The following is a 72,089-nucleotide window of genomic DNA, read 5'->3' as shown; positions in this document are numbered from 1 at the left end:
CTGCCCCCCCCCCCAGGGTGAAATTTTAAAAATGTTTCACTTACCTTTCCAGATAGGTTCTGTTTGCTGGTGGTGAGCAGAGGCACGGCTCCTTTAAGAGAAGGCTTCCTGACTCAGCATTAGCAATAATAATTGCATGGCTTCTTTAAAAGATGGTTTCCTGGTTTGAACTGGCAACATGAACTCTGGTTATTTTGGGAGGTCCTGAACTTAAACGGGGTCTGTGAGCAGCATGTTGCAAATTGTTTAATGGTGACATAGACCCGCTGCATCCCTGGAACTGAGGTGGTGAGCATGCCTCTACCGTATTGGACTGGGGGGAGCAAACAGCCAGGGCTGTGGAGTTGGTCCGAGCCACACCCACTTATCATTTTTAAAAAAGTGCTCCTGGTCAGGAAATGATTACAGATACACAATAAAGACAGACTCAGACAAAAAAAAAAAAACTGCTGGATGAGTCACAATGTTGGATAAATGTACATGGGCTTAATAGAGAGAGAGAAGAAAGAGTACAGACAGTCAGAGTAAAGGAGAAAATATAATAAAGTAAATATTAAAACGTAATAGAGTATAAAAAGCCACATAAAGATGGAAAACTCACAGAGAGTCTGTATTATGCATATTATTGTGTTTTCTTTAATTTTTTGGCTGTTAATGAGCTAACTACAGAGAGACATTTGATTATGGGGGCTGCTAAGCTAAGTCAACATATATATTTTAAAAGTATCTTGACTTCAAAATTTGAGTCTAAGGATATTACTTTAGAAAAGAGGTTCTGCTTTTGTTTCCACAGAAGATAAGAACCTGTGGTTTCTGTCTACGCTAATGTGGTTTGGTGGAACAAGAGCCCCTGAAAGGTCTCTGTGGACCCTAAAAATACTTCACCCAACAAACAGCAGGAAGCAGTTTGAAGAAAACTAAGTCCAAATTCCCAAAATGATTGTTTATAAATATTTGTTTTTATTTAGAGAGGGATTGATATAGAAATGAATACTTGACATTGCTATGGACTTTGGTTTATTAATACAAATTTAAGGTCATTTTGTTAAATGTATATTTCTACTCTTGTTTAAGGTATTGTATTTGTGCAGCTCATTTAAAATGTAATGTATAGTTAAGAAATACAGATTAATAGTCATCTGTAATAATCAAACTTTTAATTACATTAGTTAGGTTTTCTAGATATAGAGATATATTTCAGTTAGATAGATAATCTTCAATACTTCGAAGACCTACAGAATATGGTACTTAAAAGGTTTTAAGAACTTAGACTTTTCTCAACAGTGAGACATGTCTGTTCCTGGCAGCACCAATTACTTCAAGAGGATGATGGACATCGAAGAGGCTCCTTATGGAGTTTGCTAGCCATTTGGGCAAGAAATCGCTCTTGCCTGGACTGCTTGATGGCATGCTGCATGAACTGGACATTTATGACCCACAGATAAAAGACTGCTGAACTTGCCAAAAGAGGTGAGATGGTCCTTTAGGGGTCCTGCTTTATGAAAGAGTCTGCCAGACATTCTTCAGGATATAGAAGAAAGTGACTGACCAACTGCCAATAAAGGCAAAACAGTCTTTCAAATTTCCTGCTTCATGGAAAAGTCTGCCAGATACTGTGGGTGGGCCTGCAGGCTGAAGATGGATGCTCCAACGTTACAGAAGAATTTTGGGTGACTGTCCAGGCAGCAAAATGCCTCTGTTAATTCTAGAGTTTTAGAAGTTGCTTACAATGCACTTCCTGTTTGCTTAAGTAATATTATATCCTTCTGGAGTCTTTTATGGAGTTGAAGACAAATAGTTATAGTTTTCCTTAGTTATGATAAAAGATAAATTAGATATGAAACTTTAGACTCAGAAAAATAAAATAGATGATAGAATATTTTCTTTAATTTTGCCAGATATAAATATACTATTATAACTATAATTCTTTCTTGATATCTGTTTTGTTATATGTAATTTTACTATGTTAAAACCTTCCTTTTTAATTAGACAAAAAAGGGGACATTGTGTGGATATCCTTCTATATATGTGTTGCTTTTATTGGTTGATTAATAAAGGTGTCTTGGCCAGTGACTTAGCAGAGTAAAGTCAAGTAGGAAATCCAAACAGAAATATATATGGAGAGTAGGAAGGTCAAAGAGATGCCATTGTAACTGCCAAAGGTGAAAGATGCTGCCAGAACCTTATCGGTTAGCCACAGCTTCAATAAATAGAAATGGGTTAATTCAAGATACAAAAATTAGCTGGGAATACTACTAAGCTATTGGCCAAACAGTGTTGGAATTAATATAGTTTCTGTGTGATTATTTAGGCCAGGGTGATCAGGAAACAAATGAGCAGTCTCTGGTTACAAAGAACCTCAATATGTCTGGGCTTTTCTGATATGTGTGCACCACCATGCCTGGCTTGCAATTTGTTTTAACACACCCCAAAATTAGGTGAAACAGAGATGATAAATGTTAATAAAATGTGTGATAGAATTTATTGTATTCTTTTCTCTATTTTCCCATATATTTGAAATTTTCATGAGAAGTTTTTGAAATTTAGAAACATATAAAAAAAAAACCCTCTCATCTGCTTCCCAAATCTCCCTGCCTCCCACATCTGATCTTATACTCCCACCCAAGTATTTCCCTTTTGTTTTCTCATCAAATATGTTCTGTTCCCCACCCCTTCTTTTAACACCTCTTTCCCCACCACCTCATTAGCTCTTTTCTAGTTTCCCGGTCTCTACTCACACTAACCCCCACCTAAATATATATTTATTTAATAATTAGAAGCTAGGATTCAAGTAAAAGAGAGAACACATTTGTCTCTCTGAGCCATGCTATTTCTGTTAATATATTTTCCAGCTCTACCCATTTTCCTGCAAATTTTGTAATTCACTTTTCCTTTTTTCTCTTCTTCCCACTCCCCAGACAGGGTTTCTCTGTGTAACAGCCTTAGCTGTCCTGGAACTCACTGTGTAGACCAGAATGGCCTCGAATTCACAGAGATCCACCTTTAAACCCAGCACTTGGGATTAAAGGAATGCACTACCACACTGGGATTGAAATTTTCTTTTTTTTTTTTTATAATGAAAATAAAAAGAAATGAAATAAAGTGTCAGGGTATATGTGCACCTGTTTTCACTACCCCCACATCAGCTGATAGACAGTCGGGCTGATTCCATTTCCCAGTGAAAGAGCGGTTAAACACGGGCAAGGACTCGTGGGTAGGAAGCAGGGTCCTTTGCATGGTTGGGGCTGTGACTCTGCATTCAGTTTCTTGAGATGCCTCCACACTGATTTCCACACTGGCCACACCAGTTCACACTCCCACTAACACTGGGTGAAAGTCGTCATCATTTGATATCTTGATGATAGCCATTCCTGCTGGAGTGAGCTGGAATCTCAAAATAGTTTTAAAAAGTTATTTTTATTAATGTGTATAAATGGCTGTCTACATGTGTGTCTATGCAACAAGTGCACGCAAAGGCCCGAAAGGTTGTGAGCTGCTGGGTGGGAAGCTGGGAACCAGGCCTTGGTCCTCTGTAAGCCAAGCATGTGCTCTGACTGCTGAGCCATCTCTCCAGCTCCTCGAAATAGTTTTAATTTGCATGTCCCTGATGCTAAAGGATGGTCAACACTTTAAAAAATATTTGTTACCCATTTGTGTTTCTTCTTTTGAAAACTGTTTCTTCAGCACTTTGGCCAGTTTGTTTATTGATTGATGGGTTGTAGTTTAGGGTACATGTATGTGTGTGTTTAATAGTTTAGCCTTAAAATTATAATATATATTGTACATATGAACTGAACTACTTATATGACCTATAACTGACAAGGATTTTCCCCAATTCTGTAGGTTGTCTATTTATTTGTTAATAGTTCATTTTGTTATACAGAAGTTTACTTTCTTTCTTTCTTTCTTTCTTTCTTTCTTTCTTTCTTTCTTTCTTTCTTCCTCTCTCTCTCTCTCTCTCTCTCTCTCTCTCTCTCTCTCTCTCTCTCTCTCTCTCTCTCTCTCTCTCTCCTTGTTTTTTTTGTTTTGTTTTTCGAGACAGGGTTTCTCTGTGTAGCTTTGGCTGTCCTGGAACTAGCTCTTGTAGACAAGGCTGGCCTTGAACTCACAGAGTTCCACCTGCCTCTACCTCCCAAGGGATTAAAGGTGTGCGCCACCACCACCTGGCTATACATAAGTTTTTAAATATAATTTTAATTTAATTTCAAAAAAGGCCTCATTTCTTATGTTATTGGGATTCTACTCAGAAAACTCTTGCTATACTAAATCCTGATGTGTTTTTCTTACATTTCCTTCAGCAGTTTCAACATTCCAGGTTTTAAATTAAGATCTTTGATTTTTTTAAAAATTCAGTTTGAATTAATTTTTATGCAAGGTGAGATATATGGATCTAACTTCATCCTTCTACAGGTGGATATCCAGTTTCACCAGCACCATTTATTGAAGAGCTTGTCTTTTTCTAGTTGCCTGGTGGAGTTTGTAGGATCATGTAAATAAAGAATTATGTTATCTGGAAATGGAAATAGTTTAAAAATTTCTACTTCAGTTTGTATCCCCTTAACACCCTCTCTTACTGCAATAGCCAAGACTTTGAGCCGTACATTGAATAAAAGGGAAGGGAGGGAAGACCCTTGTCTCACTCTAGACTTTGAAGAGAAGCTTTTGAAATTTTCCTATTTACAGTAACATTGACTCTAGGCTTGTTCTACACAGCCCTCATTATGTTGATGCATTCTCTATCGCTTTCTACTTTCTTTACGACTTTTATCATGAAGACATGTTAAACTTTGTCAAACACCTTTCTTATATTGATCAAGATTATATGAATTCTGTATTTAGGTCTCATTATTATGGCGTATTAAATATAGTGATTTGTGTGTGTTGAACAAACTTTGCATCACTGGCATGGAACCAGTTTGGAGATGATGTATATTTTCTTAATGAGATTTTGAATTTTGTTTGTATTTTTGGGTTTATGTTTCATTAGGGATATTGGTCTGTAGTTTTTTTCTTATTGTCTCCTTATCTAGTTTTGATTTCAGAGTCATACTGTTTTGACCCCATTTGATTATGTTTCTTGTCTTTCTCTTTTCTTGGATAATTAGAGAAGTGCTGGTTTTGGATGATCTTTGAAGTCTTGGTAGAACTCAGCAATGTCACTGCTGAGCATTTTCCTTGGAGAGACTTAATTTCCGCTTCTGCTACATCCGTGTCACAGGTCTCTTTGAACTCTTTGTATCTTTTCGCTTTGAATGCATTTAGGGATTTATCCATTTTGGAATGCACATCTCCAGAGAATTTTCTGATATCTTTTGGATTTTAATGATTTCTGTTGTAGTAATTCTATATTCATCTCTAATTTTATTAATTTGTGTTTCCTTTTGATTTTGTTAGTTTGGTTAGGGATTTGTCAATCATGTTTATATTTTCAAACAACTAATTCTTCACATACATCTGTATTTCTCTCTTTTAGTCTCCAATTAATTGATTTCTGACCTAATCTTTATTCCTTGCCATCTGCTTTGTTTGGCTTCTTGTTTTCCTTGTCTTCAGGTGCATCATTGGATTATCTGTTTGCAATCTCTCTCTCTCTCTCTCAATGTGAGCACTTACATAAACTCTCCTCAGGACTGCCTTGGTTGTATCATAGAAGGTTCTGGATGGTTATGTTCTCATTTCATTTGGTTAAGTTTCTAAAAAATTTCTCTCTGATTTCATCATTAGCCCCACTGTTCATTCAAAAGTGTATTGATGGGTTGGGAGTTTATCCCAGTGGTAGAGCACTAACCTAGAGTATATATGCCAAGTTCTACATTCAATTCCCAGCACCAAACATAAAAAAGTGAATTGTCCAATCTCAGTGTTTGCATATTTCCTGAGGTCAGTCTTGCCATTGGTTTCTAATATTTCATTTCACTGTGTTCTGATATGGTTATAGGAATTCTTTCCCTTTTTTGGGGGGGGGGTATTTATTAGGACTTGCTTTTTTGCCTTATAATGTGGTCAGTTTTAGAGATGGTGCCAGGTGACACTGTAAAGAATGTATATTCTCTGTCTATTGGGTGTAATGGTCTGTGTGTATCTGTTGAATCAGGTGATCTATGTGTAATTTAACTCTCAGCTGATTTTTATTTTATGTGTATGGGTGTTTGTCTGCAGGTGTGTTTGTATATTATTTGTGTGCCTGGTACCTGCTGAGTCCAGGAAAGGGCACTGGATCCCTTGGAGCTGGAGTTACAGATGATAGCGAACTGTCCTGTGGGTGCTGGGAATGGAACCCAGGTCCTCTGGAAGAGTCATCAGTGCTCCTAACTGCTGAGCCATCTCTCCAGCCCTTCCACTATTTTTTTTTTTAAATTTAGAAGACCTATCTAGATATGAGGAGTATTGAAGTTTTCCACTATTATTGTGTCAGGACATTTTTTTGGTATCTTTTTGTGTTGTATTTTTTAAATGTTTATTTATTTATTATGTATACAATATTCTGTGTGTATGCCTGCAGGCCAGAAGAGGGCACCAGACCCTATTATAGATGGTTGTGAGTAACCATGTGGTTGCTGGGACTTGAACTCAGGACCTTTGGAAGAGCAGGCAGTGCTCTCAACCTCTGAGCCATCTCTCCAGCCCTTGTGTTGTATTTTTTATAAAGTCAAAGACCCCAAGATTTACTGCATAGATATTTACAATAGTTATAGTTTTGTGGGGGGGGTTGTTTGTTTGCTTTGTTGTTGCTTTTTGTTTGTTTGCTTTCGAGACAGGGTTTCTCTCAGTTTTGAAGACTGTCCTGCAGTTCGTTCTACAGACCAGGCTAGTCTCAAACTCACAGAGATCCGCCTGTCTCTGCCTCCCAAGTGCTGGGATTAAAGGCGTGCGCCACCAGCGCCAAGCTAGTTATGTCATCTTAATGAGTGTTTCTTTGATTAATAGGTAGTGGCCCTTGTCTTAGCTGCTTGTCCTGTTATATGATAAAACACTTTTGAAAAAAGATTTATTACTGTAGTGTTCTGCCCGCATGTATGCCTACCTGCCACAAGAGGGCACCAGATCTCATTACCGACGGCTGTGCTGCAATGCGTAGTTGTGGGAAATTGAATTCAAGACGTCTGGTCTTCAATGCTCTTAACTTCTGAGCTATCTCTCCAGTCCCAGTAAAACACCCTTACTTAAGGGAGAAAAAGGGCTTGTTTTGGCTCCTGGTTCATGGGCGTAGTTCATTATGATTTGGAAGTCCTGGTGGCAGCAACTTGAGGCAGTTCTTTAGTTGAGGTTCCTTTTTCCCAAGTGTAATGATTGTATGTAATGATTGTTCTGTCTCTTTAAGAGACAAGCCATGCCCATTCCCCCACCCCCCTATCCGCGGAGGCAGGCTGATCTTTAGCTTCCAGCCTGAGTTCTCCCCAACCTCCCCACCTCTCTTTCAGAGAGGCAGTTTCCGTCTCTCCCTTCTTTCCTCTCTCTCACTCCCACCATCTCTCCCTCTCTGCTCTTCTCCCCTTCTCTCTTTCCTTCCATAACCACTAAATAAATATCCAACCTCACTCTGCAACTCCTCTTGATGTGCCTATCCATCTGACTCTTGCAACACGACTCGCCTCCGGGGACCAGGCACCTTCTGAGACCTGCTGCTTGGTCTCTCGTGTACGGTCCCTGCCTGGGATTGGCTGCTCTAGGGACCTGCTGCCCGCTGCCTGCCACCGCTTGGGGACCTGCAGCGTTTCTGCTGCCTGCTGCCTCCAGGGATCCTGCAGCATTTTTAATAATCCATTACAGCAAGCATCTCTAGTTTGTGTCAAGTTGACAAAAATGAACCAGCACACTAGACCCATTGCCGATTTGACACAGGAAACTGTCACAATTAAACAATAATTTTTCCTTCATTGCTTATCCCCCAAGCTCTCATGTTAATATTACAACATAAAATACATTCCAACTTTAAAGTTACCAGTCTTTGAACTTTTCAACACTTTGAAAGTCCAAGGTCTCTTTAGAAATCCAAAGTCTCAAGCTGGGTGGGTGTGGTGGCACACGTTTCAAGGGGATCTCTGAGTTCAAGGCCAGCCTGGTCTATGTAGTGAGTTCCAGGAGAGTCAGGGCTACACAGGGAAACCCTGTCTTGAAAAACAAAAGCAAAAACAAAAACAAAAACAAAAAATCCAAAGTCTCTTACCTGTGGATTCCTGCAAAATACAAGTTATATACCTTCTTATTTTAGCAAGGACGAACGAGAGCACAATTACAATTAGATCAAAACAAAAACCATGCACATTGCTCAGTGTCCACCAGTTTGGACTCTGTTGTTTGATGTTTTACTCTTTTGACATTTTGAGGGGGCCCACCACCAAGCTCCCAAATAAACCACACACGGAAGCCTATTCTTAGTTATAAAAGCCTGGTCTTGCTGGAGAGATGGCTCAGAGGTTAAGAGCACTGGCTGCTCTTCCAGAGGTCCTGAGTTCAATTCCCAGCAACCACATGCTCACAACCATCTGCAATGAGATCTGGCGCCCTCCTCTGGCGTGTGGGCATACACAGAGGCAGAATGTCGTATACATAATAAATAAATAAACATTTAAAAAAAAAAAAGCCTGGTCTTAACATGGCTTGTTAGCCATCTTTTTTTAAACTAAGTTATCCCAACTACCTTTTGCCTCTGGGCTTTTACCTTCTGACTTTTTTATGTCTTATTTTCCTTCTGGCTGCATGGGTTGCTGGGTGACTGCGTGGCTGACTCCTGATGTCCTTCTCTCCTTGTTCTCTTGCTCCCCCTCTTCCTCATTTCTCCTATTTATTCTCTCTGCCTGCCAGCCCCACCTATCCTTGCTTCTGCCTTGCTTTTGGTCATTCAGCTCTTTATTAGACCAATCAGGTGTTTTAGACAGGCAGAGAACCACAGCTTCACAGAGTTAAACAAATGCAGCATAAACAAAAGTCACACACCTGAAAACAATTTTCCCCGACAGGACTCACCCGGTCTTCCAGGCTCCAAAGGCTTGGGCAGTCACCAGCTCTGCCATCCACATCACAGACAGTTGTCTGGCAGGCTCTGGCTGGGTATTCTGCGCACCTGCCACTGTCCTTGGTGGTCATTTCATGGTCCTGTCATCTCCAATATGATGAGGTCTCCACCCAAACTCTTCAGGGACGCTGATCTTGCTACATGGTTCTCAGCATCAATTTATCTCATGGCCCCTTTGATCCTGGGGCTTCCACTGCCACTGAGGCTGCATTTTCACCAAGGGCCTCTGTCTTAGTCTGGGTTAGTGCTGCTGTGGTGAAGACGTGACCAGAAGCAAGCTGGGGAAGAAAGGGTTTATTACACTCACTCTTCCTATCACAGTTCATCACTGAAGGCCATCAGGGCAGGAACCTGGAAGCAGGAGCTGCTGCAGAGGCCATGGAGGAGAGCTGCTTACTGTGCTTGCTCTTCATGGCTTAATCATCTGCTTATTTTATAGAACCCAGGAGCACCAGTCCAGAGTGATCCCACCACAATGGGCCCTCACACATCAATCACTAATTAAGGAAATGCCCTACAGGCTTGCCTGCAGCCTGATTTTATGGAGACATTTTTTTTAAAAGATTTACTTATTTATTATGTTACAACAGTCTGCCTCCATGTATGCCTGCATGCTAGAAGAGGGCGCCAGATCTCATTACAGATGGTTGTGAGCCACCATGTGGTTGCTGGGAATTGAACTCAGGACCTCTGGAAGAACAGTCAGTGCTCTTAACCACTGAGCCATCTCTCCAGCCCTGGAAGCGTTTTCTCAATGGAAGTTCCCTCTGTTTGGATGACTAGCTTGTGTCAAGTGGACATTAAAACTAGCTGGGACAGCTGCCCGGCCTCTATGCAGGGACTCCAACCCTGACATACGATGGCAATCCTCAGCTGTGCTCTGTGACTGCTTCAAAACCAGGACTGTGTGGAAGACTTTTATACACTGTTAAGTTCGTCTACCCACTCCCACTCCAGATGTAACCTCGGGTCCCCTGGACCACAGACTCTCTGCGCCGATCCTTAGGACACACTTCCCAGAAGACTTTGCCTCAGTGATGCTGATCTTTCATTAATCAGAGTTTGTTCTTTAGCCCCAGCTGACCAGAAACCACCGACAACTTTTAAAATATTTTATTTATCAAAGTCAGTCTAGTCCACATAGAAAATTCCAGGGCACCAGGGGCTATATAATAGGGAGACCCTGTCTCAAAGCCCCCAATTTTTTATTTAAAATTTTTTTCTGTACAGTGTATTTTGATCATGCTCTTTCTCCTCCCCCCCAACTCCTCCCAGACCCCTCCCCCACTCACCAACTTGGTGAACTCACACATGCTCTCTCTCTCTCTCTCTCTCTCTCTCTCTCTCTCTCTCTCTCAAAAGAAAAAAGTCAGGGAAAACCAACAAAAAACAAAACAAACAAAAATCAAAACAGATAAACTCAAAAGAAAAAATAAAATTAAAAAGACAAAAAAATACCCAAGCAAACAAAGCACACACAAACCATGGAGTATGATTTGAGCCTGTGCTGGAGCATGGTTGATAAACCCTGAGCCACTCCTCCGGAGGAAGCCAATTCTCCCTTCCCAGCAGATGTCAATTGCAAATACTTTCTAGGTTAGGGATGGAGCATTGGGTTCTCTGCCCTGTCTCAGTGCTGGGATTTTGTCTGGCCTGAACCCAGGTCTTGTGAGTGCAGCCACAGTCTCTGGGAGTTCAGACATGCGTCGGTCCTGTTGTGTCCAGAAGACACGGTTTCCTTGAAATCATCCACCGCCTCTGGCTCATAAATTCTTTCCACCCCCTCTTCTGCACAGATCCCTGAGCCTTAAGGAGAAGGGTTTGCTAAAGATAGCCCGTTTAGGACTGAGGGCTCAAGAGTCTCTGTTTCCTGCACACTGTCCAGTAGTGGGTCTCTTTGTCAACTGCCATCTATGAAGGAAGAAGCTTCTCTGACGGGGGCTGAGTGTTGTTCTGCTCTATGGATCACAATTTCCAGAGGCCATCGGTCACTCTCTGTAACCGGATGGAAATGACCAAATGCTGAGGAGAAGACACTTATGCCATTGAACAGTCATCAAGCTGGTGCCCAGCTGAGAGCCTCACCACTACTGACTGGCGTTCACGGTGCTGGAAGGTACTTTGTGTGCGACACAGGATTCATTCTGTCACCATGTCTCTCAGCAGAGCAATGGTAGGAGGCTTTTCCCTTGGCCTGTAATCCATCTAGTCTCCAGGTCGTGGACACCCTATCGATGTCAGGCATAGGTTTCGTCTCATGGAACGGGCCTCAGATCCAATCAAAAAGGGACCCATCGGTGACTCCCACAACATCATCTATTGTAAGCAGGTCTCTGTTGCAGCAGAAGGTTATGGAGCTGGGTGAAATTGACGATGATTTTTCTCTTCTCAAGCACACAAAGTACCTGCCAGTGCCATGAAGGCCAGTCAGTAGGGGAAGCTCCCGGCTAAGCACCGGCTGCATCTCTCTGTTCAGTGACGTAAGTTGTGTCTTCAGCAACAGATCTTTCCCACCAGATTCTGGGGAGTGACCAATAGCCTTTGGCAATAGGTTGCAATGCTTGGGGTAGTCAGTGGGACCCCTCTAGCCAATGGCTCAATAATGCGCAAGCCATTCCTGGCACTGAAGTTTTTACTTGGTGGCATAAGGTGTCTAGTTGGGGCCTTGTCTTTCCCACTATACAGAGGCTCCATTTAAATTCTTTTCACACATGCTCATATTTTAGGGCACTTGTACAGCAGCAGGCTTCTGTATGGCTCCTCAAAAGGCCGTGAGTGTTAGCAAGTCCCTCCTCATACTCCCTCCTGTTCTCCCATTCCCTTCCTCATTCAGTCCTCCTCCTCTCCCCTTTGTCCCTCCACAACTCTATACTCTACCTCCTCTTCCTTGGAAACACCTTCTATGCCCATGGCATAGGAAGTTCTATGGCTTCAGTGATTTCCTGAGGGCTCAGAGGTACTGGAAGTTTTATGAGTGCCACCATATTGACATGCTGTGTGGTTGCCACGGTCTTCATGACTTGGTGACCAAGTCAAGTAGTCAGTCGCTTCAGTAACTACCATCTTGGTAACACCATTATCAAAGATGGTGGTCAATGCAACAAGGTTGCACAAGGTTGCTTTCTGCCGGTGGGCTCAGGTCCATGATAAAAACTGGCCCATTCCCTCTAAGATTATCAGTTTCCATGTGTAGGCAGAGACTGATTGTTCATTCCCAGCTGCCCAGAGTTGAAATAACCACACAGAAACTGTATTAATTGAATCACTGCTTGGCCAATCACTTACGTGTATTCCTAGCTCTTACATCTAGAATTAACCCATTTCTATTAAACTGTGTATCGCCCTGTGGCTGTGGCTTGCTGGCAAGGTTTCGGCATGACTGTCTGGTGGCAGCTGCATGGCTTCTCGTGACTCCACCTTCTCTCTCCCAGCATTCAGTTTAGTTTTCGTTGCCTAGCTCTACTCTGTCCTATCACAGGCCGGGGTAGTTTCTTTATTCATTGACCAATAAAAGCAACACATAGACAGAAGGACTTCCCACACCACCCACAGGATCTACACATCTCTCAGATTAAATGAGGACAGTTAACCCTCTTCTCTAAACAAACAGTAAAGTTAGGTTAGCATCAAATAGCAGGAGAAAGCATCCTGAAGTATCTGGGCCCAAAATAGCAAAGTAAAGAAACAGAGGAAGGAATTCTATGATCTTAACTCAAGGAATGGAAGTCCACATGTCTAACCACCAATAATAACTAGGCACCAAGTGCTGTCATCTGTATTTCGTTTGGATCCCCGCTTGACTTCTAGGCACAGATGTCAAAAGAAACTAAGCGTGAAGCAGTAGGAATGGGGAAGTGTATTCAGTGTCCATGGCTGGTACTATTGCTCTAGGAATAGATGGAGAAACTAGGAAGGTTGGAAAAATAAATTTAGCCTCATTGGGTACCACCTAAGTGTGGTGTGGGCTGAAAGCAGACAGAGCTGTGACCTTCCAAGTTGTCAGAAATTCAAGATCCCTAGAAACCAATTTGTTGGAAAAAAAAGAAAGAAACCAATTTGTTAAGAATAGTTAATTCAGCTGGGTGGGGGTGATGTATGCCTTTAATCCCAGCACTCAGGAGGCAGAGGCAGGCGGATCTCTGTGAGTTCGAGGCCAGCCTGGTCTACAGAGTAAGTTCCAGGACAGTCAGATCTATCCAGAAAAACAGTTAATTTTGATTTAAAGCCTTGGTAGCTTTGTGTGGCACTTTTACCTAGTTAGAAAAGCAACTGTCTGGCACCTGCCATTTTGGCCTTTGAACATGCCCATGCCAACCAAGCCCCTGTCTGTTTCCCTTCTTTCCCCTAAATCTGATCTGAAGTCTCCCCAGTGAGAAATTCTAGGGTAGTCTGAGTGATGCTTTGGGGTTCCTAATATTGGAGCCCTCTTTAGAGAGGGTTCCCCATTAGGGACAGGGTTGAGAGTGGTATATTGCCAGGATTTAGGAGTCCATTCTGCAGGCCTTGATTAATTCAGGATGGTCCCTGATTCTTTTCCTCTCATTCCTTCAGAAGTCCTTTGAACTCACGGCAAGAGGGCAAGAGACATAGCAGGGTGAGAGGCCAAGCCTTTTGGAAAAGAAGGTTGGGGAGGCAAAAAATGCAAGTTCCCCTTCTCTTTCAGTTCTGTATCAATTCCCCTGAAAGAGCGCGTGTCTCACTAATAGAGACAAGTAAGGAACAGTATCATGTGATGCTGTCTTTGACCCAAGGGTCTGGAAGGAACTTTCCTATTTTTGGTGAGGGCAGAAGGTTTACTGTTTTTCCCATCCTGAACAGAAAGGGGAGTAAGGAATACAAGCCGGAGAGTTCAGCCACGCTGCTCACGGCTCGGGGCGCCCCTGTTCCCAGAAGCTAAGAGAGATGCTTGAGTGATCACAACTGTTCTCATGGCTTGGCTGGGCACATAATGAGTCTAATGAGCGTGTGTGCATGCATGCGTGTGTGTGTGTGTGTGTGTGTGTGTGTGTGTGTGTGTGTCTGTATGGGGTGGGGGTGGGGTAAAATCTTGGCTGAACCCTCACGATAACTGTCTATGGGAGCAGGAACAGGGTTGTTTTCTCTACCGATTCAAGAAGTCAAAGGCAGGGAAAGTTTGAAAGGGAAACTAAGTCAAGTCTGTTCAAAGAAGGCAACTTTCTTAGTAACTCCATCGGCTTTCATAAGGAGAAAGGAGCAGCTGTGGATCTCAGCAGCTGATGGGGAAGAAGATGCAGATGAGAAGGGAAAAGATGGCATTGGTGTTAAGCCAGCATGGAGGGCAGCCACGCGTCTGACCAACATCTACATGGCAGGGAGAAAGGCTTTGGAGAAAGAGCAAGGAATCCTAAAAAGCACCAGAAAATGCTTAGGTACGTACTGGCCACTCCCGTGAGAAACAGACAAAAGAAGTAAAAAGAAGAAGTTCCAACTTTCTGAGTCCAGGCGGGTGGAACCACGTGGAGGCTCACAGGGACTTGTCTTTGTTTTGTTTTTAAAAAATGTGTGTCATTCCTCCCCAAATTTGCAAACTAACAAAAACTAACTCCCTCCCTGCCCCAAATCCCCAAAATCTGCTGGGTGTGGTGGCATATCTCTTTAATCCCTAGCACTCTGGAGGAGGCTGAAACAGGTAGATCTCTGAATTTGGGGCCAACCTGGTATAAATTGGGAGCTCTAAGCCTGCCAAGGTCACATGAGACCTTGTTTCAAATAAAGAGACACACAAACAGAATTCATTCTTTAAATTTCAGTTTATCTATTAAAATAAACAAACCTGTAGTTCTCACCCATCCCACGCAGCTCAAGTCACTCATCCCACGCAGCTCACAGCCCTCACCCCTGCCACGCAGCTCACAGCCCTCACCCCTGCCACGCAGCTCAGAGCTATCAACTTGTAACTCCGGAGTTGACACCCTCTGACCACCATGGGCACCTGCACACACATGGTGCATATAAATTCATTCAAGCACATGCATATCCACACACATAAACATAATAAATCTTAAAAAATACTGAAGTTGTGGCTGGCAATGTCACTCAGTGGCAGACCACGTACCTCACGTGCCCGAGGCCTTGCCCTGGAAACCCAGCACTAGAAAACAAAGAGAAGGAAAAAGGCCGCTGGTTGTAGGCGTAGCCATGACATGATTGTCCCAGCAGATGAATGAGACTTAAGCTGTTCTATTATTAAATAAAACTCAGGAGTCAGATATTGGGGTAAAAACCTGTTAGCGCCAAAGAGCAACAGAGGAACGATCAGCTGACCCTGCTTCTCCACACTTCCAGATGGAAAAGGCCGGAGAATCTTTCTAAGCCCCTCCCTATCCTTCGTGTGCCTCTCTGCCTGATCTGGATTCATGCTATAGTTAATTCCGGCCAGCTGAATGTTGACTCCCCCCCCCCCCCCCGTGAGTCACGGTTTAACTTTGTTGGCAGTCTCGGGAGTGCCAGAGTACAGTCAAAATATCCCATGGGCACAAGAACGATTTGAACGATTTGAACAGTTAGGGTTAACTTTGGAAACAGCGCACACCTTAGAATAGACAAGACTTCCCACTCATAATTTCTTTTTCGTTCCACATGATTTGTTTTCAGAATCATATTTAATTATTTGGCTTGAAATTTTAAGTGGACTTACTAAAACACAAGGATCTTTGTAAAGAGCTGAAATCAGCATTGGAGAACATATAGAGAAGTTCCACTTTTAATATCAGAAAGCTGCAGTTGTGATGAAGGCTATTCTAGTCTCATTCTGATGCTGTGACAAACACATGACCAGAACCGACTTGGGGGTGGGTGCTTACACTTCCAGGTCACAGTTGATCACTGAGGGGAGCCAACGCGGGAGCTGGCGCAGAAAGCATGGAGGAATGCTGCTTACTGACTTGCTCCCGGTCTTATGCTCAGCTGGCTTTCTTACGCAGCTTATGCCCACCTGCCTAGGGGTTGAGCCACCCACAGTGGACTGGGCCCTCACACATGAATCATGAAACAAGACAATCTGTCACAGATATGGCCGCAGGCCAGTCTGATTGGGGGCAGTTCTTCAGTTTCTTCTTTTAAATTGGGTCAAGCGGACAGTCAAACTTAGAGCCAAGCTGTCAGTTACGTAACATAAAGGGAAAGGAATGTACACAAGGGAGGAAAAGGATCAACATTTGAAGGAGACTATCAGGATTTCAGAATGAATCAAAGGAATGTTTGCGTCTACAAAGAAAATTTGATTCCTCCCGTATGTGTCCCCGTCACTTCTGGAATTGTGAAATGGTTTTTGAGAATTTGTACCAAATGCCTGGCAAAGATGGTTCAGAGAGTAAGCGCACTAGCTACGCAGCCTGAATTCAGTCCCTGGGGCCCACAGGGTGAAAGAAGAGAACCAACTCCCACAAGGTAGCCTTCGACCTCCACATGAATGCTTTGGCATGCCTGTGCACACAACACACACACACACACACACACACACACACACACACACACACGAGTGTAAAAACTTAAACGAATGTCTATCAAAGTATTTATGCAGCTATTTCATGTAAAAGAAACTTTGAAAATTTTAGATTAGTAGAAAGAAGTAAAGGCGATGAGTAGGCCACACTGTCCACTTAACATGGGTGTGTCACGTGAGTAAGTGATACTGGTCATTTAATGACGCCATTGACAAAGTCGCAAAAGTGAGGTTTATGAAGGCTGCAGTGGTAGAGGTTCCTACTGTGAAGGGGTCACAGGAGTAGCCTCCCCTAAAATCTATGTGGGTGTTTAGAAAGCATTCATCTTTACTTTTCCCTTTGGAACTGAATCTTTGAGTTTTGTTTATTTTTGCTTTTGTCTTTTTTGAGACAGGGTTTCCCTATGTAACAGTCCTGGCTGTCCTGGAACTTGCTTTGTAGACCAGGCTGGCCTCAAACTCACAGAGATCCGCTTGCCTCTGCCTCCTGAGTGCTGGGATTAAAGGCGTGCGCCGCCACCACCACTGGAATTGAACCCATCATCATCATCATCATCATCATCATCATCATTATCATCATCATCATCATTATTTAATAGCATGGTTAAACATCCAAAATTCAACAAAAGAAAGTTCGCTGTGTCTGTCTTCTATTTAACTATTTCTGTTACTTTTCTTTATATTTCATAATAATTACTGAAGATAATTACTTCTAGTAAGGAAGGACTTTTAACATTGAAAATGTCTGCAGGCATCACGTGTGTAAAGTATAGGTGATGGAGAATGTGCCACTTGCTTATAGACAAACCCAGAGCAGGAGCCAGTCCCCACTTGTGACTTTTACAAACTCTCCAGCTCTCTTGCTCTTTTGGTGGGATAATCCTGAGTCTCGTATTTTGTGCCACTTCCTGGGGTTTCCCCTCGGGACTGAGGTTCCAATGGTCCATGGTGACAGCTGTCTTAGCAACAAGCCCAGCACTGGCTCTTTCTCTTCCCTGAAGTACTGTCCCACTCCCTGCTGGATTCTCTGGTCCTCTCCCAAGTAGACACAGATGCAGACATCTCAGTGGGCTTCCCAGGGAAGCAGTACCATTTAGTCTAATGGAGCTCACCACTTCAGTATTCATCTGACTGTTTCTTCATGGTAGGAGATTGTGAGTTCGAGGCCAGCCTGGAGTATGCATCAGGTTAACACGGGGATCGGCACTTGCATAGCGAAGCAAGTTGGGTCAAAGGATTTTTCAGCCACGAAGAAGGATGAAGCTATACCGTTTGCAGGAAAGTCGATGCAACTGGAGATGGTTCTGTTCAGGGAGTTACATCAGTCTGGGAAGGACAAATGCTTCCCCTCATCAGTAGGCCCTGTACTTTACAGATAATACAAAACCACGTATGTGCTGATGGCATAAAGCCGCGCTGAAACTGGGGGACAAATGGGACTCATAGGAAGGGGGAAGAGTGGGAAGGGGAGGGCAGTGTGATGCTGAGGGGATGTGCTCAAAGAACATTGCGTACTCGCATGATCCCGACCTTTATATAATCTGGTGTAACTACAAATATATTTAAAATATTATACTAATATTAACACATAGTTTACAGTATTCTCACTAATGGAGGAAAGATTGGTACAAGTTTGTAACCACTTCTGCACTCAGTACTGGATGTCGTGGCCAGAGAAACTGGACAGTGGAAGAGTCATCAAGATTGACAGGAGAGGACTGAACGCGTTGTCTGCAGCTGACGCCATCATGTGTAAAAAAAAAAAAGGCCCGGAACACCCAGTGCAAAGACTGCTAGAACTAATAAATAACCTCAGAAAGCTCTGGAATATAGCAGCAGAGTACAAGCCTCAGTGGTCTCTCTGTCTTTTCTTTTTGGTCGAATGGGAACTTGGACCCAGGGCCTTGCTTGTACTAGGCAAGCACTCTACCGCTTTCTGAAGTCCCAGCTCCTGCTGCATTTTTATACGCAATGGACGAGTTGCAAAGAAAATTAAGAGAGTAATTGATTCATAATAGAACTTCTAAAAAACGTTGGAGATCAGTATTTGATTGTAAACATAATTAAATTGCATAGAAGACTGGATCCACAACCCCTAACAATTCAAGACTCCCCCTCAAAAGAAATAGGACTCTGAGATTTGGGGCTCAGGTTTGAGAACCCAACAATCCCACATTTCCCTAAGTCTATAAGTTGATAAAGCCCCTCCCTGGATTTTTACAAAGAGTAGCTTCCCATCTTCGGGAGGTCATGCCCTCACTGAATACAAACGTCTTCCAAATGACAGCTGTCCTCCTGCTTTCCCCATCACACGCCTCCCTCCGCCGCCCATGACGTGTGGTCTCATCTCAGCATCGCCTGATGAAGCGCTGTCTCCGTGTTGATGCTCACAGACATCAGGACCGCAGGCACGGATGCACACCAGGAGGAACCAGGAGCCCATGCGTGAAACTGCGTCTTTCCCAAGGTTTTGTTGTTTTGGGGCTCAAGACCCCCGTTTTTCTCTGTGCGCTATGAACAGGACACACTCCGGGGAACTGGGTCTCTGGAAGCCGTGCAGCTGTGAAGCCAGGCTGCTCTGTAGCAATGCAAAGGCAGAATTCTGAGCTGTAAGAGGCCAGGGAGGGCACCAGAACGGTAATCCAAGACCTTGCCTCAGAGCTCTGTCTGAGGGCTAATATGTCACTGTGTTTCTAGAGAGGAGCCCTTTGGCTAGCCAGCTCAGTGCTGACTTCTAAACCAAAAATTATCAAGAGTACAGAAGAGGGGGACCAACAACCAGCTGCCTCAGCGGGCAATCAGAACCAGGCTTGAGCCAACTCTCAGATCCAGAGCCGGTGATTAAGGCCCTGAGGGCCCCTCAGGAAGGACTCTACAGTGGCACAGCCAAGTATGTTTAGGGCGTGGTATTTCCTTTCCCCAAAGCCCTACAACAAATCACCAAGCTCATTACAGATAGGAGGAGGAGGGGTTGCCAAGCCTGCTGTTTTTTTTCTCCCCAGCCTCATTTGGGTGAACATGACATGCAAACACTTACATATTTAGAACATTGCTTCCTATTCACACTTCTACTCTGGTCAGTGTTCCAGAAGCCTAGGGTAAGTGAGGCTGTGAGTATTTGGCCAATTTCATTACGTCACAACCACGTTGGACCAAATGGTAGAATTCCTTTCATTAAATGTTAAATAACATTCCGCCATGTTTTCTTTATCCACCCAATTGCCGGTTGGCTGTCCCTTGGTTAATGTAAACGATGCTGACATGAACGTGGAGGTGAAGCCGTCTCTCTGAGATGTATACCCAGAAGCGGGGCTGCTAGAATACATGCAGTTCTATGTTAAACTCTTAGAAGCACCTCCACACTGTTTCCCATGAAGCCTGTGCCAATCTACATCTCCCCTCCCCCACAGCGTATAAGGTGCCCCCTCCACACTCTTGGCCAGCACTTGCTATCTTTTATCTCTTGGGAACAGCCACGCTAACAGGTGCGAGGCCTATCTCGCAGGGTTTGGCATTTTCCTGGTGGCTAGTGACACTGAATATCTCTTCATGTGCTAGTTGACCGTTTGTATATCTTATTTTGAGAAATGTCTGCTCAGACCCTTCACTCACTTTTTTTTTTTTTTTTTTTTTTTTTTTTTTTTTTTTTTTTTTTTTGGTTTTTCGAGACAGGGTTTCTCTGTGGCTTTGGAGAACTAGCTCTGTAGACCAGGCTGGTCTCGAACTCACAGAGATCCACCTGCCTCTGCCTCCCGAGTGCTGGGATTAAAGGCGCGCGCCACCACCGCCCGGCCCCTTCACTCACTTTTAAGGGATGAGTGTGCATTCATTTATTATTGAGTTTTGGTTCCTCGGGTATTTGGGGTATTTAAGCCCCAAGTCAGATGTTTGATTTGCAAATGTGTCTCCCATTCTGTGGGTTATCTTTGCATTCTGTTGAGCAAACAGCTCTTGCTGTGTGGATCTTCGCAGTTTGGTGCAGTCTCCATGTCTTTTCTTGCATGTGTTACCTGCAATTCTGGTGTAGACCACAAAAGCATCATTGTGTAGACTAGTGGTTGTATGGGTTCTGTTTTAATCTTCATTCCATTTTGAGTAAGATCCAATTTAATTTTTTCTGCATATAGATACTCAGTTTCTATAAGCCATGTGTTGAAGAGACATCCTTTCCCACTGTGTGTTCTTGGCACACCTGTGACAATCAGTTGCATGGGTTTTCCCTACATATTCTTCCCTATTATTCCCTCCACAGTGAGCTACACCACCCAGACCCTAAGGGCACGTGACCGAGAAAGCTGTCACAGACACAGAAGCTATTGGCAAGGTGCGAGCTGCTGTGACCTCTGGCCAATATCTGGTCACAGTAGCCCTCACCGGTGTCCCCGGGCCGCACACCAACTGAGCCACATGCTTCTTAAAACCCCGTGATTCTCAGAACAAGGGAATCCCTGCTTCCCACAGGGCCCACAAAGCTCCAAACACTGCAGAGATCTCCTGCACAAGCATGTTTTACTAGGATGTTCATTCTGCAGAGGAGAAACTGGAGTCTTCAAGAGACTCAAAAGTCTCAGGTTGTCCTGTCGGGTCCACTTCTCCCTTCTGGGTCCTCTGGCCTGCCCTGGCCACACCCACTCACTCTTTGCTTCCCCGAGCAGACCCGTTTCATCTCCCCCCCTTCCTCCCTCTGCAGTTTCCTTTGGTGGGATGATTTCCCTTTTTGCTGTGTGCTCGAAGGCAGCTCAAGTGACCCCTGCCCCCTCCAAGCACCGCCTCCCACCCTGTGCTCGCTGTGGGACCGCGGCTCTCGTGGTGGTCTGTTTGCAGTTCACACATCTGTGTCCACGTCAGGAGGCTGGAGCAAGTGCTCGGGGGATATTTGCTGTGTGGATAAACTGCGGCGCATCCACTGTGGTTTTCTCCCTTTATTAGACTGGGCTCTTCTTGCCTTCTTAATATTCCAAAGATTTTTCAGGGTCATGTTGTAGGGTTCCAGCGGCAGTTGGTCTTCCCAGACTGTGAGGCTTTAGGATAAAAAGCATGGGGAACTCCTCACCGCATCCCAGCACCTGCCCCAGGCCTGGGCTGGAGAGGAGCTGCTCCATGCAACATTAATTAGTAGATTTTTTCCTTCCTTCCTTCCTTCCTTCCTTCCTTCCTTCCTTCCTTCCTTCCTCCCTCCCTCCCTCCCTCCCTCCCTCCCTCCTTCCTTCCTTCCTTCCTTTCTTTTTGTACATGGTAGGTGAGCATTCTACCAAGGAGCCATACCTCCATCCTAATAGCTGAATAAATTACTGACTAATTAATATTCTTTCTGTGGGTTCACTCATCACTCCTATGTTCTGCGGCCTGTGGAGATGAATACCACAAGCTGGTCAGGCCTGGGACTTCGAATTTCGTTTCTTCCTGAAGCCTGTCCTGATGATTCCACCACAGGGAACAGTGGGGGCAAGAGGTCAGAGAGCCAATGGGAGCATGAGTGGCTGGAGCGCCCCCTGTTGGGGAACTGCAGCAACCCTTGAGAGGGCACGTGTTCTGATGGCTGGGGTTGAGAACCGACACAGGGTGGCAGAGATGGATTCTGGTAGTCAGAGGAAGTCCTTAGAGCATTGAGGATGATGGCATTTGAAAGGTGGAGAGGCACGCTCGGGAATGATGAAGACACTGAGGTGTGTGTGTGTGTGGGGGGGCAGAGTGGTAGATAGATGAACGCGTGGACAGTGTCACATAGAGACAAATATGTCATCAGCATCGGATGAAGGCTCCTGTAGGAACGAGGCAGATAATAGTAGAGAGCCGTGATCGAGCTGACAGTGGAAACACCTCTATTCTGCTACTTCCTCCTGCTCACAGCGACGAGCAGCTTTCAGGAGCCCGAGTTTGCCTGAGACTGCATTTGTTGCAGTTACCTTAAGGAGGGGCTGTCCTGAGCAGAGAGCTGAGAGCCTGGTAATGCCTTTGAGAAGACTGCTTCCCAGCTGATGGCCATGCGGGAATCTGAGATGAGGATGGCATGGGGGCAGATCTGGGCTCTGTCTTTCTGTCTATCTATCTATCTATCTATCTATCTATCTATCTATCTATCTATCTATCTATCATCTATCTATCTATCTATCTATCTTATCTATCTATCTATCATCTATCTATCTATCTATCATCTATCTATCTTATCTATCTATCTATCATCTATCATCTATCTATCTATCATCTATCTATCTATCTATCTATCTATCTATCTATCTATCTATCTATCTATCTTATCTATCTATCTATCATCTATCTATCTATCTATCATCTATCTATCTTATCTATCTATCTATCTATCATCTATCATCTATCTATCTATCTATCTATCTATCTATCTATCTATCATCTATCTATCTATCTATCATCCATCTATCTATCTATCTATCTATCTATCATCTATCTATCTAATCTATCTATCTATCTATCTATCATCATCTATCTATCTATCCATCTATCTAATCTATCATCTATCTATCTATCCATCTATCTAATCTATCTATCAATCATCTATCTATCTATCTATCTATCTATCTATCTATCTATCTATCTATCAATCATCATCTATCTATCCATCCATCTATCTATCATCATCTATCTATCTATCCATCTATCTAATCTATCATCTATCTATCTATCTATCTATCTATCTATCTATCTATCTATCCATCCATCCATCTATCATCTATCTATCTATCTATCTATCTATCTATCTATCTATCATCTATCTATCTATCTATCAATCATCTATCTATCCTTCTCTTATATATTATATCCCGACCATAGTTCCCCTCCCTTCTGCCCCCCAGTTACTTCCCCCCTTTCCTATCCCCCAGATCCACAGTCCCTTCATCTCCCATTAGAAAAAAACAGACCTCCCAGTGTTGTGAAATATTACTTTAGCCATGTAAAGGTGTGCTGCATTTGTTTATGCTGTACTTGTTTAACTATGTAAAGATGTCTTGCATTTGTTTTAGTATATAAAGATGTATTACATTTATTTATTCTGCATTTGTTTAACTAGTAAAGATGTATTGCTTTGCCTGCTTAAGGCACCTGATTGGTCTAATAAAAAGCTGACTGGCCAATAGTTAGGCAGTAGAGGGATAGGCAGCGCTGGTGGATGTTGATTTGGGAGTTGGTTGGTGGTCCAAGAAAGCCTGTTACATTCCAGAAATTACAACCAAACACGGCATAGCAAGTTGCAGTAAGACCAGGCACATACCATCACATCAAGGCTGAATGAGGCAACCCAGTAGGAGGAAAAGAGTCCCACAGGTAGGCAAAAGACAGCCCCCGCTCTCACGGTTGGGGGGTCCCACAGGAATACCAAGCTACTCAGCCATAACATATATGCAGAAGATGTAGGTCAGTCTCCTACAGATTCCCTTATCTCTGTGAGCCCCCATGAGTCCCGGACAATTGATTCTGTGGGCCATGTTCTTGTGGTATCCCTGACCCCTTTGGTTCCTCTAATCTTTCCTCTGCTTCCTCCCCAGGACTCCCTGAGGTCTGCCTAACGTTTGGCTGTGGGACACTGCATCTGGTCCCATCAATTGCTGGATGAAGTGTACTTGGTCTTTCTGATGAGGATTCTGCTAGGCTCCTGTCCCAGAATACTCTGCAGACAGGACAAGCTGTAGGTCGAAGGTTTTGTGGTTGGGCTGGTGTCCCAATACTTCTATGTGAGGCCTCGCCTTGTTATAGAAGATGGAGGGTTTGGGATTCATGTCCTCCATTGCTTCTCTAGGGGTCACTCTTGTAGATGCCATGGAGTTTCCATTGCACTGAGAGGTGTCCTTGGGAGCAGAGCCATTCCAGGGAGGGAGATCCATGGTCAGATATTAGGGACAGAGACATAACAAAGGAGCCAGGGAAAGCTAGGAAGGTGCCCCCACTCCCCAGGAGTGCCAGAGGATAAACTTCTATTGTTTGTGGCTTTTTGCAGCAAAGCCTTAGGGGGCTCATGCAGCTGGTAGTGAATCATCTAAAAACCACGTGCTCTCCACAGCCCCACAGCTCTACCTTTGCATCTGCAGGCTGCTGGGTTGTCGGTTGTCAGTGAAGGAGCATGTGTGTGTGATCTGCTGGGCGCAGAGGGCAGCGAGAGCTAGAGGGAACCTCTTAGAGCGTCTGGGGCAAGCAGAAAGACTTCCGAGCCCGGCCCTGCAGGAATGTGGTGTTGAGTGCCCTCTGCTGGTGGAGAACTGTCTCCCGAGCTTATTTTGGAGGGCGGAATGAGAACAGCACCAAGTCACGCGCGGACCCTTCAGGTTCGGTTGACTGAATATCGAGACTACAAAGGCCCGGAGCAGCGAGTCTGCTCAGTTTGCATTTTGAGCTGGAAGGCTCTGTGAGACACGAGGGTAGAAATGGAGAGGGGGCAGTTGGTGTGTGGGGTCTACACTCAGCACAGAGAGGCCTGGAGGTAGTTGGAGAGAAGCATAATCTATGGAGGAGGAGAAGGGACACCCGGAGACTGGTGTCAAAAGAGTACGGGTATAGAAGGTTCTGGAACAAGGAAAGGTCAGTGTGCTTCAGGCTGCTGCAGGTCGAGCAATTAGAAATGTTTCTCTCGTTCATTTAGGAAATTCCCAGTGCTGGAGAAAAGGGGGTGCGAGGTAAAGCAGCATCTGTAGGTTGTGTTGCTGAGGAAGGGGGAGGGGGCCGATAAACAAAGGGGTGCATGAGTGAGGAGTCGCTTTCTGCAGGAGGAAACCTCCCCCCATTTTCAGAGACAGACAGGGACACAAGAGTAAGGCCGGTGGAGGCGGATGAGATGGCTGGCGGGAGGTCATTTGTTTAGGGGACACGGTTGACTCTGTGAGATAAAGTCTGGGGTCATCTGTTAGGGATGGGCACAGCCTCGCAAAGCTGGCCCCAAGGCTCCTTGAAGTAAGCTTTGGAGCTCACTCCCCTTCTATAGTTAGGTTTAGTCCCGTGCATGCCTTCTTGATGCGCATGCCTTCTTGATGCACATGCCTTCTTGGCGTGCATGCTTGGCAAAGGGCCTCTGTCCCCACGTTACTATTTTTGGCTGTAAAGGCTAATGGTTTAAGTATTGTGTATCTCTGAGGACACAGAGAAGCAAGAAGTAGATTTTATTAAAGGTGCAGATATTAAAGGTGAAGATCTGCTCCATTACAGCACAGGACCCAGGGATCTCGTTCTTTGTCCTTCCAGGCATTAACCAAGTCCCTGTTAGACTATCTGTGTGCATGGCTGGGCTCCTCATTCTACCCTGCCGCGGAAGGCAGGCTCCTACAAGAGAGACGGCTTGTGTGGTAGTAAGTACCTGAGCCAGGACTTGAGTGATTCCTGGGGATCAAATGCAGCTCGCTGTACCAACAGGCACCCTTGTCACCTGAGTGGCAGGCTCAGCCCCAGGCCGAGTGCCGGCTACACAGGACGGGAAGTGAAGAACTTGGCATGAGCAGGCACTTTCCGTCCCCTGATATGTGGGAGGGTATAGCGGAAGAAAGGACAAAGTGGACTGACCCTGGCATTTCCCTGGCATTTAATTGGGGTGCTAAGTCCTTCAGTCATTCAGGTCTCAGTTGCTCCATCTGTAATATGAGGGGAATGCTCCCCCTTCATCAATAGCAGTTTAAAAACCTGAAACCCAGGGGCCCTTCTTGTGAACATTCAGAAAAGGGCATCGGTGACGTCATCACCAAGATGGCAGTTGGTGTGCCCTGTCCTAGGACACTGGATATGTTATCCCATTTCCTTGCAGCAACCGTGTGAGGAAAGGAAGCGAAGCAAGGCCAGGGAAGCTGAAGGACTTGACCACTCAACATCTCGTGGTCCTAACGTCTGGACAGCTCATCCTCGGTTTGCATAACTCTCTACATGATAAATCGAGTGCACAGCAACTTACAGGTTGTGATTGTTCGTTCACACATGAGGGATCACTGTGGTTAGTCTTCCCCTAATCATTCTGTTCCTCCTGCCTTGTCTCTTTCGCAGTGTCTTTTTTGGCGCTGCTCCCCTGGTCCGCCCCATGGTCCAGGCTCTCTCCTTGTCCTCTACTGCCGCCCTGTGGTCTCCGGTGGAAACGCCGTTCCTTCCGGGCTTCTACCGGCCCGGCGCCTCTGAGGCAGCAGCTGGAGGCGAGAGCGGGTGGGTTCTCATGAGGTAGGTTTGGCACTCGGCCTTTGAACCTGCCTTGTACCCTGCAGGTATTTTTCATTTTTTAAAGTCTCTCTTCTGGAGCGAGGCTGTGGCCCTGTTCTGAGCACCAGCCTATAAAGACGACGTTGCCTTGAACACTTGGCTTTCCAGAACTTGTGCGACTCGCCCCTCAGCCAGGAGCTTTTCTCTCAAGCGGCTGCTGTTGTAACCCAGGGTTAAAAAAAAAATAAAGAAAAATAAGGGGTGGCGGATGCGTTATTTCCTGTTCAGGGCTGATGATGTCATGAGGTCAAGGGCAAACAGCCTGGGAGTTTGAACCAAGAACGTCCTTGGAAGGGTTTCCCACGTCACCCGGGTTCTTTTCCACTGCCCGGCCCGCTTATCTTCTTGATACTGCGTTGTGTGCGCACTTCCGCGCTTAAGTGTAAATATTCTTAATTGCACGAGAGGCACTTGTCACCATGAAGAGAAAGCCCAGCGAGGCCTTGGCATGGAGCGATGGCGGCGGAACACCTGAGACCATTAAAACGGAAGCCGATCTTACTGAAGTATTCAAACCTGTAAGGACAAGCAGAGTAGGAAGCGGTGGGATTAACTTTTCCGCAGCTTTATTGAGGCATGATTGACAAAACTGTATATCGTTTAACTCTTAGGACAACTGGTTTGAAAACGTTAACACGTGGCCCCTTTGCTGTGCTGTGAACTGACTGCATCAAACCACAGAGGGCTGTGAGGGCTGGAAAAGGAGGACTTCCAAGGGAGAGCTTGCTGGTGTTCAGAGACAGAAAACCCTCTGTCTCTGAACTCCACAGAATATCTAGAATATTCCCCTCCAGTGTCCTTCGCCTCTGAGTACAGGAGTGTCAGCCCATGTTCCTCACAAGGCTGGGTGTGTGATGGAGGACTTTCATTGGTTAATTAATAAAGAAACTGCTTGGCCCAATAGGTCAGAATATAGGTGGGTGGAGTAGACAGAACAGGATGCTGGGAGTGAGGCAGATGCTTCAGACAGTCGCCATAGACAGTCGCCATGCTTCTCCTCTCTGAGATGGACGCAGGTTAAGATCTCTCCTGGTAAGCGACCACCTCGTGGTGCTACACAGATTACTAAATATGGGTTAAAGCAAGATGTGAGAATTAGATAATAAGAGGCTGAAACAAATGGGCCAGGCAGTGTTTAAATGAATACAGTTTCCGTGTAATTATTTTGGGTAAAGCTAGCCGGGTGGCGGGACACAGCCCGCCGTTCTATCTACAGGTGTGTCTTTCTCTACTCCATCTGTCTTTGGCGTAAATGTAGTCGCAGGGGCTTAGTGGGTTCTGATTTTTACAAGCAGAAGTCTGAGCTGACCTACACATAGCTGAAATCTCTTGGGGGAAAAGGAGGCAGGAGAAGAGGAGGGAACCTAGGAGGGCAATCCCAACCTGAGGGTCACCAGCCTGGTACCCTCCCTTCCCTATGGGCAGGGTAAGGAAGTAGGGGAGGAGGGCGGAGGTGGTTGTGCCTGAATCACAAATAATGGAAGGTATGTGTGGCAACAAAGGATGCTTGAGGCCCTTAGGAGAATGGTACCCGGAGGAGGAGGCAGACACCTGGAGACAGATGATGCAGAGCAAGTGCTAATGAGGAAGCGTGCCTATGAGTGTGGGCACCCCCTCCCCTCCCCATGAAGAGCAGGCTGGTACTAGCTCAGGATCAGGGTCTGCGGAAGCCAGCTATTTTTGTTGGGTGGGAGAGACTTGAGGGCACTTGTGAACTGAGGGGTGTTAAAGGCACCTAATAGAGAAGGGCAGACTTGAGCTCCCGGAGGTCCTGGTGCTGAACACAAGCTGGGCATGAGCAGGAAGGGGAGACAGCAAGAGTTTGGGTTGTGAGGGGAGAGTGGGCTCACGGAAGTGGAAGGAGAGCATTCGGGGTGGTGTCTAGAAAGGAGGAGGGGGCAATGATATCTTAGTCCAGATTCTGGGTCCAATGTGGAGATGTCCTGCTGAGGACCAGGACACTGTGGCCGGTACTGCCTTCGTCAGCCTGCTCAGAACCCTGGAGGAACGGGGGTACAGGGCATTGAGAAGCCAAAAGTTCCCTGGGCTCATAAAAATCCACCAAGGGTCACTCAGGCATCTGGAGAAGGCAGCATGGAACCCAGTGAAATAAGAGAGTAAATGGAGGCCCAAAAGTCTCCCGGAAGTCTAGGGTACTGTGCTACATACAGGTCTCTAGGGAGCGGGCACAGCAATGGTGGTTTTTGCAAAACTCAAAACCACAATTAAGTTTGGAGCTGACATTTTGATCTGTGAGAGACCGATTGTCTTTCATTGTGCTCCCCCAACTCTGGAACCTCAAATCCAGCTTGGGTTTCCCAGTCTCCTGGCAGCTCACAGGTCCTGTTTCTCTGAGGCCTTGTCCCTGGTCATTTCTATAACAACCACTAGAGGGCAGCAGAGACCTAAGAAAATGTCAAAATAGTCTCCCGCCAGCAAGGGCTGAAACCGAGTCCAGGCTAGGACAGGCTGGGTGGTGTTGATCACCTCAGCCTGCACCATCATCTATTTCCAGGCACAGCCTTTTTGCTGAGGCTCAGCTCTGAGGGTCTGAGGGCCAGAATCTGGAATGCCAACTGGTCCAGATCCCAAACTGCCTCAGCACTGGTGGGTCCCTCTGCCAGGTCATTGCTCCTGGAGGCTGGGTAGATTGCATTTGCTCCCAGTTCCGGGTGAGCGATTAGGAAATGCTCACTGAACCAGCACTTGGAGAATGAGGAAGTGCAGTGTGTTGTGAATAGCCTGACTTCAGAACCACCCGGATATGGATCTTGTTATGTGATCTGGAGCAAGCTATGTCATTTCCTGGCCATCCAATCTACTATTCCCTAGGAGATAACAGTGCTCAACTCTAAGGGGTGCAATGAGGGTCATACAGAACGACACAGAGACGCATGGGGTGCCAGAGGGTACTATTTAATAAAGGGTCAAGTGCTATGGTGCGAGTGGAGGGTGACAAGCAATTGGACAGAGGAGTAGGTGGGAGATAGGGAGGTGGTCGCAAAGATGCTTCTTTTTGCAGTAGATGGCGATTAAGATAGAGACCTGCAACCGGTTAGCATGCAGAAACTAAGAGACTGCGGCGTGCTTACCCTTAAATAAGATATCCTACTCCATCCTCAAGGCAGAGGGACCATCTTGGAAGACGAAGTGGAAGGATTGGAAGAGGTAGGGGTGACTGCAGACAAAGTGTTTCTCAGGCAGAGGAGGATAAGATGGCCACACTCAGGGGCTGCCAGCAGCTGGGACTGTATGTACAAGATCAAGCCAGCCAAAATCCTAATATAGATGTGGGAGGGGCCCATGAGGCCCTGTGCCTGACTGAGGGGCTTTTGGCAATTGATGGCTATTGGGAGAAAGGCAGGTTTCTTCAGGGATGCTGCCCTGAGAGGGCGCCTAGGCTGTAGCAGGTGTTCCTACACCCATGCACATACAAACAACACAGAGTAGATTTGCAGGGTCTAGAGAAAGATCACGGGAAGTCGAGAGGAAAGAGCAGCGGCGGAAGCAGGAAGGAACTAAAGGGGAAGGAAGAGGGTAGGTTTGATGGAAACACATTATAGGCATGTGTGAAATTATCAAACAACGAGAACTTCTGTTTAACGACGTAATTGTCAGAGAGGAGGGTGGATCTCATGGAGGAGCCAGACGCCATCTTTTTTTTTTTTTTTTTTTTGGTTTTTCGAGACAGGGTTTCTCAGTGGCTTTTGGAGCCTGTCCTGGAACTAGCTCTTGTAGACCAGGCTGGTCTCGAACTCACAGAGATCCGTCTGTCTCTGCCTCCCGAGTGCTGGGATTAAAGGCGTGCGCCACCACCGCCCGGCTCAGAAGCCATCCTTGAACGTGGGTTTCCTCTGTCTGTCAGAGGAGCTCTGGGGAGCTCTTCACAGGAACCCCTTCTTCCCTATCCTTGAGCAACCTCCGGTGGAGACAACCCCCCCACAATTTGGAAATCAACTCGTATTTACAGAAAAGTTCAAGGGGGAGTATCTACAAATACTGTTATTATCTGCCCATAAGCACCTGTGGTATTGCATTGCATCTGCCTTAGCGTTACCACATACAGCACACACAAGTCATAATCCACAACCTGCCCGAGAGGAAGGTCCCGCACGTCACGGCTCTTCATCTCGAAACACTTTAGCGCATGCATTCTAAGGGGAAGGGCATACACAAGCCAGCTGATACAACATCAGCTTCAACACACTTATCATCCATTCAACTGATTCAACAATTTCCTCAGTTATTGACTGTTACACACCGAATAACAGCCTCTCGAGGGAGGTCCCTGTTGTAAATAAACGGTGTTTTTGAGGCACTAAATCTGGAGGAATTGGTTAGTTGAAGAAGACACTACTTCCAGAGCGTTCATGAGGTCCACAGGCTCCATGCCGTTTCAGCTGTCACGCCTCTTTAGCCTCCGTTGGCTTGGATCGGGTCCTCAGCGTTTCTCTGTCTTCTCTGACGGTGACATTTCTGGAGACGCAGTGTGCCCACTCCCTGCACCTCTCCCTCCTCCAGCTCCATTTCCTGAAGATTCGTTTCTCACTTTGGGCTGTCTCATGTTTCCTGTGATTCGCTTTGCTGGCTAGTCTCCTGTGGAAGCTCTGTGTCCTCCTCAGGATAACATCTGGAACTTCTCGTGGCCAGCTGCCTCTCCTCGGAGATGCTGATTTCAACCTCCTGGTGGAGGGGGTTTCGTCTTCCTTTTTTTCTTTTCTTTTCTTTTAATTTGGGACCACCCAGAAGCCTCTTGCCCACTCATCAAGAAGCCACCCCTGCTCATCTGCATTGCACGCGGTGGGAACTAACACCATTTGTATTATGGCTGCCATTGCTCTGCTGAGCAATGGGCACCAGAGGACCACGTAGCCTCCTGAGCAGCTCCTAGGCCTGGGGGGTGGCAGCTGAGTAGCCTCCTTCATTTGCTTGTGTGTCCAGTTGCTGCACAGATGTTTATTGAGCTCCTACTGGGCTGGGGTGATGCACAGATGTTTATTGAGCTCCTAGTGAGCTGGGCGATTTGTAATTCGGACGGGAGAGAACCAGTGCTTCTGTTCATGGTGTTTATAGTCCATGGATGAGCTGATGAATCAAGGCACCGCTGCACAGCCAGCACCCAGGCCTGGGCTCTCATGTGACAATTGCTCAGCAAGTAGGGCTTGGTTAGATGACTGAATCACTGCCCATTATGACTGCACCAGGTTCTCTCTTGAGGCATTGCTTTGCCTCTGCTCCCGGAACAGGTGAAGAACTGAGTCCTAGAGGGGAGGAATGGCTCTCTGTCCTTAACCCGGTGGCCTTGGGGGATGTCACTCCAAATCCTTCCCAGCAGAAGTAGGGCATTAAGTTGGTTTGCCGTCCATGGGCAGCTGGAGGCTGGACATTTTGGAAGCAGCCTGTTCTCCCACCTTCTGTAGGCTGGGCTGCCTTCTTCCCCCATCCTTCTCTGGGCCCTGGGGCCCCCTGATTAGGCCTGTGGTTATTTAGTCAGCGATAATATTGGATTTTCTTTCATCTCTGAATTGCATCAAATGTCGCCAGTGACATTTAGCTGACACACAAGGAGGAGGCTGGCATTTCTAGGCTGTCAGCCTGTTACAGATGTAAAAGCGGATTGTGTTGGGGCATCTGGTTTATTGTTAATTAGATGGAGCCAGGGAGGTCTCTTCAGTGAGTGGGTAGATAAGCCCCTCCATAGCGCCTGCTTCAAACTGACTTTAACCCCCTCCTAGAAATTGGCACGGCCTTGCCAGTTTTCCTGTTGTGATGGGAACAGCATGTAAGAAGTTTGGGGAGCAAGTGACAAAATGTGTTATCTTCCATCTGCAGGAATAGTCATACCTCAGCCTTGCCCAGATGCCTACCATCTTTCTCTTTTGGCGAGAGGGTGAAGGGTAATGGATTAGGCTAGCCACTTGCCTGATTTTAACATTTCCGAGTCTGCAAATGTCTGTGGATGCTAGCTGTCTTAACCCAATATACTTCCTCAGTCTCTTGTCTTTGCTTTCCCCATCTGTTAACTGTGGGGCTCAACAAAGTCCTATCTGATGGAGTTGTTATGAGGAGTAAGTGAACTAAATACTCAAGATGCTTTGGGGGCGTGCCTGGAACTCAGTGGGCACCATTTACACTTCTCCAGCCCTGACCGGCACAGCTATGATGAACAGGTGTAACACATAGACAGATGACCCTCCTCCATCAAACAGGACCTGGTATGCAGGACACCTGCTTTCCCTCAAGTAACTCTAAACCCAACAAAGAGGATGGGCATCTCGATTACCACTGTCCAGAGCCTAGGGGAAGATTATTATTATCTGGCATATGGGACTTGAGAGTTCTCTGAGTGCATGCTTAAACAGTCTCTGAATTCATCATGCTTACATTCAATGTCTCTTTGGTTCTGTGTGATTCTAAGTGCACATAGGTGATTTATAGTGGCAAAGACTTTCCTTTACATCAAACTTGTCCCCTTTCCAAGAGCACAGAGATTATTCTCCAACTTTTCAGGCAGTTAGGTGGGCAGAAATGATAGAGGCCATTGTTAAGTTTATGTCTTAAGTCCTCCTTGCCCCATTTCTCCAGCCGTGGCTGATGGAGAGCATCCTAAAGCTCTCTTGGGAAGCAGAGCCACAATGTGGAAGGAACCTGGGTCCCTAAAGAAGCATGTGAAAAGCTGTCTATCCAGGAATGATAGCAAGGAATAAATTTCCATTGTCTTGAGTCATTGAGATCTCAGGATTTACCTGATTCAGCAGGTGGCAAAATGTTTACAGATTCAATTGCTTTGGGGGAAGATGTATAGAACTGATGGGCAGGCCACTGGACCCTTCCCCAATAGAGCCCCCTTCCCATCATTATCCCATCACCCTTCCTATGGACCAGACCTTTTTTCCAGCTTTCCTAGACCTCCAGCCTTCCAAATGTAGGTCTAGGGTAGCCCCACTCTGGGTTAAGTGTGGCCTGGAGAGGAGGGCACAGAGTGCTGCCTGCTGAGGTCACACCCAGTACCCCTGACTGTTCCTACTCTGTAACAACATGGAAACTTGACTGGAGTCCATGCTCTTGTGGGCCCCACCTCTGAGCAGCTTGGGGTTCTCACAGCAGCCCCTTCTTCTTCTCTCTGGAGAAGACCATTCCCTCCTCACCTGCCATTTGCACCTGCAGACCCTGGTGAACTGTTAGAACAATCTGCTCCTCCCAAGGGAAACTGTAACATACTTTGGCTGGCCTGGAAGGGCTGTGGTTTCAGCCGGCACTAGGTCAAAAAGCAAAGGACCCAGGCCTAGGAAATGTTGCCTCTGCCTGGATCTGGCTGGGCTCTGAACATATAGGAATCTCAATTTTGAAAACAGCCTTGGGCACTTGGGCCATGGGTAGGGGTGGGGGGGGCAAAGGCACTGGGAGTAGGAGAAGCACTGGGAATCCTGTTCTTTCTGTGGGAAGGGACCTCTCCTTCCCTTTCTTGTGTTACTTCCTCTGGGATATCTTTCTGGTTTCTACAGAATTGTTGATTCTTTCTCTTGGCCTCAGTTTGTTCACCTGTAGAAGGCAGATGGTCTTCCAGAAGGTGGTGCTAAGGCTACATGGGACAACATAGGCTGTGACTAGGGTGGCAGCGGCAGTGAATACTGGCACTGGGTGTGAGAAGACTCCCCAGGATTCTGGTTTACAGGGTGGTGCAGTGGCCTTGGCCTCGGAGCGCCAATATTAAGACTTGGAAAGCAGCTATGCTCACCACTGTCCCACCAAGGCACTAGATCAAGACCTGGACTGAGGATGGCAGGGCATGGTCTGTCCCTAGGAGAGACAAGGGCTAAGTGAAGTCATTTGTCTACTGAGGGGAAGCTCCTTGAGTGGCAGCTCTGAGCCCTCCCTCAGGCTTCCAGCAAACACTAGCAAGTTTAAAGAGGACCGGATAAGGGAAGAGGGAGCTGGCTGGTGAAGTGCTGACCATGCAATCATGGTGACCTGAGTTTGAGGGTGGAGAGATGGCTCAGCGGAGTTAAGAGCACCGGTTGCTCTTCCAGAAGACCTGGCCTTGATTCCCAGCACTCATCACATGGCTGGTCACAAGCGTCTGTAACTCCAGTCTTCTGGGATCTGACATACTCTTCTGGCCTCTGTGGGCACATGTGTGGTGCACACACATGCAGGCAAAGCAACCATACACATACACTGGATTAATAAGATGTTAAAAAGTCGGGTGTAATGGTGTGCTCTTGTAATCTCATCCCTGGAGAAGCAGAGACAAATTCCTAGGGTTTACTGATTCCTTGGGTTCACTGACCAGCCTTAACCAAATGGTGAGCCTCGGGTCCCAGTGTGAGAAATATTTCAAAAAATAAGGTGGACAGCAACTGAGAAAAAATATCTGAAGTTGACCTCTGGTCTCCATATACATGTGTACATGCTCCTATATACGCTTCATACAAATGTATGTGTTCAACAGATGCACACATACAGATGCAGACAACACACACAGACACAATGATACAGATATACAGACATAGACATATACAGAGACACGCGCGCACACACACAGAGACACAGACATACACAGACACACAGATATACACCCAGACACAGACATACACAGAGACACACACAGAGACAGACACACACCCAGACACAGGCATACACAGGGACACATAAAGAGGCATATGCAGAGACACAGAAACACACACACACACACAAACACACACAGAAGGATGGGAGATAAATGTTTATGCAAGCTCCCTCATGAGAACTGGTGTACTCTGGTGGCCTCCACCTCTAAAGGTGCTGAGGTTCTGAGAGGCAAGTCAGCTCCCCAAGTCACAGAACTGTCAGACTGGTTGGAACCCCAGTCTGAGGGATCCAGTTGTTCCAGGTCATTCCCTTTGTTGGGTCAGCCCCTGCATGGGCAGGGGCAGCAGCTGCTGAGAACCAAGAGTGGCCTCCTGGTTGGCAGTGCTGGCGAGGACAGCTGGAAAGCTCTGAATGTCACTTTGCAGAAATCACGAGCCTCCTCCTGGCCAAGAGAAGGGAACTGGGGGTCTATGGACTTGTCATTCTCCACCCCAGAGATGGCTGTCCCCTCCAGCTGGCAGAGCAGGGAAGCCAGCAAGATGGCAACGATGCCTGCTCCCAGCAGATTACCGCTTGTTTGCGAGCACCGTGCACACGGAGCCTTTGCTCTATGCAAATAACAAACTGAAAGGCCTGGCGCAGCTCCACAGTCCCAGTGAGATCCGGCTGTCCTGGGAGCAGGCCGAAAGCTGCTGCTGCACTAATGGAGTCCACCTGCCTTGCATCCAAACAAGAACGCCTCTGCAGCCACATCCCACCTTTCCCATGCCAGGTGGGGCTGGTGGAGGTGGCTCTCAGGGCTGCTATTTTTAGGAGACGGAGGAAGGCCTCTGAGATTCGGGCTGCCGTGGATATTACAGAGGGAGGTTTTTCATGTTGGATTTGATCTCTAAAATTGGAAAGAGACTAAAAGAGGTGGTGATTCTTTAATGGCAAAGCCCGAGATAAAAGACTGAAATATTTATGACACCTCTAAAACCCGCCTTTTCTAGGGATGGAAATGTAGCCTCCAGCTGCTGTCGTTCTGGGCCGTCCATCTCAAGGTTGCACCGTGAGAACATGCAGAGAAGTGTGGCTTTTCCTGTTCCCCAGGGGCATCGGACTGAGGCCCCCGTGTGGCCTCCCTGTGCTGTCGCCGAGTCAGTGGGTTTGTAGATGACCAGTCTCTGCCCAGTCCACAGTGGGGAGGCGGGGAGCTGGGTGGCCCCTCTCACATGTGAAGGAAACCATGAAGAGCAGGGCAGGCCCAGATATTGCAGAGAGAAGTTGTCAGGGGCCATGCGAGAGGAACAGCAAGCAGCTTTGGAACTACGTACATCATGGAAAACGGCTCCTAGGTTAACATAAGCACGGTGGGTGTATCCTGGAGAGGCAGAGTCCTGAAGACCTCATGCTGTTATTGATCATAGCTCTGCTTATTACCCTCATGGTCACCACATCCCTCCTAGCCTATGAGCTGTAAGGAAACTCTCAGGGGGTTTCTAGTCCTTCACTGGGCAGGGCCACGGATACGTACAATAATAGAGATTGATTTTTTTCCCAAGTATTGCCGCTGGAGCAGATGGATGAGTTAACCACCATGCTTGGAGACGTAGATGGTTGGTCAAGTTAGCTTGAGATGTTTTTGTTAATGCCTTTGATGTAAAAAATCTTGGGGAACAATTTAAAGTTTAGAAAGGCACACTTTTAATAGTTGAGCAAGGGACTCATTGAGGTCAAGGAACAAGAACAAAGGTAGTCTGGTTATTAGTAGCTGACAAGCCTTTCTTGCTAAAGTGAGTTGGACCAAAGATGATGATTAATTCCTTGTGCCCATTTTTGCCCGCAGCTTCCTGGTTATGGTTTAGTAAAAAAAAAAAAACTGTTGATAAGTAGGTGTGCGCTTTGGGGACTTAAGATAGAAATGACTGATTGTTTTTTATATACAAAAGTTTAGATTTGTGATTCTTTTAAGATGTTTTTATAAGATTACCTTTTGAGATAAATGAAATTATTGATCCTTTCTTTGTAACCACAAAATGGAGCCTGTCAGTAAATGAACTGGTTGAGAAAAATACCTTGCTTGCTTATACTTTGTTAATAAATTATAAAGACGTTGTGTTGGGGTGAAGATGTTATGCTGGGAAAATTAACACAAGGAAAAATGTTGAACTTCTTGTGGGCTTCTAAGAAAACATGCAGCTTGTGACCATAATCTGATTTCTTCCAGGGAAAAGATTTTAATTTATTTTTGGAAAACATGTAACTTGTGGTTGTGAGGTAATCTTTTCCTGTGTAGAAATTTTTGTCTTAGGGGGTTTACAAGGGATAATAGAAAAATAAGAGAAGTAGAAGGAAAACATCAGGGAAGATAGAGAAAGAGAGCACCAGGGGAGGAGGAGGAGGAAGACACTAGGGTAGAAAAAAAGAGAAATAACAGAGCAAGAACAATCATCATAAAGAGAATAATAAAACGAAGAATCAAGTTTTGACTCTCAGATAAATTTCCCATGGGTGTCTGTGTGTCTGTCCAATAGCTCGCTGACTCCCTGCTTCCTCTTCAGTACTTGCTGAGGGTGGGTCCCTGGGCAAGAAGTGAACTGCAGTCTCCCATCTCCAGAACACTGGCTCTTGTCTATGGGCAGATAATAGCTGCTATCTGGGGGGAAGGGTGTGTGGAGGGAGTGGAGTGGGGAGTGGGAGGAGGGGAGGGAGTGGGAATTTGGATTGGTATTTTTAAGTAATAAAATAATAATAATAAAAATAAAAAATAGTTGCTACCTTATGGGGAGTAAGAGGGAACAAGGAAGGAGAAGTTTCAGTCAATGGGCTGCGCAAAGGCTGTCTTTTGGTCCCTTTCATCCAGTTTTCTTACTCTGTCTTTGGTTTGTTCTATTTCTTGTCTTTTTTTTGTGTGTGTGTGTATTCATATGCGTTGTGTGTGGGGTGGTGGTGATGATGTATATGTGTGGAGGTGTGGAGTGTGTGTGCCTGTAGTGGTATGGTGTATATAGTGATATAGTGTGTGTGTGTGTGTATGTGTGTGTGTATGTGAAGTTGTGCATACTGTGGTGTGTGCTTGTGTGGTGTGGTGTGTGGTGGGTATGGTCTGGTGTATAATATTGGTATATAGTGTGGTGTGTGTGGGGGAGTATGGAGCATGATGTATATAGTTCATTGTTGTGGGAACTCCTTCAGCCAGTAGCCATTAAGGTACCAGCCTGCTTTGGGTCTGGTCTCCTGTACTATAAATGCAGACAAAAAGTGTGCAGCCCTCTTTGCTGCTGGATTTGGTTCCAGTTCCTAGTGCATGCACGAGGACTGTGGATTGCTGCCCTTACTGTGAGTTTATCCCCAGATAAATAAACCTTTGCTATAGTCCATTACAGGCTATTGTGGAACTCTTTTGTACGCCAACAAATTGGTGTCCAAAGTGCCCATGTGGCCTGAGTCCATGCTATTGCTGGGCCCTGTTCAGCCCCTGCCTGCGGCCTTTTTCCACCCCACACAGCTGAACTAACCCTCTGGTGTGCAGCTGCACATAGTTTGGCTTGACTGGCTTGCTGTGGTGACTTGGTAATTTCCCACCAGCCCATGCCTGCGTGGCTTGGTCCAGACTACTGAGCATTTGCTGCAACTTCTCTGTGGCTTCTCTGGCTTCTGCCAGGCCTGCTCTGATCAGGAGCTCTGACCCGGGAATCAGGGGCTCTGACCCTGCACCTGGGAGACAGGCTTGCATTCCCAGTTTGGATCCACGAATTTCTGGCCCGACCTCTGGCCAGTAACCTTATGGTTCATGACTGGCTGCAAACTCTGGGTTTTTATTTTTTTGATATTCTGCCCAATTCAAACCTTTTCTGTATGCAGGTATGCTGCTCTTAATTAACTAAATTTTTTTAGTAATTCTAAGTCTCAGGTAATTCAAGTACTGATCTAGGACCTGCCTTATTGCCCGAATTGCAACACCTGCTGGCCAATCAAGATTATCTCACCTACAATAATTTTCGGAAAATTATAATGGAGGTAAGTTAATTTGCTTAATAAATAAATAAATAAATAAATAAATAAATTTGAAAATTGTAAACCAACCCCAAGATAATTACAGACAATATCACCATTCAGGAATTTAACAACTTTTTTTTGTTTCTACTATGGATGAAATTCTGCAAGAGCTGTATGACCTACCTATTATACATATTTTTTTTGTTTTGTTTTTCGAGACAGGGTTTCTCTGCAGCTTTAGAGCCTGTCCTGGAACTAGCTCTTGTAGACCAGTCTGGTCTCGAACTCACAGAGATCCGCCTGCCTCTGCCTCCCGAGTGCTGGGATTAAAGGCGTGCGCCACCACCGCCCGGCTATTATACATATTTTTGTGGCCTTGGTGGCTATTAACTTTGTTCTTCGTATTATATCCTTAAAGAAATTGCTTGATAACAGAGCCAAGAATGAGAAACTTTTAGGAAGAAGGTAGTCTTTAGCTGAAAGGATTCATACTATTGAACATGATGACCTTAATTTGACAGGCAAAATTCAATCCATCTGAATGGGTTATGAAACCTTATAAAAGGGTACTGAGAGATTATCTGAAAGGATTCATACTGTTGAAATTGACAATCAAAATCTGTTAAAAAGTTAGGATAAGCTAGCAGATAGAATATCCCTCCAGGAAGGAAATCTACACACCATCCAGATAATATCTAAGGATGAGAAGATATCATTAATGGAAAAATATAAAACCTTAGAATCACATGTGCAGAATGACAACCATAAATTAATTGATTTGAAGAAACCATTAGAAATATTCACAGGTCAAGAGATTAAGGCTTTACAAAAAACAGTGATAAAAAGGTTTGAATTATTGAGGAACTTGTCAGAATTGATAATCAAGGAGAGGAGATACAGGCAAAGGATTTACTTATTGAATCTCTAGTATTTGAAAATGCCAAATTATAATGCAAGAAGATACTTGGGCCTTTAAAGGTCAAATCAACACCAATGAATGAATGGATCCTGCACACAATCAATGTTGAGTCATTGGACTATAATACTGAGGCTTGGGTAGGAGAAGCAATTTCCAAAGGTATGAAGAGAGACCAAAATACTCAATGTTCTAATTGTGGTAGAATAGGATATCTGAGAAGGGACTGTGGATAAGGCATTCCTAGAAATAATGTTTCTTCTGGGAATTACAAGAATAGAAGGTCTCAATCTTCTGGATTATTATATAGAAGATGTGGCAAAGGCTGATATTGGACCAATGAATGTAGATCAACAAGAGACAAACATTACCATCAAGAAACTGCTTGGGGAGCCTTTCACAAGACCCCAGGTCAAATGTGGTCCAGTCATTCCCAATCACTGTGGAGAACATGCCTCCCCAGGAAAATTAGAAAATCCAGTGCTTGTTGTAAAGAACCATACTGCTGTAGATGATAGAATAAACATAGAGGATGAGTAAAAATGCCAATAAAAAATAGGAAACATATATTTTGGCAGACTTCTATAAATTATCAAAGACCAAAGCTGAGAGTATGAATAAACAACATTGTAATTGAAGGATTACTGGAGATGGGTACAGATGTGACTGTTATTACTACAGAATCTTGGTATCTGAATTGGCCTCTTCAGGAGGCAGATGCTCAATTCCTAGGAACTTGAACCCTATCTTAAGTAGAACAAAGCACAAGATGGATTGAATGCATAGGACCAGAAGGGTAGAGAGGAAGACTGAGGTCATATGTGGCTAATATAGCAGTGAATCTATAGGGTTGTGATCTCTTACAACAATGGAATACCAAGATTAACATTCCTGCAGTTTCAGAAACAGACAATAAAACAACTCATGTTTCTGGAAAGGATATTATAAGCTACTATAAAAACCAGTCACTGACCATTCCGGCTGTATAAAAACACAGAACAAGTGGCAAACTCTCAGAGGTGTCAGTGGCCCTACCTTTAAAATGGTTAACTAAGAAACCTATATAGGTTAAACAATGGTCTTTAACAATAAAGAAACTGCAGGCTTTAGAACAGCTGGTACAGGAACAACTAGATGCTCACCATATTGAAGAATCATCCAATCCTTGGAAATCTCCTGTATTTGTTGTTAAAAAGAAATCTGGAAGATGGAGAATGGTGACAGATCTAAGAGATGTTAATAAGGTCATCCAGCCTATGAGCCCGCTACAATCTGGTATTCCTTTGCCTTCCCTATTGCCTAAAGGATGGCCTCTTATAGTCATTGATTTAAAAGATTGTTTCTTCACTATACTGTTATAAGAAAAAGACAAGGAATAATTTGCCTTCACAGTGCCTACTCATAATTCTCAGCCAACTAAAAGATATCAATGGAGGGTCCTCCCACAGGGAATGTTAAATAGCCACACTGCCTGCCAATATTTTGTAAGTCAGCCATTGGAAATAATACATATGCAATTTTCTGAATCTATAGTTTACCATTACATGGATGGTGTTTTGCTATCTGATTAAAATGTAGATCCTTTAGAAAGAATATTTGAAGACTTGAAGAAAGTTTTACCTAGTTGGGGATTACAAATTGCTCCTGAAAAAAATATAGAGAAGAGATTTTGTCAATTATCTAGGTTATAAAATAGTTTTACAGAAAATTAGAATGCAAAAAGTACAAATTAGGAGAGAGTATTGCAGATTTTTAATGACTTCCAAAGATTGCTAGGAGACAATTCCAATCTATGGCCCACTTCTGGGATAAGACCTGACCAAATAATTCATTTAAAGAAAATCTTAGATAGTGACCAAGACTTAAGTAGTCTCAGGGAATTAGCAGCTGAAGCTGAGAAAGAATTGACTTTGATTAAAAAGAAATTACAGGAGGCACATGTAGTTCTTGTGGATCCAAATCTAAAATTAAAACCTTATCTGGAAATACCTTATCTGAATTAATTATAAAAGGACAATTGAGAAAAAGAACTTTGGATACCATCAAAATTAATAAAGATTTGGTTTTAAAAGTAGAAATCTCTTAATAAAGAGAAATGACAGCTCATTCACAAAGATGCCAATATTACAGATTGTAAGAAAACCTTATAAGGGTTGGGGGCAGGGTTCTGTTCTTGTCTTTGCAGGAAAATACCCATATTCAAAAACTCAAGGGACCTTGGACATCTAGATGCTTAAAGAAGAAAAGATAAATATCCAGAAAGAATCACTAAGCAAAGAGAAATCTGATTCATGGTACCAATATCCTCTGTAGGTAAGCTTTGAAATTTCCAGGAAGAAGATAGGGCTCCACAATGACTCCACTTGGTTGATATGATGTCATTATGCTGATAGCACCACTTTAAGATTAGTTTTGGGTTACAAACTGCTCAAGATGATTCCAACTTGGCTAGCTGAGATGGTGCACCTTCTTATAATGTTCTGGCCACAGCTTTGAATAATAACTTCAGAAAAAACCTACCAATTACTCAAATACTATCTGTAATTATACCAGACAGCAATCTTGAAACTTAACCATCATTTTAGTTTTTGCAGGATTCCATAGAAATAACATCACTCCCATAACAGCTGGAAGTAATTCTAGAAGAGTCATCTCCCCTCTCCCAACAAAGCTTATCCTCAGGGCTAGGGACATATTAGGGCTTGATTATAACTGGTATAGGGTTGGGGGGTAGAAATGAAGTAGGCTCAAGGATCTCTCTTGCAAAATAAAGGGAATGGATGGGATGGGATAATAGGTAGATTAGTGTGAGCTTCCTCACAGTAATAATAGCAAGTAATAGATTACTTGTGAGCTATTATTTATAGACCATTTACATTGGCATAGATTTTTGTATATTGATACAAATTCAAATTATATTTGTTATATTGAATATGTTCCTATTCCTGTTTACAATATTTGTGTACCTATGCAAAGTTATTTTGGCATATTGTATGCATGTATGTTTCTACCTCTGCTTAAGATACTTTGTATATTGATGCAACCTTAGGATATATTTTTCATATTACACTATACATTTCTACCTCTGATCAAGATACTTACATATTGTTTACATTTTGAGGTCATTGTCTTCATTTGCTACACATTTGTTTAAGGATTGTTTAATTTTTTTAATATAAAGCTTTAGTCTTTAAGCTAAGTAGATATTAAGAACTATAGGTCAATAGTCACCCATGTTTGTCATACTTGTAGTTAGATTAATCAAGGTTCTTTAGATACATAGAGATTGTATTCTGGGGGCTGGAGAGATGGCTCAGTGGTTAAGAGCACTGACTGTTATTCCAGAGGTCCTGAGTTCAATTCCCAGCAACAACATGGTGGTTTACAACCATCTATAATAAGATCTGATGCCCTCTTCTGGTCTGTAGGCATACATGCAGACAGAACACTGTATACATAATAAATAAATAAATCTTTAAAAAAAGAGAGATTGTATTCTGTATAGATAGGTAATCTTCAAACACATCAAAGAACTATAGAATATTGCATTTAAATAGCTTAGGATTCTGTTAGTGTGAAACATGGTGCTCCTGAGAATCTATTCCAGAGAATGATGGGCACTGAAGACACTCTACTTGGAACTGTTTTTGTCTTGGCAAAACTGGACTATGGACAAAAAACTGCCTCTGCCTTGACTACTGACAAAATGCACAGTGTCCAGACTGGACAAGCAGGATGTAAGCAAAAAGACTGCCAAGTCTTATCAAGACAGGTTAAGATGGTTTTTTCAAATTTTCCTACCTCTGAAAATGGTCTGTCAAGTACTCTAGGCCTTAGCCAAAGTTGGTTGCCCAAATGTTGCAAATGAGACTTTGCATGATTGATTAGGTAGTCAGTTGTCTCTGTCATTTCTTGCAACTTTTGGAAGTTGCTTGAATGTATTTCCTGTTTACTCAAGTAATACTATTTTTCCATCTCAGGTCTTTGATGAGGTTGAAGACTAGATAATCATAGTTACTTTCCTCTCATGACTTAGCCAAGTCATTTTTAATGTAAGACTCAGACTCTTAGGATAACTATTGAAACATTTAGCATATGTTTCTTGTTTGATGTTGTTCATGCTGGTTGTAATTCTAATTTTTATGTATGTTTTTGCTTCTTTTTCCTGGACAATACTTGATATTTGTTCTTATTGTATAGTTTTGTATTAGGCTTATAATTCTTTTATTTAGACAAAAGCGGGAGGTGCTGTGAGAACTCCTTCAGACAATAGCCTTTAAGATACTGACCCACTTTGGGCATGGTCTCATGTACTATATATGCAGACAAGAAGTGTGCAGCTTTCTTGGCTGCTGGATTCAGTTCTAGTTCCCAGCACACACAAAAGACTGCAAATGCTAATTTTTCTATGAGTTTATCCCCAAATAAATAGACCTTTGTTATACTCCATTCTGGGCTATTGTGGAACTCTTTTGCACACCAGCAGTTCATGCATGTATGTGAGCATGTGATTACATGTGTGAACCAGCACTCACTTGTGGAGACCAGAGCAAGGCATCAGATATCTTCCTCTCCATCTCATCTCCTCAAGACAATGTCTTTCAGGGTCTCTCAGGGTCGCTTAGATTTCTGTTTAGGCTAGGTTGACATACCCGTGAGCTCCTGGGATTCACTTGTCTCTGCTCTGCAATGCTGCGATAACAGGCATGTTCAGCCATGTCTGTTTTTTTTCTGTGAGCACTGAAGATCCAAACTCAGGTTCTCATGCCTTAGGTTTGCCAGGTCAGTCATAAAAGAATTATAAGCCTAATACAGCTCAAAAACTGAACCACACCCCCAGATCTGGACTATTTCCTGACATAAATGATTCTTTAGCTACAGATGAAAACTTAGAAGGGTGGATCTTTGGTTCTCAGTGGGCTTACAGCACTTGTCTATGGTGAAATGTTGGGTAATAAATGAATAATGGTCACCATTTAGGGGTTTCACTTGTCTGTGTGTGGAGGTGGCTGGACAGAGCCTCATGACACATTGAACCTGGGAAGGTCTCTGTCTTCCTTAAGCAACACTTCTGCACAGTGAGGCAAGGGTACAGCAAGGAAAGAGACTGACCACATGGGAAGTCTTCACAGGAGAGGGTATGTTTTAGTTGGGTCTTAAGAAAAATGCAGTGTTCTCCAAAGAAAGAGGAGGAGGAGGAGGGTCTCACAAACAGCTCTTCAAACCCAGAGCCATGGGAGCAGAACTTCAGCTAAAACCTAAGCAAAATCTAGAAGTGTGGGGCCAGCATCACAGCGCCCCTGGGGCCGTCTGAGCATCAGACAGCAGCAGCTTGTCGTGGAGTGAAGCTGGAAAGCTGCTCATCCGGGTCATAGCATCAGGGAGTGTTATTAAGCATGCCCCGTATGTCTGCACTCTGTACACACATACCTCAGCTTCCTTAATTTTCATGGATTCATCTACCCATCTCCACCTGCGAGCAAGGACACCAAACCTGGATACTTCTCTGATGGCCACATGCCCAGAGGAGGCCAGTCCCTCTGGTTTCCCTTTTCTGCAGAAGCTGGGGCCTGTTTCAGTGCTCTCACTTATTTGGTGTCTCCCATGAGAGAAGCGTGCTGCCCACAGACTTATATGATGAAGCCAGAATGAGCCACTAGTTTGGAAATCATTGTTCAGCTGGGAATAGGGAGGGGCGGGAAGAAAGTGCATGGGATGACAAAGTGGAAAATTAGAGATGGCTAAAATTAAGAGATATTACTCACACATCTCAGACCTACGCCCACACCTGCTTTCCTTCCTGGTTTTCTTCCTTTGTTCTCTCTTCTGGTTTTGAGTAGAGCTGGTAAGAAGAAATAGAGAATCTCAGTTCCCAGAGAGGTCTCCCCAATGTCCATAATCTGGGAGGTAGTGCCAGTTCCTTGGTACAGTGGCCGCTGTAACTTCAGCCTTCCTCCTTTGGTTTTTTCTTCAGAGGCTCCACTTTAAGCCCCCTCTTCCACTTGGTGAAGGCACCAGAGATGAGGGAGTTTGTCAATAGGACTGGTGGGTGGTGATAGAAGCAGGATGGGGGGGGGGAAGGAGGTGGTGTGGGGGCGTCTTTAGAGCATAGGAAGGGAATCGAGGAGGGAGCAGAGGCAGTGAGCCATAAATGTTACATAAATGGCTGGTTCTGGATTGGCCTTTTGGGACCTTCTACCTGCCTTTGGTAGAAAGCGGCGACATTCCTTTGGGTTCACTGACCACAGGGGAATGGTTGGTACTGGACTCTGGAATTTCTCAAGCAGCTCTGCACAACACTAGAGGTGCTCAGATCTGTGCTGGAGTCAGCTGAGTGGGCACGTTAGGGTTACCATTGCTGAGAAGAAACAACGCGATGGAAGCAGCTTGAGGAGGAAGGGGTTTATTTGGCTTATGCTTCTCCATCATTGCTTATTGTTGAAGGAAGTCATAGTAGGAACTCAAACAGGGCAAGAACCTGGATGCAGGAGCTGATGCAGAGGCCATGGAGGAGTGCTGCTTACTGGCTTGCTCAGCATGGTTTCTTAGAGAACCCAGGACCACCAGCCCAGGGATGGCTTCATCCACAGTTCTAGGCCCTCCCACATCAATCACTAAACGAGAAAATGCCTACTGGCTTTCCTATAGCCTTATCTTATATTTTCTCAGTTGAGGCTCTTCCCCTTTCTGAAGGCTCCAGCTTCTGGTGACATAAAACTAGGCATCACTGTGCTCATTAGAGGGACCTGGGTGACCATCGTACGATGTGAATACACTCTTGTCCCACATTGTGGATGAGGGAGAGTCAGGGCACCGTATTCTAAGTTCCAGGAGGTCTATATTCAGAACCCAGCTTCTGCTGCTCCCCAATTTTGCTGTGTGCATCTCAGCTCCCATTAGGATTATTGTTGACATAGTTATACAGAGCCCTGGCCAAATGGAAGTTCCTTTTTTTCTCTTTACTGGGTACTAACCACCATGGTCACTCTGAGCTTTCTACTGGTTTCCAAGCCCCCGCCTGCTGATCTGTAAAATGCCTCTTCTATTTACAAGCCCAGTGTGAGGGTGAGGTCACACACGGAGCACATATAAAATCTCTCTATAAGCTGTAAAGAGCTTAGTTGATTGTATTTAAACACACATACGTTCCCTGTTTAGTTATTTGATTGCTTAAATCAGTTTTATGGCTTTTCTCATATAGATTTTTTTTTGTATTTTGTTAGGTTTTGTACACAATTATTTCAGTTTTAGGGTGCTAATGCAGGGAGACTGTTTTCTTAGTAATTTTATTTGTTAATGGCTCGTATGTTAAAAAGTGATTAATTTTTGCTTATTAACCACATATCCTGAAAACCTGCTATAATTGTTTGTCAGCTCCAAGAGGGATATTTAGGGAGGGGTGCTTTGTTAGTGTTCTCAGGTTTATGATATAGATGATCATATGGTTTATGAATAGAATTTTATTTCTTACCAACCTGATGTCATTTTTTTTTTATCTTGCCTTATTTCCTCAGTTAGGATTTCAAGTGTAATGTTTGGGAGAAGCGATGAGAAGACCATCCTTAGCTTTTGCTGATGTTTGCAGGCTGATTTCTAGTTATCACCATTAAGATTGATATTTGCTCTGGGCTTTTATAGATACTCTTTATCAGGATAATGAAGCTCTGCTTCTATTTTGATGTAACCTTTTCTTTTTAATCATGAACTAGATTTCATTAATTTTCCGTCTGTTGATCTTCTTCCCCTTCTTTTTCCTGTTCCTCTTCCTCTCCTTCTCTTTCTTCTTGAGACAGGGTCTCACTATATAGCTCTGGCTGTCATGGAACTTACTCTGTAGACCAGACTGTTGCCTCAGCTTCCTGGGTGTTGGGACTGCAGGTGAGACCCACCAAATGTGGGGTTCAACTGTGAGTAAGACAGGGAATGAGCAAACTTGAAGACTTTAGATTATGACATCATCCTGGAGAGAAAGACTGAGGTGGGGGCCAGGATGTCCTTTTCCAGGCTGGGTAGTCAGGAAAGGTCTCTGACAGACAGCAGAGATTTGAGGAGTGAAAAGAAGCCAACCCTACGGCAGTGTGGGGGAAGCACATCCCAGCCTGACCTACGACTTGGCTGTCTTATCTGATGTAATCCTCACTGAAGCCACACGGAGACTTTTGTCCTTCTTGTTGATGAGGGAACCAGGGCTCTGGGAAGAGGCGGGAGTGAGACAGACCCTACATCAGACATGGAGCACCTTTCAGGACCCAGACACGGCTCACCTTTCAGGACCTAGACATGGCGCACCTTTCAGGACCATCTCTGAAGAGGGTGAAGGCCAAAGCTCAGCACGTGTCTCATAGTGAGAAGAATAAACTGGCAGCCCTCCAATCATTAACAGTGCTGCCGGGGCTGGAGAGATGGCTCAGTGGTTAAGAGCACATGCTGTTCTTCCAGAGGACCCAGGTTCAATTTCCAGCACCCACATGACAGCTTACAGCTGTTTGTAACTCCATGATCCCTCTCTCACAAACATACATGCAGGCAAAACACCAAAGCACGTATATAAACCCAGTTCTCCCAAGTGGATTCTCAGGCAGATTCCCCATCCACATCCTTGCCCTGATAGCATGGGTAGGTCAGGGATGGGGATGGAGATGGGGGTGAGGGTGGGAGTGGGCAGGTGTCTCAGTCCAAAGGCTGCCCAGCTTTTCTGTGTTCACCCAAGTACCCTTGGCTTTTATGGCTTTCTAGGGCCACTCAACTATAAGATGTTCCAGGAGGTTGGCTCCATGCCATGGCAGGTCCAATGACTGCCTTCCAGAGGATATTGTTTGGAGTTACCCACAAGGACAGGGGTGCCAGAACCAGGAGGCCTGACTCCAAGTCTCCTCCAAAGCTTTGGTGAAGGATCCCCCTTCTTCCTTCCCTGAAACCCTGCTTCTCAGCTGTCGCACCTCAATCTCCTCATGCTGGCGGACGGGGCTGGCACTGCGGCTGCCTTCTGCAGACTTTGTGTCATGCCCCGCCCCCTCAGATTTCCTCCTGTGAGGAAAGCACTTGTTCTTTTCCCCACGGAGATGACTGTTCTGTGGCCATAGATTACTCTCGACACCTAATTACCGTATATCATCATGCCATAAAATGATGATTGGAGGTGTCACTGTCCCAAATTTGCGCTCATAAAATACGTGTTCTTTTGTTTTCCTCCTCTGCATTTGTCTGGGAGAAAAGACAGGCAAATTTATTCCAACTTTTCAGAGGAACTTAAAAGCACAGGAACAGAAGACTTTTACAGGTGGGTGGTTTTAAAAATACTCTGCCGAACGAGGCGGCCCGAGCCCAGCCGAGTCTGTGTGGCCCTGGGAGGAAAGGGAGCCTTTGGGGAAATCAGCTTCTCTGCCTCACCTGCCTAGCAGAACCCTTCCTTCATCCGGTCACCTGACCCCGTCCTCCCTTCGTCACCTTTTACTCCATGAGCCTTTTGTTAGGGATCAGGGGCGTAGTAGGCTTCAAACTTCTCAGGCTGGACCGCCATTTGATCTTGGTAAGTTTTATAACCTCGGCACCTCTGAGGTATTGGTTCCAACACAAAAAATGGGGACTAGTAAACTCTATCTCTACCCCACTCTGCTTCCATGAGAGTTAAAAGTAAAACCACTGTGGAGGTGAGGTCTCCTAACCCAGCAGAAGGATACGCAGAGGGCCGTATTTCTTTTCCCCCTCCATACATTCTCCTCTCGTTCTTCCTAGGAGGGCGCCAAAGTCCTGGTTACTCTTCAGCTGGGGAGCATTCTATTCTGTGGGGTGACCTGCAGCCAGGAGCCATAGGAAAGTCATGTGATTAACCTGGTTGGCATATAGGGCAGAGGCTCGGATTCAGTGAGCACCACAGTTGGATCTCCACGCGCTTTGGGAGTAGTTCTCTACCTCAGGTGAGCTTGTGATGCCACACCAACTAGCAGGTGATGTGGCCTTAGAGCAGAACTTAGGGATTCATTGGGAGAGGCTCACTCTCCCTTCCCAACAGGCATTGGCTGCCCGTAGCTCTTGATCTAGGAGTGGGATCCTGTGGAGCTTCCCCTTGCCATGTTAATATGCCATCAGCATTACCATCGCTCCAGCCTTGTCTGTGCAGCCATTCCTAGGAGACACTGCTTCACAACAGATGTATCTGGTTCTTACAGTCTCTCCTCCCCCTCTTCCTCCATGTTCCCTGACCCATAGATGTAGGAGCCTCGGTGGAGATGTATCTGTTGGGGCTTTGATCCCCATGATCTGGTGATCTCTGCATTGTGTCTAGTTGTGGTTTTCTGTGATGGTCCCCATTTGCCGTTCCAGGGAGGGTAGCCAGGAGGGGCTGGAGGAAGGAGGGGGGGGGGCGGACATAATTCTATTTCAATTAAAAACATATTTAAAAAAGGAATTTGTGGATAGGCAAAGTAGGGTGGGGCTGCCACAGTGGGGTCCCTCTCCTATCTTACCTCACCTCTGCCTGGACAACACCTCCAGAGAAACCTTTTGTGCCTTCCTCACCCAGGCTGGAAGTGTTCTCCTCCTACCTAGGGCCCCTTCTGCACTGGCCTGCTGCAAGGGGGTGGACCCCCCAACAAGGATTATGTATGATCTGGACTACCTGGCACCCCGGATCTGCTTCTCCAAGTACCATGGACTAGTCCAAAGGCTGTCTGCCTTTCTAGGTTGTTTTGCCAGGACAGTGGAGGACTAGCCTGCTCACCACTGAAGCCAGGTGCCTAGTCAGCATCTGGCACACTGTGGGCACAGCAGTGGGCACATGCTCAGTGTGTTCCTGGATCCATTCTAAACATGTTGCCTGCACCACCTCAGAAAATCCTCAGCACAACCCCAACAAGTGGGGTCTTGGCAGCTTCCCAGCCAATTGTGGCAAGTAGAAGCAGTGACCCAGAAGGCTTGGGCCTTTGTCCCTGTGTGGCTTATTTCCTGTGTGACATTTCTGTCCCTCACTGTTATATAACTTCCTACTCCATGGAATTGCTATGCAGTTAATTACACACATCAAGTGGCTGTGTATTGTGTATCAGCCCCACCTTATGGTGGCAGAAGTTGAGACAGAATTTTAGTAACTTCATGGAACTCACAGGGTCTAAGAAAGACAGCTGGGACTCAAACCCAGATAGCTAGATTCCTGTGGCCTTGCTGTTAATCTCTCTCTGTTGGCAGATGCCATTCAGACTCGAAATAATCACACAGAAACTATATTATTTAAATCACATCTTGGCCAATCACTTAAGTGTATTGCTAGCTAACTTTTATATCTTTGATTAACCCATTTCTATTAATTTGTGCATCACCATGTGGCTGTGGCCTACCGGTAAGGTTCTGGCGCGTCCGTCTACATGGCTTCTCCTTGACTTTGCCTACTCTCTCTCTATATATCTCTTCCAGCCTGACTTTATTCTGTTAAGCCATTGGCTGAAAACAGCTTATTTATTAAGCAATGGCAATAAAACATATTCATAGCATATGGAGGGGAATCCCACCTTCTCCCCCCCTCTCTCTCATGCTTTTTTTCCCCTCCCAAGATAGGATTTCTCTGTGTAGCTCTGGCTGTCCTGGAACTCACTTTGTAGATCAGGCTGGCCTTGAACTCAGAGATCTGCCTGCCTCTGCCTCCAGACTGCTAGGATTAAAGGTGCCTGCCTTGCTGTTAATCTCAACACTGAAGAGTTTGCCAAAACCTATGTGAAGAGCTGGCTTTCTCTAGGAATCTCTGCAGGGGTCTCTCTTCCTTTGAGAAAGGCAGCTGAGGTGTGTTAGGACTCGATTGCTGCTATCTGAGATTTTCTCCATGTGAAAACAACCCGGTTCTCTAACCTGATGGCTGGATCCACAGGTGTCTCTGGCAGACGGGCAGGACCCCAGTGTAGTGACTTATTTTGCAATCTGTCGAGCTGCTGCCACGAGGAGCACAACCCACACTGTGCACGTGAAAGAGCCTTGGAGATCACATGCCCATAGGCTGGGCCAATGCTGAGGTCCAAGACCTTCCATCCATCTCTCTTCCCTTGTCCCTGATAGTATAACGCCCGAATCCAAAGGCCATTTCGAGGGGTGCTAGAAATCGTGAGATCTAGAGTTCTGGGAGGTGTGGATACCAGCCTTGGTGTGCCACGCATGCTGTGTGATTTTCGGTTGTTTGTCACCCTCTCTCGCCCCAGCAGCGGTCCACGAAAGGAGTCTGGCCGGCTGATACGTTCTACAACTGTGAGGAAGGTACCTCCTTTGTCACTGCCTGGGCCCGTATGTGGGCCGGGGTGGCCCCAGCCCTCGTGCAAGGCTGTGGGGGTTGGATGGTGCTTGGCAGGGTCCCTTCCGCGAGCCTTTAGGACCGGCTGGGAGCGCAGAGCCCAGAGCCCGGCAGGGGGCGCTGCTGCACCGCGCGCGGCTTCCCTGCGTGCCCTCCCAAGGACAGTGTTTGCAGGCAGCGGGCGGTGCGGGGCAGTGGCCCACAGAACTCCAGCCGCGCCCACACTCACGCTGCGGGCCGAGGTCGGCGACACGATGTGAGGAGTCGAGGGGCAGGGCACGCTGTCCGACACCCTGGCTGGCCTTTAGCCACTCTCCAATTGTGTGGAAAGGTGTGGGAACGGAGTGGGGGCGGGGCCTCGAGCTAGCGCTGGTGGTCGCAGCTTCTCGTGTGACCTTGAGAAGTCACGGTCCCTTCTGGCATTTTATTTCTTTATCCTGGGACGGGGAATTCTTGAAGATGCCCATGAGATAGTACTGCCTGTGAAAATGCTTCAGGAGATGCAAAGCCTAAACAGGAAGATTTTCATTGAGTGTCTGTCATCCCCTGCCTCTCCCAATCCGTCTGCCCAGCTCCACACTCCGGTGGCAACCATTTTAGCCATTTTCCACCTGTGTTTTCTGGGTTTTTCCTACATACTTCAAGATAACATGCTTAAACTGTTATTTCCTAATTTACCAACATTAGCCAGTATCTATTGTCTTCCTGTTGGAATAAGTAAAGAATTAGCTGCCCTCCAGCCCCAGCCTGCCCAGGGTATCTGGTTCACTATTTTTAGGTAACTCAGTGATCAGCAAGAAATTGTAGCGTTTTGTTTCCCCCAGAGTTCTATCAGAACTGACCCACAGCAGCTCTGTCAGGGTTTAACGCTCCTCCTTTACGGGAGGGCGAGCCCGCTCCCGGCAGTAGCTCGCGGTGGGCTTCTCCAGGACTTTCTTGTCTTTGCTTTTCGGTCCTGTCTCTGTTTCCCCCTCTCCTCCCATACTCCATGCTTCCTAAGTGGGGCAGGAGCGGGGAATTCTAGTCTGTGGATTTATTTGTGTTCTGCCTGGATGCTTGATGGATAAGTCGGCTCAGCACAGATCCAGGTTGGAAGCACTGTGCTTCAGGACAGGATGCTCTGCCCTGCGCCATGCTAGCACACCTAGGGCTGAGGCAGACAGGCTGCATGCCTTCAGATTCACGTTCCTTTTCGCATGTAACCTCTCTGGATCCGAGGACATCATTTGTGTTTGGAATTGGACAACACATATAGTTCGGTGGCTTCTGTCATTATGTGTCTGGCCCTGAGTGGCCCTTTTCCAGTATGGATATGTGTCTCCTTCAGTCTTATGAGGCCTTATTTTTTTCTTTCACAATCTTTCCACCTGCTCTCTGAAGCTCCCGAGTCTGTTCTGGGCCTCTAGGATTGATCTCCCAGCTTCTTTGTCTTTGGTTTCCCTTCCCCTCGGTTTTCAGTGTCTACTTCAAATTATCCCTTGGATTTATGTCCTAGTCAGTTCTGGCTATCACATTCCAAATCCCAAAGAACTGTTCATTTGTTCTTCTCTAACCTACACAGCACAGACAGTCTCTTCTGATTTTTCTCTGCCTGTTGCCTGACTTCTCTGTCTCCTCCAGTTTCCCAGTTGTGTGTATTTAGTTTAGTGGAGTCTCCCTGGCTTTGTGCCCCTCCCCATGCTGGGGATGTCTCTGATCTGAAGTGGTCCTCGTAAGTGTGTGTGTGTGTGTGCACGTATCCATGGAAGTTGGAGGCATTGCACCCCCTGGAGTTACAGGCAGTTGTGAGCCACCCACGGTGGATGTATAGAACAGAACTAGGGTCCTCTGCGAGAGCAGTTTGCGCTCTTAACCACTGAGCCATTTGAGACGTCTCTCCAGCCCTTGTTCTTGGCTTTTGTCCATAGTTAAGGATAAGGATGCAGTAAGGACTGGCCTTGGATGGTGTGTGAAGCCAGGCAGGTTGGTTCTCCTTGGGTAGATCAGACAGGGGATTACCTTCTGGTTCAGAGGATGCTTAGATTCCAGGAAGAACCCTTTATCCAGATATCCTCCCTCCCCAGGCGGAGTCTTGCTGTTGCCCAGACTGGCCTCAAATTTGCCTTAGCCCTACCTCTGAGAACACGGGAAATTCATCTTTCTGGGACTGTTCCATTTCTCCAGCAGGGGGAGGATGGGTGTGGTTATCAGGCAGAGTTTAGAGCCTATCTACATGGAGATGAACTGCAGTTCTGTCCTAGCTTGTTATCTTTCTGATCACAACCAAGTCACGTGTCCCTGTGCCTCAGTTTCCTAACTGTGAACTGGACCCATTAAGAAAACCACTCCAGGGGTTGGAGAGATGGCATTTAGGATCACTTGCCATTCTGACAGGGGACGGAGTTTGGTTCCCAGCACCTACCTTGAGATACTCACCGCTGCCTGTAGCTCCAGTTCTAGGGGTTCAGATGCTCCCTCTGTGCCCTGTGGATACTGCACACATTTGGTGCACTTACACACAGACACAAAATTAATACACCCCAAATAAAATAAAATAAAATCTTTTAAAAAGAACACTAGGGGTTAGATAGATGGCTCAGCAGTTAAGAACACTGACTGCTCCTCCAGAGGACCCGGGTTCAATTCCCACGACCTACACGGCAGTTTCCAACCACCTGTAACTGCGTTTACAGGAGATCCAATGCCCTCTCTGATCTCTGTGGTCACCAGACATGTACATGGTGCACACACATTGATACAGGCAAAACACCTTCACACACACACATGCACACGGGAAACAATACCACTCCAGACATTGCTTCATTTGTGCATATGCTCCTTGATCTATGTCAGAACTACATTCCATAGCTCACTGTAAAATGAACATATTAAAAGGAAATGCATTTTATTTACCTAGGTTACACAACATCATTTCTTTTTTTTTTTTTTTTTTTTTTTGTTTTTCGAGACAGGGTTTCTCTGCAGCTTTAGAGCCTGTCCTGGAGCTAGCTCTTGTAGACCAGGCTGGTCTCGAACTCACAGAGATCCGCCTGCCTCTGCCTCCCGAGTGCTGGGATTAAAGGCGTGCGCCACCACCGCCCGGCTACAACATCATTTCTTAACAATATGGTACACAATTTCAGGTGTGGGCATATTTTTTAGATTTTATTTTGTATTTTAAAGACTGTGTGTGTGTGCATGCACATGTGTGCAGGGTGTGAGTGCAAATGCCCACGGAGGCTAGGAGAGGGCATCCGATCAGATCCTCTGGAGCTGGAGTTACAAGCAGCCCAAGGTAGGTGCTGGGAACCAAACTCAGGTCTTCTGCAAGAGCAATATATATTCTTCACTGCTAAGTCGTATCTCCTCAGCCCCGTAAAGTGTGGTTTTATTACACACCTTGTACCATCCTAAAGTTAAAAATCCGAAGTTTAAAATTAGTGTGAACTGTGATTGTGTATATTTGTGAGGTTCTTAGTGCTGCTAACGATAGGTCTGTTACCTTGTTTCCTGCCATTGTTCCCAAAGTAGAAAGGGGATGGAACGGGACTGTGTAGAGACAGCCAACCCTGCTGTCCTCAGCCCCGCCTGAACTCAGGATCTCATTCCAGGGGTGGGTCTTTCTTCTCTGTGGTGTCCATTCTGCTGGTGGAAATCAATTAGGGGATGGCTAATCCAAAAACGGTTTTGAATGAAAAATTATTTTGCAAATGGAATTGTGGTGGTTTGAGTGAGAAATGTCTCCCTTAGGCCTGGGTATTTGAACACTCAGCTCCCAGTTACCGGCGTTGTTTGGGGAAGCTTAAGGAGTGTGGCCTTGCTGGAAGAAGTCTGTTCCAGAGCCTGGCTTTGAGCTTAAAGCCTCAACAACTCCCACTTCACTCTGCTTCCTGCTTGCAGTTTGAAGGTGTGAGTTCTCGGCTGCCTGCTGCCCTGCTTGCTGCTTGCTGCTATGATTCCCCACCTTCATAGACTCTTATTTCTCTGGAACCTCAAGTCAAAATAAACGCTCCCTTCCAAAAGTTGCTGTTGGTCACGGCGCCTTATCACCGCAGCAGAAAAAGCAGCCAACACCGAACCACACATCTCAAACATTTTACTTTACCCTAAGACCCGCAGATGATGTTTCCTTATTCATAAGTATGGGCCCGTCAATCAGCATTCTGTGACGTCTTCCCTGCACTCCCAATGCGTATAATACCAGCTGTCTTTTCTGGGGGCAGCTGCTTTACAGCACAGTTTGTGTGCTGTAGATGAAGATTTCTTTAGATCAGTGGTTCTCAACAGGTGGGTCGTGACCCCTTTGAGGGCTGAACGACCCTTTCACAAGGGTCACATCTTAGATATCCTGCATATCAGATATTTATATTACCATCCACAACAGTAACAAAGTTACAGATATAAAGCATTAACAAAAAACATTTTATGGTTGGGGGGGTCACCACACATGAGGAACTGTATTAAAGGGTTGCAGCATTAGCAAGGCTGAGAACCACTGCCCTAGGTTTATATGGTTGCCTCCCGAGCTGTTATAATCACAGTGTACAATCCATATGAACGAACTTACTTTTCATCAAAATAGGCCCTTTCCGCAATAATGTTTTATTGGTTTATTTATATTAAATTGGATCACATAATTACAAAAGCAAGTACATGGTCTCACGGGTTTGGGAATGGCATTTACCTCTAGGAAGGCAGGCAGATTAGCTGGAGAGGGCATATGTGGGCACTCTTAGGTATGGCCTGCTTGTTGAAGCTGTGGGTATGGTTACCCTGAGATGCTCACTCAGCGGAGGCAGGATGTGCAAGCTGGCATGGTTTACTTCTCTATAAAGTTGGAGCCAAGACCCTTCCTTTCCCCTCTGATCTTATTGAAAGTTGCTAAACTCTCTTTTCTCTTCGTGGCTTTTCTTTTTCCCACCCCCTTGTCCTCACGGGTTGATATTTTTTTTCCCTGGTTGTCACTCCAAGGGGAAGGGGGAGAAGTTGAGACCAGTGTGAAAGTTCCAGACAATGTTCTCTCATTTAAGACTCTCAATATCCAGTAAGTGGTGGAGCCCATTATCTTGGCGAAGGTCAGATGTCTGTGACAGAGGTCCCTAAGAGACTGGAGTGGATACAGTCCTTTGTCCAGCGCTTCTCTCCAGGGTAAACACACTCGCCTCGTTCCCCGTGAGTAATGCTCGTGACGTGGCTTAACGGGGTGAAAGTGAGTGTTTAGATATCCCAGGCTAACTGAAATTATTTTTCCTTTTACAACTTGACTCTGCATCTAAATAAATTCCATAGGTTGCCATTGACTGATAATCTCTATTAAACATGTTAACTTTAAAAATTTCCTTATGTGTATGTGTGTGTTGGGGGAAGGGGAGATAATGCACATACATACTGTAGTGCAAGTGTGAGCCAGAGGACAACTCAACGCTGGGAGCTGGTTCTAGCCTTCCATCTTTACAAGGGTTCCAGAGATTGAACGCAGGTTGTTGGGTGAGCTCTTTCCGGTGCACGGGCTGTTTTGCTGCCAGCCAGATAATCTCCTTTAATCTGCTCATTTTTTTTCTTTTTCTTTTTCTAATTTTCTCTAACCACATTTGCCGAAGGACCCAGGTTGTTTATACCACTTCTCATAGCTGGACTCTACTGACAGAGTCCTGTGGCATTGTGCCGACACACCGCCTGTCTCCTGTAAGTCCTGTGCATCAGTAGTTAAACCAAGAGGCTTCATCAGATTTAGATTTGAGATTTTGGGCAAAATATTTCAGAGGCAGTGGCTGGTGGCATGGAGTCTCTTCAGGAAGCACACTGCTCGCCAGTGCTTCTGTTTTCAGTCACGGATAGCCAGTGACCAGATTCCTTATTTGTTCAACATTTGCTCAGTAATGGTGTTCCTAGTCTACCGTGTTTTCTTTGCTTGCTGGCTGCTTGGGCTTTTCTGAAGTGTAGCATCCTCTCCTAGATGACCTGGCATCCCCAAGGTGCGGCTACCGCCTTCAGGAAAGACAACAGGCATGCGGGATTCTTTCCATTGACTTTCAGTGTTTAAAATAATGACCGTTTCCCTAACGTTAACCAAGGAGATGTGTTTTTAATCTCTCACTGGCTGAAATAAAAACAATGTGTTTCAGTCCACCTCAGTTTTCTCTTCACCCATGCTCACGCTTTTCTGGTTTGGGCTGGTGGGAGTCTCTTCAGCTCGGTTTGTTTTCCTTTTGGTTATGACTCCAGTAGTTCCTGCTAGTTCCCCTGCTCTGTAGGACAACAAAATGCTTCATTTCGTGCATCTCCTGTATGTGTTATCAGTCTCTCCACGCAGCCGTCTTTAGTGGAAACTGGTATTTAAAGGCTCCGACCTGGCTTGGAGATAGGGGACGAAACAGTTTTTGTGTGTGCACATACCATGTGTAATTAGAAGCACACTGATAGCCAGCTATCACCTACCGGCATCATCAATCACAGTCCTGTGTGCATCCCCGCCTTTAAAGGAGCCCTCAGCCCTTAGAAGGGCGGACTGTGAATTTGCCATTATCCTAATCAAAAGCTTACCATAGTTACATGGATTCTTTTTTAAAATAAAAAATTTTAAATTTGTTTTGAGTTTAAAATTACACCATTTCTCCCTTCCCTTTCTCCCCCCAAACCCTTCCGTGCACACCCTTTGTTCTCTTTCAATTCATGGCCTCTGTGAAATGGTTTTCACATCTGTGTAATTCCTAAATACACAAATACAACCTGCTCAGTTTGTGGAATGTTATTTGTGTGTGTGTTTTCAGGGATGATCATTTGGATTTTGACAAACCAGTTGATGTGCTCTTCCCTGGGGAAGACTATTTCTTCCACTCTCAGTGTTCCTTAACCACTTGTATTTGTGTGTGTGGTGTGTGTGTGTGTGTGTGTGTGTGTGTGTGTGTGTAGGATTGAGGTCTCATGAATCTTCCCCAACCCATGTTCTTGTCTATTGGTATCATCCTTTACATAGATTGTTAAATACATATTTATTTTTAAAGACATCTTACTTTATTTTGCTTTATGTGTATGGGTGTTTGGCCTGCATGTATGCCTATATACCACGTGTGTGCAGTGCTCATGGAGGCCAGAAGAGGGCGTTGGATCCCTTGGGACTGGAGTTAGAGATACTTGTATAAAAAACCCATGTAATGTGGAAAGGCTTTCATTAGGCTAATGGTGGTGTGGGTGCTGGGAACCAAGCCTGGGTCATCTGTAAGAGGAGCCACTGCGCTTAACGGCTGAACCACCTCCCTAGGCGCTAGTTATTTCATTTTTATTGTATATATTCATTGCACATGGTTCTATGTTACATAAGGACATTTCCATACAAGCATATATGTTTAGTGTATGCCCCACCACACCCCTCCTCTTAGCCTGTTTCCCTAGGCAGTTTTACTACTTCCATCTCTCTCTTTCTCTCTGTCTCTGTCTCTCTGTCTCTCTCTCTCCAATTCTCTCTCACACACACAGACACACACACTCACACACACACGCTATACTTGATTTTATGCATCTATATAAAATCTAGGCACCACAAATGTGAGAAAACAGGATATTTGTTTTTCTAAGACGGGCTAATTTCACTTAATAGCATGTATAGCTACATCCATTTTCCTGCAAAAGAATGCCTTCATTCTTCGTTACGGATGGAAAGTCTCACTGTATACATACACTCCATTTTAGATGCATTTCTCTGTTGCTGGACATCTGGGTTGGTTCCATAGCTCAGCTATTGTTAATACAGCCTCACTAAACACCACAGTGAAAGTTGCTCCACAGAGGCTCAGAGGTTTCGAAATAAATACCCAGGCTGGTGCAGCTGGGTCATATGGCGGCTCTATTTTTGGTGTTTTCGGTAACTGATTTCCAGAGCAGCTAGACTTCCCAGCGTGTGCGAGGGTCCCTTCTGTCCACGCCCTCACCACCGTTTATTGTCTTCCTAACGACTGCCGTTCTGACTGGGATGAGATGGAATCTCAGTGCAGTTGGTCGGTTTGTTTCCGAACTCCAGGACCATGATCTAGCGCTTGGTGTCTTCTGTGTCCCGATTAGCTTTTACTCGGGGTGTGTTTCTAAGATTCGTTAGTTTTTTCAGCTGTTGTTAGTTTATTTTCATTGCTCTGTAATATTAGCACATGTGATTATGTCATGATTTATCTTCTCTATTCTTCTTCTTCTGGACATTGGAGGTGTCTCCAGTTTTTGTGGTTATGAATATTGTGCTAAGATAGCTCTTATAGGCCTCCTGTTCATATTTCCAGTGCGCATATACAGGGATTTGTATGACTCTGTGGTCATCGAATATTTCAGTATTAGGATCCCAAAGAGCTTTTGTTTTTGTGTATTTTACCTACAGATAGTTCCGCTATTAGTAATTGAAGCTGAGGAAAATATAAGCGTCTTTACATAATTTACTAAATTACACAACATTTAACTTGCTACAAGTTAACAGAAACCACATATTTTGAAAGAAAAACTCTGTGTGTTCTAAGAAAGAAAACTCAGGGAGAAGGGCAGTATGTTTATATCCACGCCTCTCCCTTCGTGCCTGACTTAATAAAAGAAAGATGAATCCCACTTCCATGTTCAGTCTGTCGCGAAATCATATGTTATGTCTGAGACACACTGCTGCACACATGTGGGACGAGAGTGCAAAAACAAAATAATAATGCCTTCAAATACTTTGTGAACACGGTTTTGACCTTAGGTTCTTGGACCACAGCTTGAGAATTGCTACACTGGAGAATGCTGGTCTAGGTGTGCGGCTGTGTCATGTTTCCCAAAGTGATAGAGAGAATCGCCGCTACCAGAGTTTGAGGATTCCCATTGGTCTGTATCCACCCAACACTCGCTAGCACTGTTTTCCTGTGTGGTGCATGTGGAATGGATTCCTCCATGGCTTATTTGTGCTTCAGTCCCTTCTTGCACTGCCAGGTTAATTGGTCTATGAGGGTATATTGGCCCTGTTATGCTAACTCCTTCTAGACGACTTTCAGTTAGCTATAGTTCCCTCTATGTCCTGACTCATGCTGTGTATTCCAGGCAAATGGAGATGCTTGATGTTCCCAAACAGACCCTGAAATGTCCCTCTCCTAGGTTTGGCATATGATATCCTCCCACTTTGGCGCCTTTCTATGTCACGTCTATCAGTTAGAACCCAATCGCCTCCACTAACTTTACTCAAACATTTACTTTTCCAAGAAGTCTGCCCATTCTTGCCTCCATCACCCCACCCCCAACTACCTAAAGTTTGTCCCTTATGTGTCTCTTCCTCTGATGGCCTTGGGTTCCAGTGATGTGTGAATATATTTGCTTTTCTCACTGTCTAGAAGCTCCTGGGAGCAGGGCTTCTATTTTCACATTCTCTATAATCCATCACCAGATCCTGGCACATACTAGATGCTAAACAGCTGATGGTTGTCAGTGTCTCTGATAATTTATATATGAAGCTCAACCAGATTCAGATCAAAGGGATTTCTACAGGATTTCCTTGAGATTCAGGACTTTATATGGGGAGAGAGCAGTACAAGGTGTTCTCTGATAGGCTTAGTCACATGAGGGACCAAGCTGTGAGAGCCTAGATGATGGAAGAGGTAACTTGCGCAGGCGGGCAGGCATGTGGGTAGGGTTTTCTGGAGGCAGTGGGACTTAACAGAGGGCTTGGGGCTCTGGGTGAATTCAGGAGAGGTGCAGCTGAGCCTGGTCCATGGAGATGAGGGGTCTGCCTCTAAACTCCATCCTGGGAACCCGAGCTGGACCTCCAGGCTCAGAAATGCAGTGGATCCCTGAAGCCAGTTCTCACTGCCCACCCTGACCAGCAGGGACTGGCCTGGCTGGGAACGGTAGACGATAACACGAGAGGGCTCAGGGCTGGAGAAACTGCTGTTTCCATGGCGGATGTGGAGAATCTCGCTCATCAGAGGATCTCGCTCATCATTGCCCCTGGTGATGTCTGGGGATTTCTTCTGCTGTTCTTTAAAAGAGAGATGTTCCAAGGCTTGGTGCTTTCTTGAGATGTGAAAGATGACCCAGGCCAGCCCGTGGGGTATGAACTTGGTCCCAGGAGACCGCTTTCTTCCACGGGGACGGGGAGTGGTGTTGCTCATAGCTTGCTCTCAGCCTTCTCTAGTTACGCACCATGGGACTGTATTGTTAAGATTTCAAGCTTTTCTTTGGACATGGACTGGACTAAAGGAGCCCTCTTCATGGTCTAGCTCATTTTTCATGACTGGGTTTAGCGTTACTCTTTTGCCCAAAGTCAGTGTCACTGGCTGAGGAACGCTTGCTCCTCTCGTACAAGACCTGAGAGTCTATCCACATCACTGCAAACCCCAAACCCTCCCAAGTCTTCAGAGCAGAAACAACAGAAAAGAAACCAAAACCCAAGCCAGTATGGCTTTTTCCCACTCTGTCCAGGGACTGTCACTATGCTTTCTGAGCCTCAGTTTCCTCCTGTGTAAATTAATATCAGGGCCGCTGTTAACTTCTTTCTCAGGGCTTCCATGAGAAGAGTCAGACATGGCCGGGTGGTGGTGGCGCACGCCTTTAATCCCAGCACTCGGGAGGCAGAGGCAGGTGGATATCTGTGAGTTTGAGGCCAGCCTGGTCTACAAGAGCTAGTTCCAGGACAGGCTCCAAAGCCACAGAGAAACCCTGTCTCGAAAAATCAAAAAAAAAAAAAAAAAAAAAGACTCAGACAACAGCTCTCACCTGTTGGGCATGCATCTGTCAAGTGCTATGCCAGCCTTGGGATAGTATCTCACTTCATCCTTTGAGAAACTCTTTGAACTAGATTTTATTCCCATTTTACAGAAGAAGAACTCGAGGTTTAGAGATGCTGTATGACTTCCCAATACTAGTAAATAGGAAGCAGTGGAACTGGAGTTTGAACCCAGGTCTCTTTGGGCTGCTGAAGGTCTGTGGTGGACACAGCAGCAGGATGGGATGGAGGGTGGTGTGATGTCTTAGAACTATGGGCTCCAGGCTAGACTGGTTTACAGCGAGCCAAGCCATTTGCAGGAGACAGGTCAGAGTAGTCAGACCACTCTGATGGTGAGGGGGACATTTGCCAAGAGATGGAGCAGAGAAGAGAAATACAGGGTAGATCTGAGGAGGGATGGTATGTGGTACATCGAGGCACCAGCTAGTTGGCAGCCAATGGAAGCTTGCTATGTGCCAGGCTTCCCACTGGTCTCTGAGGTCCCAGCAATGAGTCGGATCTGGAGCTCAACTGGGGGAAACATCCTGGAAGACCCGGCAAGTCTTCTATTAGGATCTGGAGGCTGAACACCTATGATGTCTCATCTTGTAAACAGTGGCGTCGTAGAGACGGTGGCATTTGATGGGAGTGGAGGTTAGAGGCCAGAGAAGTTCAGACTCGCCATTACAGAGTGATCACAGTTATCTTTCCTTTAGGAATGCTGTTATAAAGGGGCCTTTACAGCTGTAAATTCGTGGCTGTAAAACCTAAACATCCCAGAGTGAATCTGACTTTCCACGTCCCCATGAGTTTACACGAGAGGAACAGCCTTGCCCTGTCTCCTCTGCACTGCCATGGACTTGCCCTTCCATCACCTTTGAATCACCTTGATTATACACTGGGAGAATAAGAAAGCACGGGTCCTCCCAAGAAGCATCCTGCAAGATATCAGGACATCCGCCCCAGGCTCATTTCCTCTGTCATGCTGTAACTCGCTGTGCTCTGCTTGGTATAACTTGTGCTCTTTAATTAAAGACTCACATTCTATTTAATCTGCACTTTAAAATCCCACTGCAGGAGAATGTCTTGCAGGGTGTGAGACTGGAAATGGAGGGGGGGTATGTGGAGGGAGCATGTTGCAGAGAAGAGTGGGACCCCTGGGCCCAGTCCTCCTGAGCTGGAACACCAGCTTTGCCACTTGCTAGCTCCACGGCTTCGGGTAGGTTGCTTAATGCTTGTGCTCCATCTCTAGAATAGGGAGAGTAGAAGTGACCACTTCAGGTTGCCAGGTCAGAAGAGAGAATAGTTATGAAATCTTAGGAGAGAGTTTGGTATCTCATCAGTACTCACTAAATGTCAGTTATCATGGAGCAGGGAGAGAGGGGAGCCACTTCATGTGGAGTGTGGGGAGCACCACGCTTTCCATGAGGAGGGAGACTAGATCCAGAACTGTAGGATGAGTGGGGCTGGACTGGAGGATGCAATGGAAGGAACAGAGACACAGCAAAGCTCCTTCGAGTTCTCTAAAGTAGTCTGGTTAATCAAGGTTTCGAATTCTTCCTACCACCAGCTGCTCTAACAGTTAAAACTCTGAAAGGTCAAGGTCTTAGCATAATGAACGTTAGTTTCCTGTTCAAGTAAAGTTCAACAAATGGCAGTTGGGAGGAAGGGTGCCCTGCACCTCTCTGTTAGTAAGCTGGGGTAGCAGAAACTCTACGAGCATCCGTGTGGTTCCCAAGGTTGTCTGAGCAGTGACATTGAGCTGGCAGAGGAGTAACAAGAACCTGCAGAAACTCACGAAGCTTTTATGGGCTGGGTAGAAATGACACACACGGGCACCTGCAAGGGCATCCGGGGAACAGTCTAGATGCACTCTCAGAAGGGAAATACAAGGGAGACTTGGTGACAGATAGCCGTCTATGCCCAAGTTCTGAATCTAAGAGGTATCCCCACGCAGAGTGGCAAGTTCTGAGCCAATAAGCTTGATCTTGACTCTGAGGATAGTGAGAGCCACTGCACAGTGTCCATTAGAGAAAAGATAAAACCAGAAAGTTCTTGATCTTAATTGATTTGTGTCATAGTTAGCTTCAGCTGTCAACTTGCAAAAAAAAAAAAAAAAAAAAAAAAAAAACTACAGCCACCTGGGGAGAGGGGAAATCAGCTGAAGAATTGCCTCGATCAGATTGCTCCATGGCCAAGTCTGTGGCGTGTTTTCTTAGTTGATATTTTATGCAGGAGGCCAGGCCCACTGTGGGCAGGTTGCCTCCTGAGCACGTGGTCCTGGATTCTGAAAGGAAGCAAGCACGGCAAATCAGAGGAAGGAATACAGTAAGTGCAGGTCCTTTCTGCTTTAAGCTCCTGCCTTGGCTTCCCCTGCCTATAACCTGAAGGGTGGGACAAACCCTTCCCTCCCCAAGCTGGTTTTTGCCATGGTGTTCCTCACAGCAGCAAACAGGGACATCTTGCCTTAGCTTCAAGGTGTAGGGGACACTGGATGACCAGTCTGGTCTCAGAATTAGTAAGCGGGGTGCATCTTAATTTTATTGATTTACTGCTTTAAGATTATCTTACAGAGTAATGGGTTTCTCTCCCGCATTTTCATGTGAACGTTGTTTTTTCCTCTCCCTTCTCTCCCTGCTGCACCCATTCACCCCCGCGCAGTAGCAATCCTTCCACTGCAGTAGTCCGTGACCCTAACTTCTTGACTACTTGTCCACGATAAAATATTTTCTCCCTTCTTGTCTAACATCTCCTGTGCTCGCTATAATTTTCTACACAGTCTTGAGCTTTCAAGCCTTCTCCCCGCTTCTCCCCACCTCTATTCTAGGGCCCCTATTCGCACTTACTCCCACTAGATGACATATTTAACAATTAGAAGCAAGGATCCACATATGAGAGAGAATCCATGGCATTTGTCTTTATGAGCCTGCGTTACTTTGATGAATATATTGTTTTTCAGCTCCTTCCATTTCCTTGAAAAAACTCATAATTCAATTTTTCCTTATGGCCGAATAAATAAATTGTAAGTCTGTTAGGAATCAGAAGAAGCCCGTATCTGGAAGGTGGAATGTTACAGTCAACTTATACCACAGGACAACTTCCAGATAAGGCTCTCTGGGCCTCAGGGTCAAGGATTAATTCATGGGATCCTCTTGATTTTACTCAGCAAAACAAACTGGGATCAGTTTTAGTATTTATTTAAAAGTACAGGTTGTGGGGTTCTGTCTACTCCCTTAGAACCTATGGCCAGAACCTGGGAGTGAACTCTTTAAAAAGCTTCAGAAGTTTCTCAAAAAATATTTAGTTTTAAAATTTTGTGTGTGTGTGTGTGTGTGTGTGTGTGTGTGTGTGTGTGTACCCTTGGGGGACAGAGTGGTCGAACACCCCTGGAGATGAAATAACAGGCGATTGTAAGCTCCTGACATGGGTGCTGGGAACTGAGTGGGTCCTCTGCACGAACAGCATGTGTTCTTAACCACGGAGCCATCTCTCCAGGGAGCTTCAGGAGTGTGTCTGCCGTTGCCAGTCCAGGAGGCAGCCCATGAGAGACTCACTGCTTCCTTCTTTCCTTCTCCAAAAGGGAAAGAAACTGGACAAGGTGGCCCAAGTGACATCACTTGGAGGAGCAGGAGCTGGGGAGGCTCAGCTTGTGACTTGGTGCAAACTGCTTCTCCCTGCTGAGCTGTTCCCTCATTTGAAAATCAGGATTGATGCAACTCCTGCCCCTCGGGTCTAGAACCTCCTTCTCTGGAAGAGAATGGATACTCCAGAAGGGTGGAGCTTCAGGAGTTTCCCCCAAATCTCTCAAAGTGTTGAGGTATGGATTGTTCCTGTGGATACTTGTAGACAGGCATCCCCTCCTTGATATCTTCATGCTCAGCAGGAGAACCCAATTCTCTGTCTCCTGGGTTACAGCCCCAGTCTCTTTCTGGGACTTGCCAATCTCTCCTAGAGACTCTTCCAGGAGGAGCCCTGGCCCTTCCCATTGCTTTCTGAAGGCCCGTGTGGCTTCTGATGCTCTGACATGGCTATGTACTTGTACCTGGAGATTCTGCTGTGGGCTAGTAGGACTGTCTTCTGGGCTTGCTTTCTCCCAGTGCCTACTTTCAGACTTCTGGACAAGTCTGGATATCCACGCTAGAGCTTTATGACGTGTGTGCATAGTGAGTAGAGAGGAGGCACTTGGAGTCCTTGCTGGTGACCTGAAGCAACTGTTTCTCCCTTCAAGGGGTTTGCATTTACTTGTCAAGCAGGGGCACTAAGACCTGTGGGACTACGGATGCTGAGAGCAACACTTATTCACATCAGGCCGCCGATGTCATTGCTTGAGGACACGCCTCCCTTGGAAGCCGAATGCTCTCTGAGGCCAAGGGCTGTGCTTTTTCTGTTATGTAATAATAGTCCCAGCTTCCTGAGTACTCCTAGGGTGGAACTTCCATGGGGTTAACAAAGACCCTTACCTCAGGGTTGTGGGTGGATTAGCTGAGGACCGTCATCTCCTTCTACAACGCCGGGAATGTAGACTCAGCTAGGTTCACGCTCTGTCCGAATCTGTGTTCCCGTCTCTGCATAGGCCTTCATGGGGAGCAGACACTTGCCCACTTTGGATCGCAGTGGCCAGCATGCTGGCATCTTGACCCTGCTTGCAGGTTTATGGGAGGGACCAGGCACCCTTACCCAATCTCTTCTCTTTTCTTGGAGGAAAAGGAAGGTGTCGCCTACAGCTGGGGTGACATCAAGACCTTCAAAGGTCTGGGAGCCAAGTGCAGGGTGGAAGGAATCTGTCAGAGGCCCTACCTTTGGTGGAGGACTTTCCTAGAAGCCTAGGAAGAATCTAGGAAAGAGGTTGTCAAAAGTGGTATGGATGTCTGAGGAGTGGGGTTGGAAATGGTCATTGTGTGTGGAAATCCTCCCCTGCTGCTCTGGTCACTCTTCTGTGGCTGGGCTCAGTTGGCCTAGGGGCTGGCTGTTCCCTTAGCAGCTTCTGGTTACATCTCTTGTTTCACTTTCCCCATGGGGTTGAGGACCAGGGGGTGGGGGAGGGGAGCTGCCAAAGGCTAGAGACAGCCAGTGCAGCAGATTCCTTGATGTGGGCCCGATAAACTGTAACACTTCGCTCACTAGCAATTCAGGAAAATTAGTTTAACCTCCTGGAGCCTCGATTTGTTAGCCTTTAAAATGAATATTTGAGAATTCCTACCTCATAGTGTTGACAAGATGATCAAATGAGGAAAAGAACGTATCTTGTCTAGCACGACAAGAGTTGATGTTCAAACTCTGTCCTTTGATCCATTTTTCTTTGTCCTTTCTGACTGTCACCCTTTCTTGCTTCACTGACTCTTCAAAAATTTTAAGTATTTATACACATAAATGTGCCTGTTTGTCAGTGTGTGCACCATGTGCTTGCTGGGTCACAAGAGGCCAGAAGAGGGCATCAGATCCCCAGGAACTAGAGTTACAGGGATCTTGTGCTGCCTGTTGTGGGGGCTGGGAATCAAGCCTGGGTCCTCTGCAAGAGCAGAAACTGCTGAGCCATCTCTCCCGTCTTTCGCTCATGAGCTAGCTAGGGTCCTTTCTCCTTCAGCAACAGGTGATCGAAGGGAAGTGATTGGAGGGAGGGTCTGGGGGCAGTTAGAACCTAGAAACTCACACCAAAAAGTATTCTTTTCTAAAGGCAACAGGGAACTGATGTAGAGTTGTGACCCGCAGTGCTTTCTGGTTTCATCTATTGGGTAGAAAAACTTTGGGAAGAGAACAGATGGCAGAGTTGGGAGACAGAGTCAAGTCCCAATTCTGTCACCCTGTGGCTGCATGGCTCTGGGCTGACCCCTTCTGCTTTCGAGCCTCAGTTTCCCTATTTGACAGTGAGGGCTCAGGCCTGGGGAAATTCTGACATTGTGAATCTCTAATTTTATTCTTTATTATCTGTTTCAGGGAACAGTAACTGGGCTTTGGACGCTATATGATGAATGAATATTCTCAACGAGAATGGGAATAATTCATGGCTGGGAGCTGTGCCTCAGATCAGAATGATAAGCTACACAGCCAGGCTTCATTTTCTAGCAGATTAAGTCAAAAGCTGTGGCCCAAGGCATTGAAACAGGAAGAAAAAGGAGAAGATGTCTTTTTATGGAAACCTTTCCCCAGCCAAAGAACAGCAGAGAACTTCCAGGAATTTCTCCTTGCCCTCTGCTGAAGGTGGAGAGTTCACTGTTCAAGGAGACAAAGTCAGGGGACAGAAGTGTAGACTCAGCCGCTCCACTTCTCTGAGTCCATGCCTCTGTCCCCCACTGAGGCACATCCTCTTTACCCAGATGGTCACTGCAGTGATTAGGAGGGCATCACCCCCACAGTATCCGATCCCCAAACAGGAGGATCTGCATTCTGGGCCTGGGCCTGTGGGGGTACAGGTGGTTGGGAGGTTGCCAGCTTCACAATGCAATTTCACCGTTTTAGGCCAGAGGTGTAGGAAAGATGATGACCTGACCATTTTATTGGGTCATCATTACTGAACAGCTGTTACATCTCCGGCATTTCGTTGGTGCTAACTGGAGAGCAGTGCCCTACCCGCATGTGTGTCCACACGGTCTGCTCTGCTCTGCCCCAGGCTAGCCCCACACAGCAGCTGTCCCTGCCGAGAATGGGTTGGCATCCCTGACTCTCCCTAAACTCATCCAAGCAAGCACACTGTGCTCCTTCTTCCTCCTAGTATTCATTGCGCTGCCTCTTCTCCTGTACCTGTCCAAGCTGAGGGTCCTTGTCATCTTTCTCCTTGCCTTTCCAGTCTAGGTCCCACACAGAATGCAGCACCTGTTACTTCTCTCACGACATCGATGGCTGCCCTCAGCCCTACTTAGCAAGGACACAACCTCTGTGTGTGATTTACAGGGGCTTCTAGCCTATGACTTGACTCCGGCCTTTGATCTCAACGTACGTTACTTTTCTAGAGCAACCCTAGCAGAGCCGGCCTGGCTGTTTCCACCCTCTGGGCTTTGCCAGATGCCCCGCTCTGCCGGAATCTACTTCTTGTTAGCACCTACTCAATGCAGACATCATCTCTGTGAACTCCATCCAGGGCCCCTCTCAGCAAGGAGGATTCCTCTTCTCAGCGTGAAGAATAGTCTTAAAGAAAGGCAGTGCCCACCAAAATTATCAGAGGCGGTGGGTGTCACATCAGCCCTCCGTTTTAGTGGATTTACACCACTGTAACAGAACACCAACTTAGCATCAACTGCAGAAATTGACTTTCTCACAGTTCTGGTAGCTTCTACTCAAGATTAAGGTGCTGTTAGGATTGCTGCTGAGGTTCTGATGAGGCCACCCTTCATGGCTGCTAGACGGTCACCTTACTATTTAAAAACAATTTTGAAATAAACAGTTCTTTGAGGATTTCATACAATGCTTTTCTGATCATATTCACCTTTCTCCCAATTCCTCCCAGATTCAGCTCCCTTCCCACCCTGATTTGTCTTTATTTAAAAAACCCATCATGTCTAATTATATGTTTTTGGTGACTAGAACCATCCTGGGTTCATCTACCAGGGTCATACCCTTAGGGAAAGCTGACACTTCCTCTCCTGGAAGTTATCAATTGCCAATAGATTTTCTGCTAGGGGAGGGACTGGTGGGATTTTGTCCTGAGCGTATGTAGGTCTTGTGTATGCTGTCACAACCACTGTGAGTTCATGTGTGCCACTGTCCTGCTGTGTCTGGAAAACTCTGAATCCTGCCTATGGCAGGCACCATCTGGCTCTTACAATCCTCCCACACCTTCCCTGAGCCTTGAGGGGAGACATGAGACATAGATGTTCCATTTAGGGCTGAGTTCTCCAAAATCTTTTGTTCTCTGCACATTGAGCAGTTGTGAGTCTCTGTGTTAATGGTTATCTATTGCAAGAAGAAGTTTCTCTGATGAGAGTTGCACTGATCTACGGGCATAGCAGCAAGCAATTAATAATGATTTTAACACTGCATCCATTTAGCAGAACAATAACAGTCTCCTCCTCTAGAGCGACAACTGTCTAGTCACAGGCTGTTGGCCCTGATTGTGGTGCAATGTATGGGTTTCATTTTTGTAGAATGGACCTTAAATTCCATTAGAAAGTGGTTGGTTACTTCCATGACATCAGTGTTACTATTATATACCAGTAGGCATGTATTGCTGGGCTGGTCATTATTGCAGCTTATAGGGTTTACAGATGGTGAGGATCAATGGTTCCTTGTTTTCCGGGTAGGGTGCTCAACACCTTATATCACAGTGAAAGCTAGCCAGTAGGGATGCCAGCACTTCCAGGTGACTATCAGCTTGGTTTCTCCATAATCAAGCATGAGGCATCTTCAGCAATAGGGTTTTGCCCTCCAGCTCTGGAGTGTAATCAAGAGCAAGAGCAGTCGCCTGTGATGTCTGAGGTCTATGGTGTGTCATCGGAGACGGCTACCCTCTTGCTGTGTCTTCACATAGCCTTCCTCCACGGGTTCACACTCCCAGTGTCTCTTCCACTTCTTAAAAGGACAATGATTCTATTAGATGTTAAATTACATCATAGAATTTTAGTAGTATATCCATAAAGCACCCTTCTCCAATACAGTCCCAATGCCTTTGATGTATGAACCTTGGTGGACATTATTAAGCCCATAACAAGCTTCTTGCTGGGACCACTATACAGAACATGTCAGGGACAGGAGACTTTGTGACCTGCAGAACTAGAGGGTGCAGGAAGGAGGGTGACGAGGACAACAGAAGCAGAAGACTAGGGCAGACAGTGCTGAGGTGTAGAGGACTTCAGTGTCCCAGGCAGGGAGTAAGGAGGGTAGAGCATCCGGGACATACGGGGGGTGGGGGGAGCAAAGTGTGAATATTCTGGGTGGGTCAGTTAAGGATGGTGAGGAAGTGGAGCGGTGAATTCAGACTCACTTGGTGGTGGGAGGGACAGAGTCCATGTCTACACGTTTACAAGTAAGACCGGAAACCTTTACTGTGAGCTCAGC

Source organism: Arvicola amphibius, chromosome 6 (genome assembly GCF_903992535.2).
Source record: "Arvicola amphibius chromosome 6, mArvAmp1.2, whole genome shotgun sequence".
Classification (NCBI taxonomy): domain Eukaryota; kingdom Metazoa; phylum Chordata; class Mammalia; order Rodentia; family Cricetidae; genus Arvicola; species Arvicola amphibius.
This window is presented reverse-complemented; position numbering follows the sequence as displayed.